The sequence below is a fragment of the Sciurus carolinensis genome, chromosome 5 (genome assembly GCF_902686445.1).
Source record: "Sciurus carolinensis chromosome 5, mSciCar1.2, whole genome shotgun sequence".
NCBI classification, from domain to species: Eukaryota; Metazoa; Chordata; class Mammalia; order Rodentia; family Sciuridae; genus Sciurus; species Sciurus carolinensis.
The window spans coordinates 38,717,409-38,789,497 of record NC_062217.1 but is presented as its reverse complement, the minus strand read 5'-3'; the positions used below and the strand labels follow the sequence as shown (position 1 = coordinate 38,789,497).

At 37.2% G+C, this 72,089-nt stretch overlaps 1 long non-coding RNA gene and 1 other non-coding gene across 3 annotated transcripts; one reads left to right on the top strand and one right to left on the bottom strand.

Moving 5' to 3' along the window:
• The first annotated feature begins 17,901 nt into the window (after positions 1 to 17,901).
• LOC124984462 (uncharacterized) lies at positions 17,902 to 43,206 on the top strand. 2 transcript variants are annotated; one of them, XR_007108676.1, is made up of 4 exons: positions 17,902 to 18,244; positions 32,029 to 32,083; positions 33,545 to 33,692; positions 40,950 to 43,206. It is a non-coding gene; the product is annotated as an uncharacterized LOC124984462 (long non-coding RNA). The 2 variants fall into 2 exon arrangements; XR_007108675.1 differs by lacking the exon at positions 32,029 to 32,083 and having other exon boundaries at positions 33,639 to 33,692.
• Positions 37,641 to 37,713, bottom strand: Trnaa-cgc (transfer RNA alanine (anticodon CGC)). The gene has a single exon. It is a non-coding gene; the product is annotated as a tRNA-Ala (tRNA).
• Positions 43,207 to 72,089: the final 28,883 nt, after the last annotated feature.

Here is a 72,089-nt window from a genome sequence, read left to right as displayed (position 1 = left end):
GCTGCTTTGGGCCTGTGGTGGCACAGTACATCATGGTGGGAACATGTGGCAGAGGAAAACTGTTCACCTTATAATGGCCAGGAAGCACACAGGGAGACAGAAAGGCATGAGGGTCCTAATATTCCCTTGAAGAGCATGCCCCCAATAACACAACTTCCTCTAGTAGGCCCACTTCTTAAAGGTTCAGCCACTTCCCAATAGTGCCTCAGGCTCGCCATCAATCCTTTATTTAAAATTTGGGCCTTTGGGGAACATTTCCATGCCATAACAACTTTAACTTTAGTAAGTTGTCATATTGAGGATTTAGAGGGAAAGCTACCAATTTAAAATTCTAAATACTGGGATACCAATTACCAGGGGCGTAAAGAATCAGCTTGAATAGCCAGACTAAGCATATGAAAAACTGAAAAAAAAAAAAAAAAAAAAAAAAATAATAAATTAAAATTCAAATATTCTTTGATATTAATGTTTTCCTAAACTTTTAAATGGAGATTATGAAATTTGATTAGTGGTAAAAATGTGACTAGTGACTGGAAAGTGATGGCATTCTTTGGAGTAAATGCTATTAAATATTTCAAAACTTCATTTTCATGAACTACAAATAATTTCACTATCATAGAAGATATTTTAAAGAAACTTGTTTAATAACCAAAATAAACAAATTTATTTACTGGAAGACTAAATAACAGGAAGAGTAAAAACTGATGGTTTAGGTCAAGTTAGGCCTCTAAAAAGAGAACATATATTTAAATTCCATATTCAACTTATTTCTCTTTTTATGTGAAGGTAAATTTAAAAACTCAAGTTTCAGAACAGTAGTAGAAGCTCAGGACAATTACATCAAATGGCCTGGAGACCTACTGTACTTGGGCAGAAAGCTTGAAATCCTTATTCACTAGAGTTTATCGTATTTGTATATGTAAGTTTCTATTTAAATCAGGTCTATGGTATTAAAAATGTCTTGTTTAGTTTTCCTATGAAAACATCCAAAATAACTTCATAAATAAGAAATTCCCTATGATTTTTCTTTAAATTCACCTAGAAACTGAATTTTTTCAGAGTGGAAAAACAATGAGTCTATAATTTTTGCACTAAAATTTAAAATTTTATGGCTATGATTTTATTTAAAGTAGAAATATAGCTATGACTTAAACATAAAAGCTCAGATTTAACTCAATCATTCTGCTAAACATCTATGGTGTCAAATGTATAGGCTTTGAGGACAAAGAACACATGGCATTTGATTAAGTACTGTCTAATTCCTAACAATAGCAATTAGTAGGGCTGGGGATATAGCTCAGTTGGTAGAGTGCTTGTCTTGCATGCACAAAGCCCTGGGTTCAATCCCCAGCACCACAAAAAAAAAAAGCACAGTTATTAGAACAATGACTGAGAAACAGGAGCATACTGTGAACTTTTCCTATGTTCATAAAATAGGAAACAATATTTAAGGGCCTATATATATTTACTAAATAAAAAGTATTTAATCTTATCAGGTTTATAAGGCATCCACTTAACTAAATGCTGACATTAGCTGGTGCCCTGTGAACACCCTTTACCACCTATCTGATTGCCAAATAAGCAATTCATTTTTTCCCTTTTGACACATACCTTTCTCCCAGAAAACATTCCCACTTAAAAAAAAATTATTCAAGATAATTAAAATTTCCTCATGAGACACAGACAGCGATTTACCTAAGACTAAATTTCCAACAGCAATGAATTACAATACCTTTATTTTTGTGTAGTGCTCAGGATTGAAACCAGTGCTCATGTGTTACAAGTGAGCACTCTACCACTAAGCCACAACCCCAGTCCCAATATATTAAATTTTTATTGAAAGCAAAACAGATTTTAGATTACTCACTATCATCAATTACTTACTGATCTACTGATAAAAACATTTTGAAAAAAAAATTTTTTTCTTGGCAGTACTTCCAGTCAGTCTTACATTTATGCTACTTATAATTCAACACTGATAGTATTTTCTAGACTGGTATAATTACATGCTATTGATGTTTTATGCTAACTTGATAACATTTGTAAAAACTTAACTATTTTCCTACATGGGAAATAGTTGTCATATTTTACTAGCATAGCTTTTGAGAGCAGGCAAATTTAATGTCTCCTGAATTAGGAAGTACTTTTTCCTTATTCCTAGCATTTTACAGGACTACCAACAATGACGACAAAGAATGGTGGATTTTCTGCTTCATCTCCTATTTCCCTTTTTATAAAAGTCAATGTCTTAAAATCTTTGTTTTTTTATTTTTAATTATGTATCCAAAAATGCAATATATAAAAATAGTTCAAAATGGAAAAAGTGGAGGAAAAAGAAAGATAAGACTATATGAGTTTTTTGTTAGTCATTGAAGTTTTAGAGCTTTAAATCCAAAAATCAAACTTGAAAATATTCCACCTCTTCACTCAATTTGGAAAAATGAACCCAAAACACTCATTATTTAATTATGACAGTATGTAATATATGAACACCACTACGCCACAATTTTTGGCACAAATTTCACAAATAAAAATCATTCACATAAAAATCACTCTCTAAAAGCAACTATGGCATTAAAATAAACATTAAATAAAAGAGAAATGGGGACAAACACATAAAATCACATAGGATCATTACAGATCTATTTTTTTTTTGGATATTATTTAATAGGAAATATTACCATTTTAGTACCTAAGATTTAGTAGAACTCCAGGCATACAACCTGTAACACCCAACATAGCATTCCAACTATGAATACAGCAAATGACCTATTAAAATTGCTGAGGAACAGCTAAGGCAGACTGTTTGCTTAAAAATTTATAAAGGAGATGAAATGGGGTTAAGAATATGACATTATCTGTGCTTATAAGACAATTAGAGGATAAATAATACCTCTTTCTTTTTCGTACTGGAAATTGAATTCAGAGGTGCTTTGCAACTGAGCTAAATCTGTAGTACTTTTATTTTTTGAGACAGGGTTTCACTAAATTGTTGAGGGTCTCCCTAAATTGCTAAGGCTGGACTTGAACTTGTGATTCTCCTGCCTCAGACACATGAGTTGCTGGAATTACAGGTGTGTGCCACTGCATCCAGCTTCCTATTTCTTTTTGAAAAGTGGATTCTTCTCCAGTATACGGTAGGAGCACAATATCAATGGAAAGATGTCTTTTTCTAAGAGTTAAGTTGAAGAAAGGCTACACTGGTTTCCAAGGGACCAATTAAAGAACCCGAGCCTATATTATATAGAATTCTTTAGGGATTTACAAATATTTCCATTCTAATTTTCCAGAGATAAAAATATGAAGGGAAAAAATTAGAAAATGACCTGTGGCATTTGGCTACCTTTGCAAAATAGCCCATTATTAACCGCTTACACATTTAACTGATCCTTCCTCCCCCAAGAACTCTCATTACTTATGAGTTGAATGGCCAGTCTTTTATGACCATAAGGTCACCCTCCAACAAACATGTGATCTGGGTTACCAATGCAATGTGTAAGATAATGTATGGGAAGCATCTGAGCACTAATTTTCATTTAAAAAGGCCATGCCTCAACACCATCAGGAAGGAACAGAAAAAGAAACAGTTGCATTTGAGTTTAAGTTTTTTTTAGAGATATAGTTAGCTCAAGAAATGGATGGAGGGCTGGGGTTGTGGCTCAGTGGCAGAGCACTTGCCTAGCATGTGTGAGGCACTGGGTTCGATTCTCAGCACCACATATAAATAAAATAAAATAAAGGTCCATCAACAACTAAAAAAAAAAAAAAAAAAAAAAAAAAAAAAGAAATAGATGGAAATTTTTTTCCATTCTAATTTAGGGTCTCAAATACTTTTAGGAAGTAAGTATCTCCCGCATTTAACATAACTTTGACATGTGAGTTTTTCCAGGGATATGATTTTAGCTAAACTGTTAGAATTATACATTAAATTTAAAAGATTCTCAAAAATTAAATAAGGAGAAAAATGTTTCTTATTCTAAGAAAGAGGTGTGCATATGCATACATGAAAAGAAGGAAAGGAATTGGAAGAAGAAGAAAAGGGATTGCATTCCTGTGTCTTCTACCTCTTTAAGTTTTAATAGAAAAATGTGAAGCTCCTTACAAAAAAGTCTCAAGTGTAATTGAATGAAATGTAAAAGCAAATTTTAAAAAATTTCAAGTGAAGAGTGCACCCTCAATTTATAAATTATAACATCAATAAACATGAATAATGATTGTGGCTCAGTGGTAGAGTGCTTTTTGCACATGTGAGGCACTAGGTTTGATCCTCAGCACCACATAAAAATAAAGCAAGAAAATAAAATTTTTAAAAAATAAACATTACTTATTTGTAAATTCCTTTGAAGGGAGAAGATTTTAAATTGTGATTCTCAGAGATAATAGAAAACTTACCCAACTAAACTAACAGGAAACTCAATGTGTAGAGGGCTGAGGGGGAGATTAGAAAGTAAGCATTCTAGGATGAGTAGAAAAAAAAAGATCAGAAATAAATCTAAACATGATACCAAACTAACTTTTATAGTAATGGTAGAGGGGCTCAAAATTAATACTCACGAAGTAAGAACTGTTGGGCTAGTAGGAGGCTGTTTTATCATGGTCTTCATTTTGTCACTATTAAACCTAGGAAAAAGATAAAAGACTTTAAAAATATGATCACAGAAATTAGAACATTTAACTGAGGTTGACAATCATTGTTTTCTGATCTTCTTATATCACCAAAAAATCATATCACAAATACCCAGCAGCAACATTTCTGTATTTCAATCCCATGCACTGTAATTAGTTTTTAAAATTTGCTTTTCTATTATTATTACCTTTTGGGAGTTTGAAAGTCAAAGTCTAACTTACAGCATACTGGGCTGCTGGAGGACACTATATAATTGTAGGTATTTTAAGTTAATGCAAGATCATATCCTGAGATTTCACACACACATTTGCAAAATCTACAATCTATATATTGCCAATTCCAAGAATAATACTGTTACATAATATGTAAATAGAAAATAAATACAAAACGTTAGTTGGAAACTCTGAAAATAATATATTATGATGCTATGGGCAAAAACAAAGAAATTACAGTCGTGAAATTGCCTAAATTAATGAAAGGGTAATGAGAGAAACTGTTTTCATGGTGTCCTTTACTTGCCAGAGTAGGAAGGATTAAAAAGCCAGTATACAATAGCAAGAAATATTATGGCTCATCTTTTTTTTTTTTGGGTGCTGGGGATCAAACTCAGGGCCTTGTGCTTACAAGGCAAGCACTCTACCGACTGAGCTATCTCCCCAGCCCTTTTAAATAAATAAATAAATAAATGTATCCTAGTAACTAGAGTTGGTTAGAATGTTTGATTTCTGTGGGCTGTGATTATAAGTTGTACTTCTTACACCAAGTGTTAAACCCTCACTCTGAGATACAGAATAGAAATACAACAAACCCATCCAGGCTCTTATCAGATCATTCCAACTGTATATTTTATTACAGAATATCTTCACCACAAAATAGAGCACTTTCATTTTGAAATTCACAGAAAAAAATGAAAAGAATACCAAAATAAATCTCTACATCCTACTCTTGTACTTCAATTCTACTATCCTGTCCTCTTTTTTTTCTAAGAAAAACAAACATATAGTTCCTGATGTGCCATACCTTGATTCCATGCCATTTTTTCCTAAGATGCAATTCCAACTTGATTTTGATATTTATTTCCTATGCATGTTTTTATACTATCACTACAAATTCTGTCACTTAAAAGTTTATATACATGGTATCATATGGATATATTACCTTTCATATAGATTTTTATATTATATAAATGTTATACTGTATAACTTCTCCATAAAGGTAGTTGTTGTTTGTGTAAATAAGAAGGTTATCCATGATGATACACAGAGCTCTCATTTTAATAGCTATATAGTTCACCATGAGACCATGTCATAATTTACCATTTTCTTATTGCTTAATATTTACACTGGTTTCAAATATTTTTCCTACAAAAAATAAACAAGAATGAAATTAATGGGTTCAAGTCTACTATTATTTTCAACTTTACTATAGGATATAGTTAAATGTTCCCATAATAGCATATGAGGAGTTGTTCTTTTTATATATTTTTCAACACCTGACAGTATATTTAAGAAAAACAGCTACTCTCTATATGAACATTTAAAAAATCCTTATGTGATCAATTTCTTCATCTAGTATATGTATAATGGAAGTATACTAAATATTCCAAACAAACAGAATAGACTAAAATTTGGCCCGAGGCACTTACACAAAAATAAAGCTCTGATAATGCATTTTTCTTCATATGATTGAGGAGGTACCAATACTGTTGTTACAAAAATAAGATTCTTAATTAGATCTGAGCTTAGTTAGATCCAAGATGATCAAAGAGGAAAAACTGCAAGAAAAGTACATGGTTTATTGGTGTGAACAGTGCTACCCCAGTTCATTTTGGGCAGTGTTTCACATGTGTTACTCCTAAAAAGAAGAAAAATCTCTCTTAAAGCTTGTAAAACCCACAAATTCCTGAGCCCTAGCTCCAAAAGTTTTGATATAGCAGGTTTGGAAAAATGTTTTATTTTAAGTCATTCTGGTACAGGTGGTCCACACACAGTAAGCAGTAATTAATGGGGAAAAAAAGTATATTTCAAAAGAAAGGATTATAGAACTCACTTTTGGTGAAGAGTAGGTAATAGTAACTAATGTTATCTGTTACATTACACTGACATTTTTAAAAAGCTACTCTAGCACTAGCTCAAAAAAAATCTCAATTTATGGTTAAATATGCTTGACTTCACAATGCCAGAATAGACTGTGGGTCCATTAGTTATTTCAATTAAATAAGCACATCCTGACAGAAGTTTTTGGTAATAATACCACAGAAATAATATTCTAAGTTTGCTATCATTGATAAAGGAAAACATTGAATGGATATGATCAGGAATGATTTTAATGAAGATGACCAGGAAGAAACTACTGTTACTTAAAAAAAAAATTCTATTGTAAATGACAGGTTTCAAATTGGGACATTAGGCTCATACACTAAGACAAAATGTCACTTTCCCACCAACAATTTTATAAGTGAAATCAGAACCTTAAGAAAAGTCCAATACTTACTTTCCTGTAAATACAATCTATTGGAATCATTTAGATATAAAAAAGGAAAAAGGTATTTGAATATTTTAGGTTATAGAAGGTTTGAATTTGTACAAATGCAAATTGTACAAATTGAGAACATCTTTTTATAGTATTTGAAATTAAAGTTCTACCTGGAAAAGATCTGAAATGTGGCCTGACATTATTATAATAAAGAGAAATACTAAGTAATAGAAATAATAATAATAGAAATAATGAGAAAAAAATAAAAGTTTTCACCTGTGGTCTGCCTTGTATCTAGTTATTTACAACATTAAGTAATACAGGATTTTAAAAAATTATAGCAAAATCAATTAGAATTCAGCCTTAGAGTATGCTATAAAATAAAGATAACATAGGGTCAGAATATGGCCCCAAAGTGAAAGATACACTCTTGTGTAGTCAACTTTCCTTTTTTTTTTATTCTAACTTGTAGTATCAGCAACTAATTATTATTTTTTCCAGTCTATCAGTTTAAAAGTGAAAAGCATGAAACATTATATATACAGTCAGTCAGTTTTCCATTCTAAACAAATGGAATTATCTAAATAAAAACTAAATGAACTAAAACCAGAGTAAATAGTAAAAAATAATAGAGTCTAAGAACTACAGCATCTTCTGTTCTCTTTATGATGCACTGGTAAGAAAATACCTTTCTGTCAAAGAATATATTCTCCAAACTGTATATGGGTAAAGAGACATTTGGGTCCTTCCCACCTGGTCTGTAAAAAATGATGGTTGCAGGCTTTTTTGATGACTATTTCTGCATATTGATGCTTTTCTGTAGAAGAGCTGACATGCAGCAGCAATCTCCCAGCCCTTGTTCCCAGCTGTAAGGGATAAGAACAAGGGCTGTGGTGGTAATACTTGTTTGTTCACTGTTGCTGCTTCCTCTCCTTAAGCAACAAGTTGAGGAAACTGCATGCAACTAATACAGAGGAAAAAATGGTTCACTCTACACCTACCTACCAAGTTTGCTTATATTGCTAGATAAAATTGTTTAAGAAAGTTGTTTTTTTTTTTTTTTTTCCTTAAAAAGGGATAGGAAGGGAAGAAAAGACAAAAATTCATGGTTTGGTTAGAAAGAGAACTTAAAATATCTAAGGAAAAAATTAATGATATAATAATCTTCAACTACTTAGATTTAACTGCTCAATTATTAAATTCTCTGAAGAGTTTTAGCCATTTGTCAGAGTGAATGCATAAAGAGGGCACCTTCTTAACTATTCCCCAGGAAATAAAGTGTTCAAACTCCAATCAAGAAATGAAATTATATTTTGCTTACAAAATGCCCCTGGCTCCCTTCCAGGTACCACGTATCTAATCACCACCATATGTTTGACTTTAGACACTATTAGCAAAGAATAAGAGTTTAGCTCATAAATATTTAACAAAAATTGCCAACTATTAAAAAAAATTTCCATATGCAATTTACCTACTTTAAATGTGTAATATAGAGCTAAAAACTTAGTAAGTACATAGTAGCAAATGAAGAATAACAGAAATAGAAATATTTATTCTGTTAAATTATCTTTCAATACAATATAATGCTACTTATAGACCTATAAACTCAAGTTTAAATGAGAGTCCTTTTTGGCACCTTAACCAATTTTTGATTCAGAAAAATAAAAAGTCAAAGAAATCTGGACAATATTATAAAACAAACAAATCTACAGACTAGAATTGGCTGGTAAATTCAAATAATAATAAGACACAAAGGCTAGTTTTGAGATAAAAAAATATGAATAGAAATGTTTTAAATTTGGATATTTTGTAAAAAAGGAAAACCAACTTCAATCTTTCATTTTTATCAAAATTGGAAAGTAATTTTTCTGCTTAGCTCAGTAAGGAATGTTATTAATAAATATAAATATTTCTGAAGATGACAGCCTAACAAGATAACAATATATTTATTTAGTATGAAAGCTATCAATAGAAAAAACAACAAATACTAAAGAATTTCTTAAAATTTATTTTAAAAATGCACATGGGTAATTTTTGGAAATCACATTTGAAAGATACTGCAAGTTTTTTCCTCTAAGTGATTCTAACCACAAAAATAAGAAAGTAAAACTAACTTAAATAACATGCTAGTGTAATTCTAAAAATGTGATTTGTAGTGATAAGAACAGAAATTCTACTTCAAAATATTGAATAAAAATTTAAAACCCTCAAATTAATTAAATATTGCCTTTTGAAAAATGCTGATCAGAAAATGTTAATTCTGAAACATTATGTCTAATTTGAAGAGAAACAATAGAAACAGATTAAGGGTTGTTGGCTACCTCAAGACAAAACACACAAAAATACACACAAAATGGGTTCAGTAAACACATAAAAAAATTTGAGCTAAAAAAGTTAATTATATCTATTATTTAGCAAATCCTCAGCAACATTCTAAAACCTCTATCAAAGAAAAATGTCATAATTGACAAACTGCTTAAAATGTAAGTTATACTTACACATCACAAATAATGAATAATTTCAAGTTCCTTCATCCACAGATACGTTAAATTACATCTATTCTAGTTTATTCAAATATTCTAAGGACAAGTTTTCAGTAAGACAGAAACAGTGATAGTATAACTGTATTTTACAGGCAATTAAGAATTTTTCTTGAAAATTGTTATTTAAACCCAATAGACATTTAACCAAAAATCAAAATAAATACTGTACAAATGAGATACAAATCTATCACTGAAAAAAAAGTTAAATTAGCACAATAAATTTCTTCGTCCAAATTCTGACAAAATGAACTACATATTAAAGCTTAATCATACAATCAGGTTTGCCAAATTAAAACAGCCCAAGTTTTTACAAATTGCCCTGTAAATGGGGTGGTTAGGAGAGACAAGCACACATAAGAGTAAAAGCCAATTTTATCAACTGCCTCCTAAAATAACACATACTACTAATTAGGTTAAAGTCCCTTAGCCTGTAAGAAGTATCTGAGTATAATAAAACTGTTAATATCTGTATTGATGCTTTTAGATATTGTTTACAAGGCTTATTAGTTTATAAGCCAGAGAATATAACCATAGAAAGGATAATGATATAATGTTAAACATTTGTGTCCCAACAAGAAGTTCGAACACTGTGAACGATCACAACTCAAACTGTCTAAATTAGGAACAATTCTGTAGATTTATATCTTTATCTACAGTACAAACTAACATACTAGTTCTTTTCCTGTAACTCTTTAAAGCCATGTTAAAGGTAATGGATTGAAAGTGACAAATTAAACTGGTATCTTTTTCAATACTCAGACATTTTTCAGTTTCATCTTTATTCTCTCTAATCTGGAAACACTGGTTAAGTGAGACAGGGAAATTGTATTTATATTCATCTGATTCAAAATGAACTTCTTCTTTATAATAGTCTAAAATCAAAGGTATGAAGACATTATTTATTTATCTCCAACAACCACCTTCTAGTATGATGCTACCAATATAAAAGTACCAGAACTTCTAAACAGATTTCTATTAAAATGTAACATTTTATTTAATCTCTACTGTTAAGATTCACATTCCTGAATTTTCTAATATCTAAGACAAAAAAATCAAATCTGATTTTAGTGTTTTGAAAAGTATTTCAACATTCAAATATTCTTAAACACATCAGAGAATATGTTTAAAATTTTTTCAAATTGTTTAAAGTTGAAGCAACTCTATGATCATAATGATAATTACCTCACTCTAACACTAAAATACTTTTTCTTATGAAAACAAACTTTTGGGATTTCCTATATCTGAAGTGTATAAAGTAAATACTTTGTAGGTGAAAAGAATTTAAAGAAAAATTGTACTACGTTGGATTTTAGCAACTATTTAGCAAACAGTTTTAAAAAATACTTAATACTTTACTATAAAAGAACTAACCAAGTAGTACTTGATAAAACTATTCAATAAGTTCATTTTCACTATACCAGGTTACCACTTAGATAACAGAAACTGCATTAGCTAAATACTATATGAATTTTTCAACTAAAACTATAAAAATCAAAGAAAATAAATATGCCGGAAAAATGGTTCTGTAATAAAGTATTTTGGAGGTTAAGACAAAGTCATTGAAGACTTAGGCATTTTACAATTTTATTATTAAACAGTTTGCAACTTTTGATATGAACAACTAATAATCAGAGCATCTATGAGTAAGATACTAGTTTCTGCTTAAGAAAGTGAGTTTTTCAGTTTCAGCCAAATTGCCACTTTGGGTTAGGACAGTACTCGGAATATTTTAAATTCTCGTAAAATATTCTCATTAATCTAAATTTGTACACCCTACCTACCTCTCTACCTGTTAAACAGCCAAGTACCAAATTCCATTTGACTTAAACCCTCCATTTTATAAGAAAGTCTACTACATATTTAATTATTTTAGACACTGCAATAATACCCTTGAGAAAAAAAAAGTCATTATGTATACTTGTCTTGGGAATAAATAAAAAAGTTAGATCTTAACACAATACCATGAGAATATAAACTATATAAAAAGATCTGGAGTTTAAATAAGCAAGACAACTCAGTTTTAGTCACCTCACACAATAATTTCTATTAGTTTTTTATTTACTGATTTTAGTTTACCCAAAAGTTTCAATGTCACCAATTGTCAAGTCCAATTACATTGCAAATATATAAAATTATATGCTTTTAAAATATGTTAATATACCTTAATCTCCTATCATGTTCCAATGTATTACGTGTGTATTCAATCAAAGAAGTAAGGTTATTTTCCAGAATTGGCTCTCTCCTAAAGGTCAAAACCTGCAATAAAAATGTCATGTATTATAGCATGAAGACATGCAACAGATTTCTGTTTCCTTCAGTTCCACAACCGATCCCTGAATACAAAGGTAAAGTCTTCAAAATGACCTCAATCTTGCCAATGTTCAAAGAAGTCCTAATGTGAAAATGATATTTTTAAAACAGAAATAGCTTGATTATAAACACCTGTGACATGCTTTATCATCTGAAGCCTCTTCAAACAAATAAGATTAATATGTTTCTGCTTTCATTTCTCTTTAGGGCATTCACTTTCAAGAGGAATGAATGAGTGTATATATGTAGATAGCTGTGAAGGACTGGTAAAGGGAACTTTTTAGAGAAAAATAAAAGAAATATAGTTTGTGTTTCTGAAACTCAAAATCCACACAATTTAAAAAATTACTCAAGGCATAGGGACAAAATTTCCCCTCAAATCATCAAATATATTAATGATTACAGAAATTGCCATTGTTTTAAATTTTAGTCTTTTTCCAAGCCTAAGTGAATAATAACATTTCCAAATATTTCAATACATTAAAGTTCTAACACATCAAAATTTAAAATTTATTTTTAAAATAAACACATATTTGCAGTAATAAATGGATCACTTCTGGACCAAACAGTTCTTAATGTTCCCAAGTAGAAGTGAGATATAACAATATGTATAAGCAGTTTTGTCATTTTGTTACACCTTTCTGGATCTTAATGATTCAGTAGCAACCATTTCTATATAGTATTTCTGAAAAGATAGTTTTCTATATTTTAGTACCCTAAAAATTAAGGTATATTAAGTTTAAAAATTATAGAAGGAAAATAGTAAAAAACTAAACATAAGTATTTAAATAGCAGAGAAACAAAAAATTCCAGATAATTAGGAAAAGAAAGATTTGGATATAAAAAAGATAAATTTTAAACCAAATGTGTGTGATAAAAGAGGTGATGTTAAAAAAAAATCTTCAAATAATAAAACTCAAATCTATTACAGCTTATTATTTATACTTTGAAACCACTATAAGTCTTTTCAGTGCAAACATTCTTTAGTGAAATGACAGATTAAGTATATTAAACTTCTCATAACTCAATATTAAATATTAAGTATAAAACTCCAATATATATGTGTATATTTAACATATTCCATTGTTTGAAACTTTTCTAAAAGGAATACCCTTTAAAACATCTCTAATACAGGAAAAATAAAACCCCAGACCCCCTACATATTTCCTACCAGAAAGCAGTATTTATAGCATCTACAGTCGTTTATACATGCAATCAGATGATACATTCACACACATTAGTAGTATGATATTCTAAAATTAATGTGACTTTTTTTAAGACAATCACTTTAAAGTTCATTTAATACTGCTACCTGTTACTTCTTAAATTAAATTCTCAATCGCATTTTCAATACTTATCTGAAATAAAGTAGTATTTTATTACTGATTTCCTTTGGTCTTATGAGATTTGGGGGTCATAAAATTTTAGAAAGTCATAGTTTGAGTTCTACTTATAGGCCAAAATTAGTTGCAAAGCACAAGCCTAGGTTTGCACAATTAAAAAAAAAAAAAAAAAAAAAAAAAAGACAAAACATCTATACTCTGACAAATTCTTTCTAAGATGTGTGTTTTAGTTATATTCAGACCAATACTCTTTCTCCTAAAAGGGGTTAAAAAGAAATCAATGTGAGAATTAAATGTCATTAAACAAAAGAAAAAAAAAAAAGGCAAGAGCCTTTTTAGGTCAGTACTATTTTAAAATAAGAGACAATTTACAATCCAATTGGTGAAAGCTTATATGTCATATGTAAGAAACAGCTAACATCTCTGGGGATTTTTTTTCTTTTTGTAAACCAAATCAACTGACCAATATTTCTGGATTGAAGTATTTTGTGACATTCTGAATAGTTACTATATACTAATAAATAAATAAAATATACACAAGACTTCATAAAACAAAATACACAGAACACGAAAGAAACAAGGGATCCAAAATACCACAACTACTTTGTAATTTTCATCATTAAGTGTCATTGTTGATAAACATTAAAATTGATATCTGATTAGAAAATATGCAGTGTTACATACAAATACCTGAGGCTACATTTTGTAAACGCAATATGAAGACAAGTTAACAAAAAGTTAAAAAAAAGTCTAAAGTTAGACTTTTACTGGGAGTTTAAAAAAATAGTATATAAATGGTAAATAAATGAAACAGGAAGACTGGTACCTTTTCTTGTTCCCTCTCCCCCACAGTATGTAAATTTAGTATTGAAAAAAAATGAACTATTGTAGCAGCACTATTTCCCATCATTTTTTCCTGTGGTAACAAATGATTTTGTAGTCCTTACCACAACGTGCACACGCACACACGCACACACACACACAAATAAATGAAAACTGTCATTTTATAGAGAAAAAGGGATAACTGCATACAAACATTTAAAAATATACATTGGTTGGAACTCATACGTACATGTTCACAAATCTAAAACTAAAATATTCCTCTTATTTAGCATCACATAAAAAAGGAAAATACTTCAAAGGCTGTGAATTTTAGTTAGGCACTAGTGTGCTCTAAAGTTTTAAGTGAAGTATTTTAAATAAAAGAATCCATCACTTATTTAAAAAATGGCTTATTAAACAAAACAATCCTTCACTCATCATCCTCAAAAAACCCCCAAATAAATCCCATAAACCGAATCACTAAAAAAAAAAAAAATGGCTAAACTTAATAAGCCTGATGGAATTTAAATCCTTCCCCCACCCCAAAACACTCTCCCAGTCACAACATTTGAATGAAAATTAAAATACAAAACCAACAGTAAAAAGTAAAACTCACCAGTATGGGGATTTTATGCATAATTACATTTAAAACAGAAATGGCATCTCCTACAAGTAGGTTAAATCAAAATTTTATAGAAGATGATTAATACTTTTAATGAAATTTTCATGAAATGATCCAAAATAAACAACTTTTAGAAAAAAGTAACAAACATTGATGGGTTCAGCTATCATAATTATTAATAGTATGATTTGTAAACTCAGTTAAACCACTTATTAATGTATATTATGTTTACAGTTGTACAGAGATGTCATATTTTCATATATTTTCTAACTGCTTATTTTGAAAATGCAAACTAAGTTTCAACTACTATTCATAAAATGATATAAACTTCTATTAAATTTTTAAAATTTCTTTTTAAAAGCATCTACAGTTGGTTTATCAGCGAGTTTATTGCTTTTCTTTGAAAACCACACTTGCCTCTTATCAAGATGCAATTAAATGGAATGACAAGTTTGGTAACAGAAATATACTGACGCCTGTCTTGAGCAACATTAAACAAAATCAACCGAAAACCAACCAAATAAAAACACAACCACACTACTGTATATATTTCTTTGTAATGAATTTATCATGGAATGCAATCACATATACGCACCTGTGCATACTTACCTGTTGTAATATCTACCTTAAGAAACATAAATGTCTTGTAATTAAAATTTTAAGTCCTCTATAATGGCTGAATTAGTTAAACCTATATATGTTAAAATAGAAGTTAAAAGTTTTAAAAAATATCCAATCCTTATGAGAAATGTGGAAAAGATCATGTAGCATTTAAAAAAATCAAATTTTTCATCAAAATAAAAGAAACGATTCTCCCATAATCTGCATCCAACAATTACAAGTAGTTTAAGATGAAAAAATTTTTATCAAAGGAAAAACCCCAAGCAACACAAAAACCTAAATCCTTCACTCAGAATTTAACCAATAAAAAACAGGGGCAAATATGTCTTGCAATTTCTGTCAGCAGAAATTTAATTTTGCGAAAATAGCCTTTTCAGTTTTACTTTTCATATACATTTCAGAGCCAATCGAAAGTCATTAACGGGAGAAAAAAATATTAAACACCAATTTTTATTTAACCTTGTTTTATTTTAGAAACGTTTTATAACTATTTCCGTGGTTCTCAGGCTAAAAGTATAATTTTTCAGTAGGTCGAGAATTATAATCCAGCGATCAATATTCAAACCCCCCAGTCCCGCTTCCTTCCAGCCAATCAGGGGATAAGAAGTCGGGTGTTTGGGGAGCTCCGTTAAACAGTTTGAAAAACATCACATTGCTCTATCCTATTCTGCATCGGGAAAGATTCTAAGTGAGGGCGGGTCCCCTACTCTTCATTCAAATATACGGAATCAATCGTTCTATTAATTACAGAGGGGAAAACTGTAGGCTGGCAGTCCTAAAGTGTCACTGCGGTTCCCTGTAAGCTTTATTCCTCTTTGCAAATAACTGAATAGCTGCTACAAAATTCATCTCCAGAATATTTGCAACCCAGTGCCGCGCGCCCCACACGCAATACATCACACCAGCAAAGGGTTAATCTAAGGGGTGCCTCATTGTGGAAAAGGAATTCAAGATCTAATAGACGTTTGATATGGAATTTTTACATGTTATTATCTATAAAGTATTACCTAAAGTTAAAGCCGTCACTGGCTTACTTTATTTAAGACCTGTCGACTAAGAGGTGACAAACAGCTAAGGGGAAACAAAAAATCACTAAAGGGAAAAACGAACAACCCCTTTTTCCTCCGCCGTAAGAGTTCCCAAGAAAAGGTGGGGATTGCAAAATTACCGTTAAGTTGCCCTGGTAAAGAGTATTCCGGAGAACACCAGTACGGTTTCACAGATTGCTTTTTTCCCCTTCGGATACGTTTCAAGGACTGGAGAAGGAAAAAGTCTTCTAAGAAGAGTGCGACTTAGAGAAGGAATCGCTAGCTCTCAGCCCATCTTTCATCTCACCCCGAACACCCCTCCCCCTCGAGGAAGGACAACGCCGTGGGAGTAAATAACAAAAATCCGAGCCAGAAGCGAAAGTCCAGCATCTTTGCGAGGAGCCCGCTACCCTGTCCGCAGCCTGCCCCGACCGCCCGGAGCCCCGCCGGCAAGCGCGGGGCGCGGCAGTCCGACCCCTCTCTAAAAAGACCGCACCAGGACGCCGCGCGCGGGCGGAGCGCGGCCCCGGCTGACTCCTTCCTAGGGCACCTCTCGTTTTAGCGTCAAAACACGACAACATGCACGGCTGGGTGCCGGGGGCCAGGCGGGGACACTGTGAGCCATCACCCACCGGAGGCACCCGTTACTCCGGGTCCCGAATTTTCCGTCGACTCAAGTTTCTTGTCAGAAGACGGCCATCAGCGGACAGGGCAAACTAGAGAAAAGGCGGCTCGGTTCGGAAACGGGGGAGGGGCGAGCGTCCCCTCCTGTCAAGGAGTCGCGGCCCTGCCGAGACCCCGCGGCGCCCAGTCCCCGGCCCCGGGCCGGGGGTTTTGCTGACAGATCGGCTGGGCGGTGGCTGCTCGGCCGCAGCCGTCCGGGTCCCGCTCAAACTACAGTTCCCCTCCCCCTCAGCCCCGTCTCACCGCGCTCCCGCCACATTCCGCCCGCCACCGCCCACTCGCAGGCGCCCAAGTCACCCCAACTCTATCTCCTGGAATTTTTAAAGATTAAAGTGAGGGTTGACCCAGCGCCCACTCCCTGGACTCCTCGACGCCTGCGGGTCCCACCACTGCCACCTTCCGAGTCCCGCTCTGCTACTTCTTTAGGCTCTTACCGACTGCGCCAACCCTTGTGAAGCTCGGCGGGTTGCCTTTTCTCTAAGTTATTTTTGGTGATTTTTTTTACTGGTTTTTCGGCGTAGTGCTAGTGGCACTCTCGGACAGGTTATCCCGTCGCTCCCGCTAGATTGATGAGATCAGGCATCACTCGAAAATGGCGCCGAAAGCGCTGAGGCTCTTCATTCAAATTCGTTAGAGCCAACCCCGCCGCCCCGGGGCATGCCGGGAACGCGGGCTGCCTCCACAGCTGTCAATACCGCCTCTTAAACCCGCCTTGCTTTCCCCCGATATTTGCGCATGCGCAAACTCCTACCCTCACCCCCCCCCACCCCCCGCCACACACACCTTGTACATGCGCAGACGCATGGTTGTTCGCCGCTCTCACTTAGCTTCCTCGGTTGCAGTTCTCTTGCTTCTTTTCTCGCGCGTGCGTGCAGCGCCTTTGTACAGCCGTGGACCTGGAGTGACCTTACAGACTGCGGGCCTGAGAGTCCACAGATACTTGTCAGGCGACAGGCAGTCAGTCTACCGTTGGAGGTAAACAAATTGGGGTCCAGCTTAAGCTAGAAAAAAAAACGTCTTGCTAAACTCCAGACAACGGAATGTGCCTCTTGAGATCATGTGTTGGATACACGTGTACTTAAAACAGCCCCGCCACTGTGTAGAGCTCTTGCAGTACGTCAACGCTTTACCAGAGCGGTTGCACTTTAGCCTCGGGACAGCCTTACGAGGTAGGAACTGTTATTATTCTTACCAAGACCAGGAAACCAGGGCTTGGGACCGTTAAATAATCTGCTTGAGGCAGCACAGGTACCAAACACGTGGACGAGTCCGCATCTGTCAGATTCTGGAACCCGGGCCACTAGCACTGAAGGATCCAATCTGAGCACACAGGAGGCGTGGTCTCCCCTCCCTCTGGTCTGTGTGCGCGCTCCTGCCTAGAGTTAATGATTACTAATGATTACTTAAGTTTGGTGGAACTCTTCTCCACCCTAGGGTGCTAGTTACTAAGCCGTTTTCATCCATTCAGTTTTTCTTACCGCCTTACTTATCCTTACACTTTCATTTCTGTTTTGGAGATAGGAAAGGGCAGTCTTTGGATGTCATTTAGGGTAATGTTTTTATAATGGCGTGGTAAATTACTGAATCCAGTGGAGACGGGTTCCTGTTGTGCGACGCAAAAAAAAAAAAAAAAAAAAAAAAAAAAAGTATAACAGTTACCACGTATTGACTGTACTTGGCACTGTGCTGAACAAACGCTTTAACCTCCTTTAATTGCTCACAACAGCCTTATGAAATAGGTATTATTTTCATTTTGCAGATTATGACATACATTCAGATTAAGAAACCTGCCCCCCAAGTCTTACAAGTAAGTAGAAGTAAAGACCTAGGCAAACCCGTGTCCACCTTCAAAACCTGGGCGCAATGATAGGACAATAAGTGATATTTAAATTGTCAGTATTTTAATAGCTTCCTTAGAAAATCTCTTCTAATCATTTTTTTGGAAGAATTATCGTATCTGCCATTAAGCTGGTTAAGATGAAAGAAAACCAACTGTTTTTGTTCCTAAATGATTATGTTTTAAGATTATTTTTGATTGCTTACTTTTTCCTTAATCACAAAGTGGATTTTCTTTTTTTCTTTTTTCTTTTCTTTGAGACAGGGTCTCACCATATTGTCCAGGTTGGCCTCAAATTTAGGATCCTCTTGCCTTAGCCTCCCAAATAGCTGGGATTACAGTCCTGGGTTATGGTGCCCAGCTCCCAAAATAGATCTTCTAAGGAATCTGGGATATTAACTACTCTTGTCCCAGTATTTGTTATAAAACAACTCATGATGAACCATAACTGTTTGAGTATAAAAACACATGCCATTATTGTCAGGATTGAATAAGAAAGATAATGCATACGAAAGTGCCTGAAGTACTAAGAAGTAAGAAAATGGAGAAAGCTAGCACGGTTTGTATTATTGAAGTACAACTGGAAAAGAAATAGCTTTTAGCATTTTCAGATTATCAAGGAATAACGTAGGAGCGGGGGTTGTGGCTCAGGGGTAGAGCACTCGCCTAGCACGTGTGAAGCTCTGGGTTCGATCCTCAGCACCACATACACATAAAGATTTTTTTTAAGACTTTTTTTTTTTTTTTTTTTTTTTAAAGAAGCAACATGGCAGAGTATTATTTGTCTTTAATCTCTTTGGCACTTTTATGAACTATTTAAGTGGGTTGAATCTGAAGCCAAACTGCCTGAGTTTGAATCCTAGTGCTGCTACTTACTAGCTGTGTAAACTAAGGTGAATTATTTTGTTTAACCTTTTGTAACAAGGGAGTAGTATAGTACCTCACTGGGCAGTTTTAAGGATGTAAATAAATTAACATGCTAAAGGCCTTTCAGCTGTGCTTGGCATATTAGTAGTACATGTTGGCTATTGTTTGAATTAATTATTAATACTGATCTTTTAAAATGTCTTCTTTAATGGGTATTTTCAGACTATAGTCAGTGCCATTAAATAGTTAGTATTCTTGTTTGAACCCCTTAAAATGATAAATCAGGCTGACAAATACTTTTTTTTTTTTTTGTGGTGCTGGGGATTGAACCCAGGGCCTTAGGCTTTCAAGGTAAGCACTCTACCAACTGAGCTATACCCCCAGCCCCTGACAAATACTTTTTGACAAATATGAGTAACAATTTTTGTCAAGTGAATAAGGATGTTAGTTCACCTTATTGTTTAAGACAGTAATACACAGAAATGGGATAGTTTCATTGCCTTTTCTGTTTTTTAAAGAAAAAACTCCAGGCTAGTCTAAAATATGTAAAGAAAGTAAGAACTATCTAAATTTGTAGCATTCAGAGAAAATCACGTATTCTTTGTATTTTGAAAATAAAATGCATCTCATGGAGAATCCGAAAGTCTGGATAAGTGGTATACTTGGGGAATTTGCAAGATTGTACTGAATTTCATGGAGAGGTAAGTAACATAACCTAGTGTCCTCACTGTAACATGTTTGATATAGCCTGCCAAAAAAAATTCTAAAATTATGATATTAACAAAAATAACATTTATCAATACCTACTGTGTCAGGACTGCTCTAAACATGTACATCTATTTTCCCACTGAATCATATAACTCATGAGGTGTGTGCAGTTAACTCCATTTTGCACATTTTGTGGAGGTGGCTTTCAGATTTGTCTCATTTTATTTAAAGTATTATTTAATAAACCAGAAATCCTTTATTGAAGCTTCCTGATTTGTTAAAATAGGAGGAAACAAAAGCAACTGTTCCTATGCTTGAACAAAAAGCCCAATTGGAAAAAAATCTTTCCAAAGCTAAGAATTTTGTTTGACCACAAGGGGGTGCAAATTCCTGAGCTAAATTTCAAAGGGGGAAAAAAAAAAAGTGCTTTTACTTCAGACTATCAAACTCATGGGTAAAAAACCTAGTAAACTACCTGCCCAGAACTTTAAAACTCCACAGAATTATATACTTTATGAGAAGAAAACTCTGTTACTTAGGTACTCAATTAGGGCTTAAGTTTTCAGCATTCTTTCTTCCATACAGTAAAGAAAATCATCTCTTTTCTACCCCTTTCTGCCCATGCAGTTTGTGTCTCTGCATCCTCTTGTTGTCGTAAGAATTGAAGTCATAGTTTAAAATCTGGGGATTTACTTTTGCAAACTGGAAGGCAATCACCAGCAAATGAATGGTAAATAGAAGTCTTTAATTTCTATTCTTTCCTCCACTCCTGCTATTTCTAATAAGTAAGCTATAACTTATGGCTTCAACATATAAACTTATTTAGATAAAATTGCGAAAGCTGTAGGCCTGTTCATTTTTTAAGGAAGAATGGAGGAACTTAAAAGAAGAAAATATTCTGAATAATAACTTAGAAAAATACACACTAGTGAACATTTTAAAAACAATTTGTTTAGCAGAATTTTTAAAGTTCCTTTTACTTTCCTGTTGGTCTTGTTTTTCTGAAGTAGACTTATTTTTTTAAAACTTTTACATTGGTAATAATGTCAAATTTACAAAAAGTTCCAGAAATAAAAATAGTTCAAAAAATCCATATCATTTGCTTGCTTTTATACATGGGTGAGTTCTTTCTTTTCATATATATGTAATTTCATATACAGTTTTTCCTGAACCATTTTCCCTTAAGCTACACAGATTCTGGCCCCCCACTCCTGAATACATGATTGTGTACTTCATGTCAACTTTATAAATTACACTGAAACAATACTTTACCATTCATATTCCAGTTTGATGTCAATCCTTTATAGCATATTCCCCTCCTTTACAGGATCCAGTCTTGTGTCAGGTTCTGCACTAGTTGTTATGTCTCTTTAGCTTCCTTTTCTTTGTGAAACTTCCATCCCTTATTCATTGTCTTTTATGACCCTGACATATTTGAAGAATACAGCTTCTCCCTCCATTCTCTTTTTTAGTAGAATGTTCCTCATTTTGTGTTTGTCTGGTGTTTCCTCATGATTGGATCAAAGTTATGCCTTCTCATCTGGACCTTTGCACAGGTAATATTGCCTCTTTCTCCAAGCATCACATCTGGAAACACATGATATCCATCTGCCTTTCAGTGATGATCTTAATTTTGATCACTTCATCAGTATGCGATCTGAATTTTTTTTTTTTTTAACTTCCGGGCGGTACATAACCAATTTGTGGGGAGATTTTTGATGTTATATTCTGATCCTCATCAAAATCTTCCACTATATTTAGCATCCATTATTGCTTATATAATTTTACCATGATGGTTACAAAGTGCTTGAGCAAATCTTAGTATTCCCTCCTCATTCTACAGCATTCTACTGCAAGTAGAGCTCTTTCTTTCTTATTTACCTATGTATTATCTACATGAACTTAGGAATTCCTATTTCTTTCCATTTCTGTGTTTGCTTATTTTTCTTTGTGCCATCTATCTCACTATTTATGTAGAAAAATTTTTTGAGCTGGGCACAGTGGCCTATGCCTGTAATCCCAGTGGTTCAGGAGGCTGAGACAGGAGGATCACGGGTTCAAAGCCAGCTAAATATAAATGGAAGAAATATAAATGGATGCTAAATATAGTGGAAGATTTTGATGAGGATCAGGATATAATATAAAAAAAATTTTTGAGCCAACTAAGGGTAAAATATCTATATCATGGCCTTTCATCTCTAATATTTAACTGTGTGTTTAGTTATTTTGATGTTCAGAATGTCTTAGATTTAGCTAGTGGAAGTTCTTTCTCCTGTGGCTTTCTGACTTGACCGCATCATTTTTTAAAGCACTTCTTTACTTTCTGATACAATAAAATGTTCCACATTTGTCTTATACTTATCCTATCTCAGTCCTAGAATTAGCCTTTTTTCTAAGGAGTTCCAATTCCTGTTAGTGGAAAATAATATTAGAGACCAAAATTGGTGTGTTCATTGCTCTACATGGGTGTCTTTGCTTCTTGGGTCTTTCAGAGACAGAGCTAAGAAATATAGACATGTACATATGCATGCACACAAATATACATACACAAATATCTATCATCTGTTCATGACATGGATTAAATTAATTAATTTGTTTGTGGTACTGGGGATTCAACCCATGGGTGCTCTACCTCTGAACTACATCCTAGCACTTCTAAACAAAAATTCATTTTGAGACAGGGTCTCTCACTAAGTTGCCCTGGCTGGCCTTGAACTTGTCTTCTGCCTCAGCCTCCCAAGTCACTGGGATTACAAGTGTTTGTTAGTGCACCAGGCTAATTTTTAATTATTTTAATTGTAATTAAGAAGATATTGCAACAATATATAAAGTTCTGAGTAAAGGAAATGACAATCCATACAATTTTCATGTTCCCTTTTAGTCAATGTCTATGCATTTAATTTTGTAGAATCATCGTATGACATAGTTTTCTTAATCTTTTTTCATTTAGCATATCATAAATATCTGAATTATGTCATTTTCACAGTCTTCATTTTCTCTTGCTGTGCTACATATCATTCAGCAGATTCTACTATTCTATTCCTGAAAATTTAGGTTTTTTCCCATTTTTTGCTACTTTTAACTAATTTTGATGTGAACATTTCTTGGGCATATCTTTTTCTAATTTAGTTTCTTATCAAATGATTGGAAGATTTCCCAGAAGAACAAATACTCTTTCTCAAAAGGTTGGTATGTGTCTATGGGTTTTAATATGCCTTGCCACACAGGGTTAGTCAAACATTTACCAAAGTCCATACCAGAATTACAGATAGAGAAGAAAATATATAATTTCTTTTAGCAAGGAACTGAATGTCTAATTAAAGAATGAAATATTTTTCTAAAAAATTGTACTGCAATAAATATAGAGGAAGACCATTTAGCCTCGTTAGGAATAGGTAGCTCAGAAAGCTTTTGGAGAAGTGTCTTGAAGGACACTTGGCAGAGCCTAAAAGGATTGGAATGAGTTATCCTAGTATAGAAGAGAAAGGAGAAATAGGCCAAAGAAAGCATTTTAAGTAGAATCACTGGAGTGTTAACAGGGCAGATACAGAGAACCTGGCATGTTTAAGAAAATCAGGTAGTTTGCTGTGATTTGTAGCCTGTAGCTGAGAAAGGTCAGCTTGCTTAGGTGGATAGAGGTTAAACCATGAAGCACCTTCAGGTCCCACCTTTATATTGATGCAAGTGGAAAATCTTAAACCAATCCATGATATGATTGGATTGTATTTTAGGAATTCATTTAATGAGGATACTAGTAAACAGATTAGAAAATGTGGGAGAGGTGGTAGGGAGTCTTTTGAAAGCTATTCTAGTTTCTAGGCAAGAAATAATGAGTACTTAAACTAGAAAAAGTAGCAATGTGAGTGAAATGAGGTATAAAAGAGATTGGATTTATTTATTCAGTACTCATGTAAGTATTCTCAGGTTAACTTTTAGCACCTAATCTGTGCCATGTACACAGTAGTCTTTGCTAAGCACTGAGATTATGAGATGAACAAAACAGTCATAGTTTCTCCTTTTATGGTCCAGTCTGATTAAAGAGATATTAAATTAATAATCATACCAATTATAAGTAACAGAAAAGTACAAGGTGCTGTGAAAATACACACCATAGACACCTAAAACTAAGTAAGGCCTTTTTAAGGTGGGATGGTTAAGCACAAACTTAAAAGGACAAAGGAGAATTGGCTGGGCCAAAAAGGAAGGAAGAACATTCCAGGCAAAGGAAGATGCCATATGTTAATGTCCTGAGCAGGAAAGGCCAGTAAGTTCAATATCCACAGGGTTAGAGCAGAGTAAAGAAGGATGGAAAAAGTTGGAAGGTAAGACTACAAAGGTTTAGGAGCCTTTCGATGTGGATATGAGAGACAAGGAGAGTACAATAGCATGATTCCTAGATTTCTGGTGTGGGCAACTAAGTGGTTGGCTGTTGGTAACATTTACTGAGAGGAGAAAATAGAACAGTAATGCCTATAATCCCAGTGACTCAGGAGGCAGAGGCAGGAGGATTGCAAGTTTGAGGTCAGTCTCAGCAATTTAGTAACACTAAGCAATTTGGTGAGCTCCTGTCAAAAAATGAGAAAAAAAAAAAAAAGGGGCTGGGGACATAGCTCAGTTGTAGAGCACCATTGAGTTTAATCCCGAATACAAAAATGAAAAGAAAAAAGAAAAGAAAAGTTGGGTTAATTTTGATATGTGACATACCGAGATGCCTATGGGCCAAGTGTATCCTTCCACTCCCCCTTAGAGAAAACTGGAGTTTGGGATTAGAAGTCTGGAATTTAGGGAAAAGGCTTAGTTTTCATATTATCTATAGATTTAGAAATTGACTGATTATAGGTGGTAGTTTACATGATGTGTTTAGATGATATCACTGAGGAAGGTATATAGAATGATTGAAAAAGCTTAGCACAGAATCCTGGTAAACATTATTTGATGGATCCCAAAGTATTTTAAAAATGTACATATAGAAAAAGTTTCACTATAAATAAAAAGATACATGACAAACTAAAAAATATTACCAATATATAGTGCAAGTAAAGGGTTAAATAACCTCATATAAAGAGATAAGTCTGTAAGAAAGAAAAGAATGGCTCTGTATTTAGTTAGCAAGAAGAAAAACATGATTACACAAATGGTGTGACCTTACATTGTGTACAGAGAAATGAAAAGTTGTATTCCATTTGTGTACAATGAATCACAAAGCATTCTGCTGTCATGTATAACTAAATAGAGAAAACAATAAAGAGATAACAAATTATAATCAAAATCAAACCCACAATTAATTAGTATTTAAAAAGATAATCTCAAAATGAATGTAAAGAAGAAATATATAAAGTTTTCACTATCTTATTTCATTGTTGAAAACATTAATAAAAGACTAGGATGCTATGTTTAACTGACTGATGGATTACACAATTCTTACCTATCTATTTTTAAAACATTTGCTTCTTTTTTTTTTTTGTCTTTGGTGCTCAGGATTGAACCCAGGGCCTTGTGCTTGCAAGGCAAGCCCTCTACCAACTGAGCTGTATCCCCAGCCCCCCATTTGCTTCTTTTGTCCCATAAGTAATCAGATCCCATTTGTTGTCATGACTTTATAGAGTTGACAGAACTAAGAACTAAGTCACAGAACTGAGAGGTGTGAAGGTTCCAACTGGTTGATCATAGAGTATCCAAAATAAGCAAAACCAACTAAGTAGTGAGGAAAGTTACGATCATAAGAAAATAAAAAATAGGTTATTTGTCATTTGAATACAAGAGATGTGGGTAAGATCACTCCATTTAGGAAGCTCTGACTGATAATTCAATGCCTAGGATGCAATTCTAACATGCTCGGGATGACAGTTTTTCCCAGGTGGTTATAGTTTTTAACCCCAGGAATATATAAAAATTACAGAACTGATTTTGTATCCTATACTCTTTTTTTTGTAACCTGTACTATTACCATTTTAATATTAGGCTTAGGAATGATCTGTGTATGTTAAATTATGATGATTAAGAAAATTGGACCTATCATAGTATATATTTATCAGATTAGTCTTAAAAGATAAGGAATCATGTTTATGAAGACTATCTGGACATTTAAAATAATTTAAGATTCTTTGTAAATATACTAGATTTAGAATTTACTCAGATCTTGTTTATTAATCAAACATTAAGTACTTAAGGAAATAGAATTTGTCAACACAGTCTAAGTCAGTTTAAAAACATAAAAAGTCCTCTTGAAGTGATTGATTATTGTTAAAATTTTAATAGATTTTCAAGTTGAATTTAAAAGTTAAGGGAAGAGCCAGGCAGTGGTGGCACATGCCTGTAGTCCCAGTTACTCGGGAGGCTGAGGCAGGAGGATCTTAAGTTCCAAGCCAGTTTCTGCAATTTAGTGATACCCTAAGCAACTCAGTGAGACCCTGTCTCAAAATAAAAATTAAAAAGGGCTGGGAATGTGGCTTAGTGGTTAGGCAACCCTGGGTTCAACCCCCAGTACCAGAAAAAAAAGAAAAGTTAATGAAAGACAAGTTTTTAGTTCATAATTTTTATCAAAACTTAAGTTACCACAAGCTGAGCATGGTGACACACATTTATAATCCCAACTACTCAGGAAGCTGAGGCAGGAGGATCAAAAGTTCAAGGCCAGCCTAGGCAATTTAGTGAGACCCTGTCTCAAAATAAAAAAGAGTTGTAAATGTAGCTAAAGCACTATCAGTTTCAATCCCCAGTACTGCCAAAAAAAAAAAAAAAAAAAAAAAAAGGGACCCCTGCATAATCTTTTGGTCTTAAAGACCAAAAAGAAAAAAAGCAAAAGACACAAAAACAATTAAAAAAAAAAGCCAAGCCACTTCACATTTATGGTGAACTGCTGTTAATATAAAATTCAAACAGCTCTTTTGAAAAATAAGAAGGGTTATAAAAGCATTCAAATCTTGGCTGCCAGAAATTCTAATTTTACAAATCTTATCTAGGTGAAATAAATCCAAAACATGGAAAAAGACCTGTATAGGAGTTATGCAGGAGTATGCCCATTCCAGCATTAAATATAATAGCCAAAAAATTGGGGGTATATAGAAGGACAAGAGCAGTGAAATGTCTAGTTGTTGGGAGAATTTATCTTAAATTGTGGAAAATCTACTACATGTACTATTAGCATCATCAAAGGGTGATGCACAGTAACATGGAAAACTGTTTATAGTGTAAGATATAAAGTGTAATTTGAATGATTTTAATTGCTTGTAAAAAATGAGGAAAATGCAAGAAAAAACTTTCAAACCATATCAAGGTGTTGTTTTAGTTAAAATGTGTATGTTAAAAAGCATGTCTATAATTTTTCATTAGCCAAACTGTTATTCTAAGGAACATTGATATTCCGTGAGCTAATTCAATGATCTTAAACTTTGAAATTTTGTTGAAAGTTATAAACTCTCTCTCTAGAATAATGTGCATATTTGAATAGTTTGCGTACAGTTTCAGAGATAGATGAGGGTCCATGTGGGCCATGAAGAAAACTAAAGGAAAAATTAATCATAAATATGGTAGGTAGGCTGGGGGTAGTGGCCCATGCCTGTAATCCCAGTGGCTGAGGAGGCTGAGACAGGAGGATCCTAAGTTCAAAGCCCGCCTCAGCAATAGCGAGGTGCTAAGCAACTCAGTGAGACACTGTCTCTAAATAAAAATATAAAATAGGGCTGGGAGGTGGCTCAGTGGTTGAGTGCCTCTGAGTTCAATCCCTGGTAACACCCCCCGTCCCCCGCCAATATGGTAGGTAGAAAAATGACCTACAGAAAATGTTCAAGACTCTGGAATCTGAATATGTCATGTTACATGGCAAGAGGGAATTCAGGTTGAGAACAGAAATTAAGACTGCTACTCTACTTACAAATTGATTATCTTGGATTATCTGAGTAGACCTACTGTAATTAGTCTTTCAAGTGTAGAAGGGGGGAAGCAGAAGTCAGTGACTGTGATGAGATGTGAAAAAAAAACTCAACCAGCCATTGATGTCTTTGAGGATGGAAAGGGGCCAGAAGCCAAGTAATAGCTTGTGATCTCTAAAGCTGAAAAAGGAAAGAAAACATTTTCCTAGAGTCTCCTCCAGAAAGATCGCAGTTCTGCATATGCTAAGACTCATTTTGGACTTCTGAACTTCAATACTGTAAGAAAATAAATATTTGTTGTTTTAAGTCATTAAGTTTATAGTAATTTGTGGTAATTTATAGCAAGAGGACACTAATATAGTATGTAAACAACCATTTTCTATGTGGATTTGATATGTGGCTGTAATAATAGTAATAAGTATATATTTTACTTTTTAAAATACCACCTAAATGTTATGAGGGCTCTCCCTCCTGAATGGACTGATGTCCATAAAAATATAAATAAAATAAAATACTACCTAAATATTTTTCTGTATATTTTTTGTTTAACAAATTCATTAAGTACTTTAAAAAATCTTTTTAAAAGTTCTATAAAGTGTGAGACATCAAGGTGGACAAGTATTTAATTAACATAGCATCTAGTTTACAACTGAAATTATATGCCTATACAACATTTAATGAAAGTTACTGGCAGGAATGTGATGAGTTTTCTCAAAGATTTACCTATCTATATTTCCTTCTTAAAATGCAAGCTTGAGATTTATTTTAGATATGGACAGTTTTTTTCAAATAACTTGTATAATTTATTTTTTTGCTGTAGCTAACTAATACATAAAGAAAACAATTAAACAATATATTCCTTAGAGGTTACTTATGGTATATATATATATATATATATATATATATATATATGCTTTAATTACTATCTTAAGATAACATAGTGTTTATTAACATTTATTTTGCAGTTGGATAGATTTGTTTAATGAAAGATCAATAGAAGTACTTTGTTATCCATAAATGTTTTATGAAGGAGAAACCTTTTCTCTAACGTGACTTTTTTTTTTTTAGGGTACCAAGGATTGAACCCAGGGGTACTTAACCACTGAGCCACAGCCTCGGCTCTAGTCCACTTTTTATATTTTTTATTGTAAGATAGGGTCTTGCTAAGTTGCTTAGGGTCTTCTGTGATTTTTAAAGGATATCAATATTAGTTATATGGTGGAAAGTAAACATGCATTTGAGAAAATACGTCTATTTTGGGAAATTTACAGCCCCAATTTTTAGAAATGCAGATTCATATACAGCATTTTAAATTCTAATTTTATTAAGATTTTGGGCTTGTTTTGAGGGTTTTTTTGTTGTTGTTGTTTTTTTGGTTTTTTTTTCCCCTGGATGAGTTGTTTTGCTTCCATGTTCCTGGCCACAAATCAAATGAATTAAGTCATTTACAGTTAATAATAATTAAGATTTACTGAGGAAGTGTGAACTTCTTACCCTTTACCAGTAATGATACCTGAAAAAGGATAAATCCATTTGTTTCAAGTTATCTGGTTTTTAAAATTGGTGTGAAAATGCTGGCCTTGGATGAAATGAATTCAATGTTTTGAAACTTTGCTTTTAAAATAATGTGAACTTCATAAAAACTTAATAAAGGGAATTTAACCTGTTCAGGTTTGGAATCTTATAATCAGGAGTTAAAACATGCTTCTTTCTTATTGCCACTGACTGTCCAAGTGTTCTGTGAAGCTACTAAGAACAAATTTATTCTTACCCATTTGTGATAATCCTTTAAATATAACTTGCTATTTTCAGTCATGATGACAACAAAATCCCTGAATCATCATCCCCCCATACTCTAATGTTTCTTTAATGTGTGTGTGATTTTTTTTCAGTTGTTTTATGATTTTAAACCCTTCACCCCCTTGTTTTCCTTTTCCTCATTATATTCCAGTTTGCAACATGGCCCCTTTCAAAAGTGACACCCAGAATGGTATGTCATATATCATATTATAGCTTGAAATATACCAAGGATTGACATTAAATTTTTGTCCTATTAAAATTATTTTATTTGGGGAGCAATTTTGGATAATAAAAAGAAATAATAAATTATGGAACTGGATCTGTTCTTGACAACTTATCAAATGAAAACTGAAGAGTTAAACTTCATGTTAAATAAAAACAACTTTTAGCCAGGCGCGGTGGCACACACCTATAAGCCTAGTGATTTGGGAGGCTGAGGCAGGAGGATTGTAAGTTCAAAGCAAGCCTCAGCAATTTAGCAAGGCCCTAAGCAACTCAGTAAGACCCTGTCTCAAAATAAAAAATAAAAGGTCTAGGAATGTGGCTCAGTAGTTAAGCACCTCTGGGTTCAATCCCTGGTACCAAAAAAAAAAAAAAAAAAAAAAATTTCTAAAATTATACCTCAAGACTTTGAGACTTCAGTGATTTGGGATTAAGCCTGCCTGGGAGTTGAGATCAGGGAATGAGGAGTCTATTAACATTCATTTCTTATTTATTTTTAATGAACAGAAGTAAAATTGAGGCTCTCTTGGTCTCTAGGTGATATAACTGAGGATATGTGACCAGTTCTATAAGATAGTTAAGACTTACGCTACATTCTTAATATATAAAATTTATTTCTTATGGAACAAATCTATGGGGAAATAAGAAAATAAACTATATTACATTCCCTGTTGGCTAAGAAATTCTTACGTGTTTAAAAACAAATTAACCTTTTAGGGCAGCTCTGAAAACGTAATTTATTTTAAATAGGTGAGCACTTTACAGCTCTTGTGGGAATACTTTTTCCTTACTTTTTTTCATCATATAGGATTAAGGCCCTGTGTTTTTAATTTAGTCCTTTAATTTTTTGCTGTTAACATTTAATTTACTCGATGACCCCATACTGTTAACTTTTTGCCCCAGTGAACTCTGGACAGTATATATAGGTTGTATAATGTATAAATTTTAAAGAAACTCTTAAAAAATAAGATAGGTTTGATGTGAAGCAGAAGATTAAGTTAAGTTCCACTGTGTAGAAAATTACCATAGATATTTAATCAAGGGACCTTTTCTTCCCTATTAGAAGATATATTTTTATAACAGTTTTTTTTAGTAATTAGATATTTACGCTATTGGCAAAACCCAAAGTGGACATGACTTACCTGTTGATACTTTTAATGAACTGCAAGACTAGTAATATAGTACAGTAGATATGAAACCTTTTTCCAAAAAGAAACTCTTATAGCATGTGGCTAAATATAACAATTCCTCTAATACCTTTTTATACTCAAATTTTGTTTCCTTTTATGTAAACTTGAAATCCTTTAGATGTTTGAAAAAAAGCTAGTACATATGGTTATTAATATTCAAGGCTTCTTCTAAAGCATTTGATGTAAAAAATACTTTTGTACACAGCTTTTATTTGCCCTTAAAACTAGACCTCTGTACTTGCCTTTGAATTCTTTCCCCACCTCAATACATATGTATTAAAGAAAACTGAAAAAAAACCCCAATCAGGAATGATTAGATGCCTTGTAACAATATACCTCTTTTCCCATCTCTTTTCTCAATCTACCGTGGAAGGCTCCTGTTTGTCTTTTTATATTAGTATTACTGAATTTCATCCATGTAGCATTATTGAATTCTGTCCTTTGTTTCTTTTCTTCAGGAAAACTGCAGTTTGATATCTTATGGGATAGAAGGCTCCATCTTTGAGGACATTGGTGAGGCAACACCCTTATGACTCATCTGAGGGTACACTATTCTTACCCTAAGGGTAGCCATGAGGGTGCACTCACTTTAAGCATTTGGGCTTCTGAATTCTGAGAGTACTGCAAACCATATATGTTTCTGTATAAATTTCATGGGTTGCTAATAAGGTAGTATTGTTTCATAATTTAAATACTAGGGGAGAATGTTGTAAAGTACTCTTACTACTACTACTACTACTAATTATTAATATTATTATTATTGCTTGTTATTGAAGCCACGGTCTGCAGCACACTAAGCACATACTCTACCACTGAGCTACACACTTCTCTTACAGTTTTTTAAAGAATAAAGTATTTTTGTATGACTTTTACACTATAATGGCAATAATGAGCCACTGATTAGCCACTGATGGTTGGGATAAAGATGATAGAGAGGTCTAGAATGAACCCCTGATCCCTGATCTGAGTGTGGTATTAAACTGAGCTAGAACAGTGGGGAAAGGAAAGAGGTGGAGAAGGGAGGGTGTGTGTGTGTGATTAAGGGTGTGGGTTGGAACACTAGGAGGGGGAGAGGGAAGTGAGAAGCTCAGTTGAAGTACCTACTGAATAGGGAAGACTAAGTGCCAGTGGGATATCCATGTAGAGATCAGAAGGTATAGCTTAGGATATGGGTTGCTCAATGAAGTTACTGTTAAAAGCTGGTGGAATCAGAGGTTCAAGGATTTTGGTCAGGTTGTACATGTGGACACTGCAATGGGAGATGATAATGGCAGAAAAGTACAGGAGAGGCAGATACGGTAAGCAAAGGACCAAAGTCCTGGATGAACAAGAGAGGGAATGACAGGGCCCTTAAGTTATGAGAATGAAAGAGAGGAATGAAAAAATTTCCAAGATTGTTTGATCATGCCTTCTTTTTGGTCTCACAAGTTAGAAGTCAGAGACTGTTTTATTTAATACAGAAAATATTAGTTGAATTAATGATAAAGCAATTAATCTCATGTTGAAAAGAATTTTCACTTTTTTATTAGCACAGTTAACAATAAATGTAAGTATACAGAATGCAGAAAAACATTAACAATCCCATCACCCATAAATAATCATTGTTAACCCCTTGTTGTTGTTATTTTTGGTACAGGGAACTGAACTGAAGGGTGTCTTACCACTGGGCTACACTGCCAGCCCTTTTTAAACTTTTAAAATTTATTTAGAGACAGGGTCTCGCTAAGTTGCTGAGGCTGGTCTAGAACTTGCTATACTCCTGCCTCAGCCTCTCAAGTTGCTGGGATTATAGGTGTGCACTACCATACCCAGCAACCCCTTGTTATTAAACTTCTGTCAGTTTGTTATTTGTGTGTATATGTGTGTGTTTGTGTATTGCCTAGCAATAAATATTCAGTTATATAATTTAATGACCAGGTTTTCTCTCCGGGTAAAGAACAGTTTCACAGGTAACTGTTTTCTTAATTTGTTTAGGATATCCTGGAAATTTTCTCGGAAGATCTTCATAGAAAGCCTGTTTATTTTTAGGTCTATTTCTAACAGGCTTTTTAATGTGTATTTTATTCAGAAACACAGGCATTGTACTATAGATGGAGGCTGACAGCCACAGAAGTGAGAACTGGTAAGTAAAGGTTCTTCTTTACAGGCACCTTTCTTTAATTTGTTTAAAATACTTGGAATCAAGCATTTTTTTCGTGAGCGCAATAAGAGATGACTCATGAGCTGAATAACAGGATACAGTGGTCAATTTAGGTATGCATATTGAAATTAAAAACTTCTCTGGATAAATCATTTGTTGATAACATTTGATTTTAGTAGAAGGTTCTTTCCCTACTTTTTAAATTGTGGTAAAACACTCATAACAAAATCTATCAACTTAACCATTTTTAAAGGTACAATTCAGTGGTATTAAATACATTCATAATGTTGTATGATCATCACCACTATCCTCCTCCATCTAGAATAGGTTTTAACATACCATCAAAGTCATTTTATCTCAAATTTTTTCACAGAAGTATAGTTAATAGCATAGAAAGTGAACAATTGCTTTAATATAGTCTGGTCCTAAGCTAGAATTTTCTTTAGTTTCATGTTTTATGTTAAATTTAAAATAAACATTGCATTTTATATCATAGTATTCCTATGTTTAATATAAATATAAATAATAAATATATGACTACACATTTTTTCAAGGTCTTGGAGTAAAGTTGGTATGTATGAAAAGGCCCATGTTTATTCACTGGCTTTTATCCCCCAGGCACACTAGAGTTGGACTTTCAGAGGCAGGGTTCTAGGCTATTTTGTGGTTCTGTAGCATGTTCCTTTTCAATTTTCTTTTACAGGTTAGCCAAGGTTATTGATAGTTATGTGTGGCAGGGAGAAGACTAATTGATGCTCATCCCCTTTGAACACGGGGCTTCCACAGAAACTGAAAATTCATGAAGTGAATATTCAAAAGCATTTTATATAATCTCACACTTCATCAGTATCAATGACATATATAAATAAAGTGAATGATTTAATGTTCATAGGGCTATCACCCACCTTTCCAAAGAGTACCAGTTTTTCAACTATCTATGTGTTATAACTACTGAGACTTGGAAACCCTCTCAGGTGTAATAATTCTATTCTTCATTAGTGGCCCCCCTTTAAGAAGATTGGAGACCACATTGATGAATAGTAGCAAAGCTGGAATGAAAATTTGAGTTTCTTAACACCAAGTTGAGGGTCTTACACCAAAAGGAAATGAGTTACATATAGTAAGAGACATATTGTACTTCTTCCTGGTTCCACAAAATCACTTCACACCATCCTAAGATCGGTTTATTTTTCTTTGCCTCCCTCTCTCCTTCCTTTCAGAATCCTAGTTCTAACCATTAGTAGGTTAAGAATATTTTAATATACTTAGAAATCAGGTAAGAGGGTAGATCTCATGTTACATATTCTTACCACAGTAAAAAAATGAAAAATAAACAAATAGAGCATTTGGAACTCCCCAAGAAACAAAGTAGACCATTAGAATTTTGTTTCTTATGCTTGGCACACAGGTACAAAGCTCAGAACAGTATAATTTTAGAAAGAGATAGGAGACATGATAGAGGCTGCTGGAAAATGAGAAGACCAGAATAAAAAATAAGCAAATAAGTACTTCTTAACCTAAATGAAGCATTCATTGGTAGAAAAAAGAATAAGGTCACAGAAATTTCTGATTTCTGATTCTTGAGGATTTCTATCTAGTAATATTCTGAAATATTATCACATTAAAGAGTTATTTTTAAAACAGCTAAAAAATCAATCATCATAGGGCTAGGCATAGAGTTACCCTTTTTTATTCTGTGAAGTAAAATTTCAGTTCTAATTATTAGGCACAACAAAGATTGTTACTCTGTAATAATGTTAAAACTAATGTTTGATAGAATAAAATATGAGATTCACATGACTATTGCATCATTTTCTTGAAAAGGATAGGGCCATTAAAAGTTAATATTTTATAAGGAATGAAAAACATTTGATCTGATGTTGTCCAGTGAAATTTTCTCAAAATTAATGGACACATGTTGTCAGCTATGGGTTCAAGCATTAATTCATGTTGAATTGCTCCTATTCAACAGTTAGTGTCTGTACATAAATAATTTACATGGAATTAATTTAGCATTGAAATCTGCCTGGGATAGAATTGTCCTTGATATTCAGTTGAAAAATTACAGAGCTCTAGAATTAAAGTGATAATAAGCAGATATAGGCTAAGTTATAGCTATATTACTAGGAACTAAGCAAATATCATAAACAAGCCTGTAGGGTTTTTTGAATTAAATAGTCTCATTAGGAATGTATTTTTAAAATTGTGAATGTTTCAATTGATTTATTTTAAACCACTTAAAATTGTGCAGGAGATAACAAAGTAGAGGATATCCAATTTAGAAGTATAATTCAGTCAGTTACCAAGGAATATTAAACTTTTTTCTGTACATTTAATTTGGTAGAATAACAGTTTTCTCTCTTCTAGATTACTTTGTAAAAGAACATGCCATTTACAGATGAGAAAACTGAATCTTAGACAAGTTGGGTTAAAATGGGTCGAGGAATCCAATATGTATTCAAGTATGTTTATCCCTAATGTCCATGTTTTTAACCACTGTCTGTAGAAATAAATACATTGATATGTTATAGACTAATTCTTAACCAAGATTCACCTTCGCAAAAAAGGAATTTCTAGAATGCTCACTGTCCTCAATTCCTCTCCCTCCCACTCTTTCTTTCAGGGTGCTTTGCAATTTTTAATGAAAATGAATATTTCTTTTGAAATTATTATCATGTTTTTGTCATTAGAAAAAAAGATTAATATGGTGCAATGGTTATTGAGGAAGTCTTTTGCAGGTATAAATCCTAAACTTAAAAGATTACCTTGCAATGTATTATCCAGCTATAGTATTTCTTTGAACAATGAGCTATAAACTAAGCACTCCATAACAAATCCTGAGTAAGACCAAAAAATAAACTTCTCTGAGTAATTTCACTGCATCCCAGAACAAAACCCAGAAATATTTGTAGGAACAGAAGAATATACAACAACCAACATAATAAAATTCACAATGCCTCACATCCACTTAAAGCTTACCAGGCATGCAAGCCAGAAAATGACTCATAATGACATGAAAAATCAACAAACTGAAAGTGAACTTAAATGGACACAGATATTAGAACTAGTGGACAAGGGCATTAAACATTATTGTAATGGTATTCTATACGTTTGAAAAGGAGAGACAAGACATTTTTTAAAATCCAAGTTTCAATTCTAGGAATGAAAGCTATAATATCTGATGAAAAATCCACTAAATGGGATTCTTGGATAATTAAAGCAGAAAAATAAAAGATTAGTAATCTTGAAGACATAGCCCAAGAAGCTATTCAAAATAAAGAGAGAAAAAGAATTTTTTAAAATGGTAAGAAAATCATTTGGGATAGAATTCCAGAGGCTTACTATCTATATAGAGTCACCAAAGGAGAGGAGAGACAGAAGTAGAAGAGATATTTGAAAAATAATCCCAAAATTTCAAATTTGTTGAAAACTACTGCCCATAGATCCAAACTCAACAAAAAGAACAAAACTAAATGGAGACTCATATAATCAAATTGTTTAAAACCATAAAGAGAAAATCTTGAAAGTAGCAAGAGAAAATCTTGAAAGTAATCAGATAAATATTTATGTTATAGAGGACAAAAAGAAGGATGAGAGTAGATTTCTCTTCACAAGCATCGCAAGTGAAAAGACAGTGGAAAAAACTATTATTCCAGGATTCTATACTCAGTGAAATATCATTCAGAAAAAAAGACAAAGATGCTTTCAGGCATACAAAAACTCAGATATCTTCACTATCAGGCCATACCATGAGAAATGCTAAAGAAAGTCCATGAGAGAGAAGGAAAAATTATACCAGATGAAACTATATGGATCCACACAAAAGAATAAAAAGCACTGGAAATCAAACTACATGGACAAATATGTAAAATTTTTATTAAAATTAATTCTTTAAGGTAATCAGTAATTTATTTTTTATTTATTTATTTTTGGGGGTGCTGGGGATTGAACCCAGGGCCTTGTGCTTGCGAGGCACGTACTCTACCAACTGAGCTATACCCCCAGCCCCTGTAATCAATAATTTAAATAAAAATGATAATGTATTCTGGAGTTTATAACACACACAAAATATACAACAATAGTTTAAAGGCAAGGAGGGGAGAAATGGAAGAATGATGTTGTAAGGTTCTTTTGCCATATGTGATGTGGTGTATTATCATTTGAAGGTAACTTTGGTAAGTTAAAGCTGTACTCTATAAACCATATTGCAACTGGTAGTATAACAATACAGTTATAGGTAATAAGTCAACAAAGGAGGTAAAATAGAACCATAAAAAATTACTCCAACAGAAGGCAGAAAGAGAGGGAAAGGGACAAAGAACAGATGAAACAAACAGAAAATAACAAGAAGACAGACTTAAATCTAATCATACCAATAATGACATTAAATGTAAACAATTTAAACATCCTTTTAAAAGACAAAGACTAGGCTGAGGGTACTGCTAAGTGATAAAGCATTTGTCTAGCACATTTGAGGTTCTGAGTTCAATCCTTAACACTACAAACAAAACAAAACAAAATAAAATTTAAAAGGCAAAGACTGTCAGATTATATTAAAAACAAGACCCAACTAGCTACTATCATTAAGAAACACATTTTGTGTACAAAGACACAAAAACATTAAGGGTGAAAGGATAGAAAAAGACATACCTTACTGGTGCTGGCATTAGTAAAAAGAGAAAAAGGGTATGACTAGGACTGGGGAGATAGCTCAGTTGGTAGAGTACTTGCCTTGCAAGCACAAGGCCCTGGGTTTGGTCCCTGGTACCACAAAGAAAAAAAAAGAAAAGGGGTATGACTATATCAACATGAAACAAAGTAGATTTCAAAGCAAAAAGTATTACCAGGGATGAAGATAATTTCTTAATAATAAAGTGGCAAGGTAATGGGGAAGATATAATAATAGTAAATGTTCCTATCCAAATAATAGAGCTTTGAAATATGTGAAGCAAAAATTGATAGAACTATAAGGAGAAACAGACAAACCTCAACTACAGTGAGAGATTTGGATATCCCTCTTTCACTAGTTACCAGAACAAGTAGAAACTTAGCAAGTTAAACTCAACACTCTCAACCAGTATTACTTATTTGACTTTTCTAGAACCCTACATTAACAATAATAGAATATACATACTCTTCAAAGTGTATATGTGAAACATGCCCAGATAGACCATACTCTAGGCCAAAAGTCAGCCAGCTGGCCCTGAAGCCAGTCTAGCCTGTTTTTGTATGGTCTATGAACTAAGAATGTTTTTCACATTTTAAAAAATTCCTTAAAAAAGAAAATATGTGAAAAATACTGCATGTGACCCGCAAAGCTTAAATTTACCTTTATGGAAAGTTGAACCTTTGTAGAACGCTTGTCAACCTTTTTTCTAAGCCATAAAATATGTGTTAAAAAATTTTAAACAATTCAAGTCATGCAAAGGATGTTCTTGGACCACAGTGGAATTAAATTAGAAATCAATAACACATTTATCAGGAAAATCCACAAATGTTTGAAGAGAAAATAACATGCTTCTAAATAACCTGTTGATTAAAAAAGCAACCTATGGTGAAATTAGAAAGCATTTTGAATTGAATGAAAATAAAAACAAAGTACATCAAATTTTGTGGCATTCTAAGGCAATATCACCTATGGGGAAATTTAGAAATAAAATCCCTATATTATAAAATGACCTCAGCTTCTCCCATAAGAAACTAGAAAAGCAAATTAAACCCAAAGAGGCAAAAGAACAGAAACAAGAAAGATAAAAATAAAATCAATAAATGGAAAATATAAAATCAATTGAGAGTATCATTGAAACCAAAACCTGGTTCTTTGAAATCTGTAAAACTGATAAAACTTTTAGAGGTTCTGACCAGTGCAATCAGGCAAGAAAATGAGATAAAATAACTCAGATTGGAAAGGATGAAATAAAACTGATGAAATCTCTAAGAGTTTCCTCAGCTTCTTTAAAATTCCCCCTCTGCTCATTTCTCTCCCCAGGGTACTACTGGTCTGCTTTCTGCCACTGTAAATAGTTTGCCTGTCTTCTGGCAATAAGGAAGTTGGTCAACCTGTACATAAAAGAAGTTTCTCCATCATTTCCTTTTCTTCCACCATTGAAGTATACTAATATTTAAGTTATTTCATAGATTTTCCCCATGCCCTAAAGTGTTAGGTTGCTAAAGATAACAGATCAGTTTGCAATTTCTAGAATTTTATTTATATAGAATCAAGTGGTATGTATGCAGTTTATTTGTTCAGAAATTGCTATATTATAATCAAAGTACATGCATAACCATTTGATTTCCAATTTATTCCATTCCCTTCATTTGACCCTAGAGTTTCAATTTATATCTGTATTATAACTTTCACATATATATCAACAGGCCTGAGAGCTTATCATGAAAGCTTGAATTCTCTACCTTCTAGTGATGTCCCATTTAGATCTGACATTAAGATACTTTTTTTTTTTCTTTAAGATACTTCTTCCTTCTATTTATTTTCTTTCTGGTCAACTGGAATATTTTCTTGGCATTGCCATAGAAATATCTGTAGAAATAATCTATGGAAATGGTATTATATAAAAAATATGAATAATTAATTGTAAGAAAATCTCTAATTTCTTCTTCATATAGAAGAAGCAGAAACTATCCTGGATTTTTGTAGTACTTAAGCTATTCCTTAGTTGTCTCATGAAGAAATCAATGTAGTAGAACACATTCAAGGAATCACTGAAGTATCAGAATAAAACTTTAATGTGTAACCATCTTTTCTACAATAGATTTTCATATATTTTAATTAATAGTCATTCACTCTCTGACCTCTTTCTCCATCCATAGTGTCTTTTGGCAAACTATACATAAAAGCAGTTTCTATTGATGCCAAATTAACAACAGTTTCTCAGTCATTTCCTCTTCCTCCACCATTTAAGTATACTAATATTTAGGTTATTTCACAGATTTTCCCTATGCCCTATAGTGTTAGGTTGTTAAAGAGAATCGATCAGGTAATATTGCTGTTTATCCTCATGCAGTCATTCCAAGTATACAAAATCAGACATTAACATGAAAATATGGGGGAATTGGGGACAATCTGAGGATATATTTTTTTATTAACTACTTCAGAATTTGTGTGTGATAGTGGTGATGAGAAACACCCAATCAAGTAATGACTGCTAGATAAAACATCAAAGTCCATGTTATCACTTCTTGGCTATGCAGATAAACTTCATTTCCTACCTTCTCTTTCAGTTAGGTGTGGGAATGTGACAAAATTACAGTCAATGGAATGAGAATGGAAGTGATACCCACTACTGTGAACCTCCTTCATAAGAAAATATCTCCTTCCAACAGACTGAAACAGAGAAGACCTGCAAGGAAAACTTGGAAGCTGGGTACTAAAGGACTAATTACAGAAAGACAATGGAAAATAGGTATTGAACTATATTTGTTTACTTTAGCAAGAAACAAATATGAGCCATTATTTTTTGTTGATCTATTTGGCAATTAGCTTACCCTAATTAATTCAATATATAAAACATATGCAATGGCCCCATGACAACTTCAGCGGGCACCATTTCCATTGTAATGTATGTAAGGAGCAAGGATGTAGCTCAGAGGTACAGCGCTTACCTAGCATGCTAGAAGCCCTGGGTTCAATTCCCAGTTACTCAAAAACAAAACAAACAAAAACTAATACATTGTAATGTTATGTAAAGGATTTCTTGAAGCACAGTTGAAAGACTCCATGTAAATATATTTGAATATTCTTTGCAGACGTAGTCAATACTCTGGCTTGGCCAAACTGACTCTGACTTGTTTGTCGGTTGTATTGTGGATAAGCACCAATTTGTGTAAAGGCATACTTCTATGGTAAAAAGAAAGATGGAATGGATCATCCATTAAGACTTGTAGGGGGAAAATGTATACCTAGGATCCAAATCAGATCTCCTAGGATTTTTACAACAGTGATGGTTACAAATTCTTCTGATATCCTGTAGAGTGTTATGAGTTTCCTCCCTCAAAAAGAAAACGCTTGCTGCTCTGAGTAGTACAGATGTTTTTCTAAACTTATCTGGGCATCATTTTCCTCATTTATAAAATGAGAGATTATGTAGACCTCAGTGTTCCCTTTGTTCACTAAAATTCTGCCATCTATGTAATATCCAGAGCTATTGGGAGAAACAGTTTTTAGCATATGAGTGTTCCTTCAAAATTCAAATTGGTATAACAGTAACTTGAAGTTTTAACATCTTTAACTCTCAGCGATGCACATTAGGAAATAGGCACAACAGAGTTCCTACTTGTCTTCCAAATAAAACCTATTAAATTGCCAAGGTTTTTAACCCAGGATTTTTAAGAGTAATTTCAAAAGTAGTGTGCCACTTTCTGATTTCTATACTTTACTCAGTGGGTAGGGAAGGATGCAGAATGTGGTAGCTATCGAAATACTGAATATAGCATATTACAAAAAAGTCAAACCTCAAAAGTTAGAGGGCAGATCATATAGTTTTTCACTGAGTTTACCAATTAAAACCTTAAAATTTTCTCTCTCCATTTCCCTCATCCCTTTTTTCATCCATCCCTTCCCCACTTCCATGTTTGGCAAAGTCACATTTTTGGTATAGCCAGTAGAAATTATTCTTTGCCTATTTGTTTGCTGGTGAAGTTTTAGTCTCAGGAATTTCATCTTTTTTCAAAGCTAAAATCTACATTATCCAGATTTTATGCAGGCATAGGATTGGCTTTAACTCACATTCTTTTGCTGCAGGAGATCTACAAAAATATGAACCTTACTCAGGGATGACACTGTTTTAGAAAGGAAAAAGGATAGTTTCTATAACATCTATCACAGTGAAGTTTTTCACAGTGAAGTGTATGGGCTGGAATAGACGAGAAGAAGGAATTACACAAAACCCTTTTGGTTCCACAAGAGGAACATGACAGAAAAGAGAACCAATAACACTGTTTTGACTACTAGTAGTCAAGTATACATTCTACAATATAATTGCAGAAATTGAGGGTCAATCTAAATATTTAAAATGAGAGAATGGATAAATTTTGGTAAATACATATGTTGGAATGCTATACAGATGTTGAAAACATGTTTTCAAAAATATTCAGTCACAAGAGAAAATGGTCATTATAAACTATATAAGAAAAACAGCATATAAACATTTTGGTCAGTGGTGGACCCTGTATATGATGGTGGTCCCATAAGATTGTATTGCCTAATCATTTCATATCCCTGTCTTTAAAGTGATGCATGATTATATGGTATTAGTGTATAATATTTAGTTTAAATGCAATAAGGAAACATGAGTTAACATTGGTTTTTCTCTGACTGTGGAATATTATAAAGTGATAGTACTTTTCTGTGGTTTCCAACATTTCTCTCTCTCTCACTCTCTCTCTCTCTATATATATATACATATTCATATATATACTTATTTTAGTTGTAGTGGACACAAAACATTTATTTTATTTTTATGTGGTGCTGAGGATTGAACCCAGGACCTCACATGTGCTAGGCAAGTGCTCCACCACTGAGCCACAACCCCAGCTCTCAACTGTACATATTCATATATGTACCTAGGGAAGTTATGTCAGATTCATTCCACTGTATTTCCTTTTCCCATTTCCCCCTCCCTTCCCTTCTTTCCCCTTTGTCTAATCCACTGAACTTCTATTCTCCAACCCCCCCTCCCCCATTATTGTAGGTTAGCTTCCACACATCAGAGAAAACATTTGACCTTTGGTTTTGGGGGATTGGCTTATTTCACTTAGCATGATAGTCTCCAGATCCATCCATTTACCAGAAATGTCATAAAGTCATTTTTCTTATGGCTGAGTAATACTCCATTGTGTATAGATACCACTTTTGTTTTTTATCCATTCTTCTGTTGACGGGCACCTAGCTTGGCTCCATAGTTTAGCTATTGTGAATTGTGCACATTGATGTAGCTGCATCACTGCAATAAATTGATCTAAAATTTTTTGAATATATACCAAGAAGTAGGATAACTGGGTTAATGGTGGTTCCATTCCTAGTTTTTTGAGCAGTCTCCATACTGCTTTGCAGAGTGGTTGCACCAATTTGCAGTCCCTCAAACAATGTATGAGTGTACCTTTTTCCCTACATCATTCTCAACATTGTTACTTGTATTCTTGAAAATTGCCATTCTATGATATGTAGATGCTGACACACAATAAGGAGAGGGGTAGGGAAGAATAGAAGTTCATTGGATTAGACAAAGGGGAAGGGAATGGAGGGATGGGAATAGGAAAGGCAGTAGAATGAACTGGACATAACTTTCCTATGTTCGTATATTAATACACGACCAGTGAAACTCCTTATCATGTACAACCACAAGAATGGGATTCTAATTAGAATAAGTTATACTCCATGTATATACGACAAAATATACTGTAGTGTCCTAGATAGCTAAAAAGAATGAATACATTTTTAAAAAATTAAAAAATGAAAATTGCCATTCTGACTGGAGTGACATGAAATCTTATTGTGGTTTTAATTTGCATTTCTCTAATTGCTACAGATGTTGAACATTTTTTCACATATTTGTTGATCATTTGTATTTCTTATGAGATGTATCTGTTTAATTCCTTTGCCAATTTATTGAGTTTTTTGTATTTTAGGTGTTAACTTTTTTGAGTTCATTATATATCCTGAATATTAACACCCTATCTGAAGGTGCAGGTACCCAGCACTTTTTTTATTTTTTATGGTGAAACTGGTCTTGTACTTGGGATCCTCCTGCCTCAGCCTCATGAGTTGCTGGGATTACAGGCGTGTGCCCACTGTGCCTGGCTAGCAATACTTCTTATAAAAATAAATTACAATTTGAACTCATAGAAAGATTTAAAAAAATAACAAGGGATCTGAATTATTTTACTTATAAAACTAAGATGGGCTGGGATTGTGGTTCAGTGGTAGAGTGCTCACCTAGCATGTGTGAGGCACTGGGTTTGATCCTCAGCACCACATTAAAAATAAATAAATAAAATAAAGGTATTGTGTCCATCTACAACTAAAAAATATTTTTAAAAAAATGGTTTAAAGGGGGGAGGGAGTAAGGGAAGAATGGGGGAAGATGGATTGTGTAGAGGGAAATGAGGAGTCAGGAGGGGGTGGAGGGAAGGGAAGATAATGGAATGAAACAGACATCATTACCCTATGTACGTGTATGATTACACAAATGGTATGACTCTACCATGAAAGTTGTACCCATTTGTGTGCAGTGAATCAAAAAATAAAAATTGGTTTAGAAAATAAAAATACTAAGACTTTATTTAGTTTTTAATGTGTTAGCAGTCAGAACATTACTACTGTTAGCAAGACCATATTTTATTTTTCAATGTGCCAGTTTCACTCTAGCACTTTCCAAAATACTACTAAATGCTTGGTTTATAAGATTAAAAAAATCACTAGATAATTACTTTGAAATAATTTCCTCACCTTCATTTGACATTTTTAGAGACAGACTGGCTCACTTTCAATTTTCTTTATGTTATCATTAGTGTGAAGTCATTCTATAGAGTAATGAGCATTTTAGCATATGGAAAAATAGTGTCTGTTAAACTATACGGCACAGTTCAGTGAGGGTTGGTCCTCCTTCAGGATTGCATTACGTAATTTAAAAGTGTTTACTTAGGCTCCTTTGGGCTGCCTCCATGGTAGCTATGAAGTCACAGTAAAGAACAGTTTGGAGCCTGATAACAAAGTCTTAGTTTAATGTGAATGCTGTGGCAATTTTTTAAAAAAATCATTGCTATATAAGAAATTTTAGGAATAAAGTATACTTTATTCATTTTATTTTTTTAAAAAAAGCTACTTAAAAATAATACTAAAAAAATTAAGAGGTTTATGTGTATTTGCTCATTATTTGGATGTTCTTACTTAAAAACCTGTATAGTGTGAATTTATACTGTGATTCTGACTCATTATAAATATTTATGCAAAATTACCAAAATCAGCCTTTAAGAGAGTATGAATTACTGAAATGGGATAAACACTGTTTTTTTCTCTAACTATAAAGGAAGCACATTTTTCTAAGAGAACATCAAAGATATATAAATTAATGTTGGTTTAGGGAGAATTTTAAAGCATGTTAGCTTATGGTGGCATTGGATTGAAGTTGGAAATAAAGGCATGAATTCATGGTTTTGAAGATTTAGCTACAGAAATAAATATAGATGTGAAAAAAAGAATACTAGGTTATAAGAAAAGATTACTTAACCTTAATTACTCAGAGAAAAGTACTATTTTCAGTTCTTTAGAGAGAGAAAGCTCATGAGCCAGTTTACTAATCAAATAACTATGCTGGTTTTAAAGAAAAATAATGCAATATGCCCTGTAAAAGTGGGAGAAGTGTCATGTAAACTTTTTACTGTAATAATCGTGTTAAATCACTTTCAAGGGAATCATGCAAATTCTCATAGAATACCTAAAATCTCAACTGTACTTTTAGAATTACTGTTTGATGAAAAGCAAGCCCAACTAGTCAGTATCCTGATGACTGAAAGCATATAATCCTTGTTTTAGAAGTGTTACTTGTTTTAATCATGAATTATTATAAATTACTTTTTGAAATAATCTCTACAGCAATTTTCTTTTTAGCTTTTAGAATTAAGGACATACCTTGGTGGCCTTCCTGATGATCCAGTGACATCCAATATGGGGCAATTCAAGGAGGGAAAACAAAATTTTAGGGCTTGATTACTACCCTTGAAGTTTAGCTACTGTGAAGGTCCTACCCTAGCTTGAGGGAGCCAGGCATAATGTCTATAGGAAGCCCACCTGAAGGGAATGAATGGTCATCAAAGAGAGGAAAGTGGGAAGAGATCATGAAACAAACTGCCCACTCAAATCGCTCTTTGATGAAATGTTTAAATGTTTGGGTTTTTAAAAAATTTCATTCTAACATCAGAAAGAGGATATTTGGTTTCTTATATTTAAACATTTTAAACATAATAAAAATGTTTATAAATCTATCAGAAGTTATTGTGTGATTTTAAACATGTTGCAAATTGACTCCTCCTATTAAAAGGTAGATTCTGGATTCCCTTCCTTACATATAGCCTTAGTTATTTGTTTCTAACATATAGAATATGCTAGATATTCTGCATGACTTCTAAAACGAGGTTATAAAAAGTGATACAGCTTCCACTTGGCTAAGTCCTGGGACTCCTGGACCATAGCCACTCTGTTGTGAGGAAGCCCAGACCACATAAAGAGGACATGTGTAGGTGTTCAGTTAAGGTCCCAGCCATCAGTTAGTATTAATCACTATAGACAAGCAAGTTGAACTGAACAGTCTTCAGATGATGCCAGCCCTCAACCTTGGTGCTGCCCCAGCTGACACCAAGTAGATTAGAAACAAATTGTTCCTGCTGAGCCCTGTCCACATTGCATTTTCACAAGAAAAGTAATGTTGTTTTAAGCCACTAAATTTGGGGGATGGTGGTGTTGATTATGTACTTGAGTTCTTACTTCCAATACATCTCTAGGTCATGTTAACTGGTACGGGTAGGAAGGAGATGGAGGAAGCAAAAGAAATCCCTTTTCCCTTGTTTTCCTTGTTTCCTTAGCCAGACTGCCATCTTAGCAGCTCTAGTTCTAATTGGAGATTGTGTGATAGGGAGAACAAAAAACTGTCAGTGACCCAGTCTATCCTAAATCTTTTCCTTGAAGGTTTAGTGCTGAGTGGGGGAAAGAGGAAGTTTGATTTCCTCCATTTCTCCTTTTCTTATTCTCTAGATATCCCTAGATTCAAAAAGGAGACAGAAAAGCAAGATTCAGTCCTCTCCTCCCCTCATCACACATCTGAATTCAAATCTGTGGAAAATTATGCTTTCCTTTTCCATGAAAGAGTCTTTTCAATAGTACAAAGGAAGCAAAGCAGCAGTGTTTCCATTCGTTATGAAGGAAGCTGGATTTACCTATCAGTTATATGTTAAGAACACCACTGTCCTTCAAAGGTACTTCTAGCTCTTCTCTTCCCCAGCATTTGTTATATATTCCCCAGGGTTCCCTTCTTAGGCCTTTTCTCACTTAGTGCCTTTTAAGTCCACCTTAAATTCTCCTATGTTTTTTAGCTACCATCTTTATTTTAAAGACTTCAGGGAGTCAGGCTTTAAGGTTAGCCTTCCTGGGACAGTTCTCTGGTATTTCAAATGCTAAAAGGAGAAAATAATTCCTTCTCCAGACCCTGAGGCCCATTCCTTCTACTCCAGGTATCCTTTGCCCCATAGGGCCATTTTTCCATTCCACTTACTCTAATTACCTTTCTTGAATTTCTCTTTCTATCCTCACTGTCCTTGGGTACACAGCAGTGGTCCTAGTTGATTCGTTTTTTAAAAAAATCTAGTTATACATGATAATGCATTTTTGACACATTATGCATAAATGGAGTGTAATTTCTCATTCCTCTGGTTGTACATGATGTAGAGTTACACTGGTCATATATGCACATGGGTAATTAGGTCTGATTCATTCTACTATCATTCCTAGTTGATTCTTACTCAGATCACAGAGAGTTTTACATTTCATCTTCAAGTCTCCAGGACTCTTACTAGTGAACTTTTCAAAATGCACACCTGATCAAGTCATTTCCATTAAAAAAAAAAAAAAAAAACTTTCCACGACTTTCCCTTTCTGATAGGTTTTAAAACTCAGTACAACAGGAATTTATTTACTCTCAGAAAAACCTCTCTGAAATAATAAGCAAAATTTTAGTGCAAGTCTGTAGGGCAGCCCATTGCTTTTTGGATGGAGCATGTGTCCCCCCAAAAGTCAAAATTTGTAAGTTTTCAGGCTAAGGCCCAACTTCCTTAGTATGGTATAAAAAGTCCTGCATGACCACAGGTCCAGCTCCCTTCTTACCCTCCCTCTTCAGTCCTCCGACATTCACTTACCTAGCTGTTATTGTTGACTATAGGCTCCTGTCCATGTTTTGCTCTGTTTTGTATTCCTCTTAGCTGACCTAACTTCAGGTCATCCAGGAAACCAACTCTCAAGAAACAGTTCCTGTCACACTACCTACAAAAAGTTGTGCAGGCAGGCTAAGCAAGCTGGGTGTCAACTCTTGTCTCTCTGCAGCCAACTTTGCAATTGCTCTTAGCCTCTACCTCTATTTCCTAACAGGGAGCTGGGGGTGGGGAATTAAAAACCATAAACTCAAGAGAAACAATGATTTAAAAGTTAATAGCAGCATTTATACACTCTTGAAGAACCTCAGGTTGTAATGTTTTGTAGTGCTTTCTTGGGAAGGAAAAAACTGGGTGCTTAAACATGTAATTTATAATCTACCCGATTTTTTATGCTGGATAAATGCCACACAAACCTCAATGTTAAAGAATATGGTGTAGGGACTTTCACTATCATTCAGTTTTATACCCTGACACATGATTGTATATAAAGCCTGTAATTAAAAAACGCAGGTCTTGATTATTCTGGAATCTACTAGGACTGCTGAGTCTTTTGCACTAATTAATGCTCCTAGTTCAAGAACCATCAGCCAGACAGTCCAGAAGTGTCCTCCAACTCTCCATCTACTTCTGGAAAACGTTCCGACTTTTAAAAATACACTTCTAACGAGCCTGCTCGTGAAACTGGTTGTCTCACGGTACACGCTGAAACAGCCAAATCTTTATTCTTTCAAAAGTTGTCTTTTGTTTCCTCCTAATGGAGTTCTTTGCTGTACTCCCGCGGACGGATCCCGTCTCAATGTATTTCTCTGCTCTTAGCGCATTTACCTATAAATAGCGCTCACCGCGCTGAGTCACCCAACCCCGAGTTTCCCCAAATAGCTCATAACGACTGCTGGAATCACTCCCCTCGGAGCGGTGACAGACTCTGACCACACACCCGCCGAGCTGGCCGTGGACCCGCGCCCGCGCCACTGAGCGGGTTACTAACCACCCGGCGCCCCAGGGACGCGGACGAGGCCACCGCGTCCCGGCCTGGAGTCCAGAGCGTCGGACCTCGCTGGCTCGGACGCCGCTGTCTGGACGCAGGACCCGGCTGACGACGGGACTTGGCCTTGACTGCTTAAGGGTCCACCCCCGCCCCCTTTCGAGCGGGTAGCCGCGGGGGGCAGGCACCAGCCTCCACCCAGAGCTGGCCGCTCACACAATGGGTCGCGTCAGGAGGGGGCGGCCGCCGCTCCCGCTCTAGTCCCAGGCCCTGGACTCACGGCTGCTGGGGAAGCAGCCAAATCTAAGACCGCCTGGAAAACCCTTTCCTAACCGCTGCCCACTCCCCACAAGGACAAACGGTTGCCCATACGAGGGGCTCTGGGAGCCGCAATGGGGGAGGGAACGGAAGTGCCACCCCCTGCAGTCAGGGGTAGTGACGTCACCCCTACAGTCAGCCTGTAGCGGGGGCGTCTGCTTGTCATGTGATACAGACCCCCACGCCCCGCTAAATCCCGCGCGCGCGCTCCCTCCCCCAACCCGACTCCCACCTCTCCCCCGCCCCCTCCCTCCAACTTTCGCCCTCCCTGCTCCGGCACCGCTGTCAACAGCGCCAGCTCCGCCCCCTCCCCCGCGCCCCGAGTAACCGCCACGGCTGCGCAGCGGGCGCTCGCGCTCAGGTCCCGGACTCCGGGAGCCCAGCGTGTCCTGGGTCCCACCCTGCCCCCCCAACCCCAGCGCACTTGGTGCGTGGGCACTGGAACCAGGGGGCGCGGCGGCGTGCGGCGATAGCGCTTCTGTACTCAATCCTCCCACCGAAGCCAGAGAAGGAGGCGGACGCGCCGGGTCGGAGCTTGGGGGTGGGGGAGCAGCGAGGCGCGCGCAGCGGTCTCCCAGCCCTGATATGTCGCCACCGGGGGTCGGCTCCCGTGCGGGAGAGGCAGTGGGGAGCCCGTCCTGACCCTCACGCTGAGGCCCGCGCCTTCTTCTCCCCGCCACCCAGGCGTCACACGCCTGTTCTGCCGGGCACAAGCCAATCGACGAGCGGTCAGGCGCTGATAGCCTCCAGGAGCCCCCTCTGCCACCCCCGCCGTGGACTGTTGGGGTTGCACATTTGGTTGCTGTTGCGCCTCATTCGTTTTTTTCCCTCAATTCCCTTCTAAAAGTGGAGGTTTGGGGAAGGGAAAAGAAAATTCAGTGTTGAAAGGGGCGGTACGCACTGACCTGTCAACGGTGGAGGAAGACCCCCGGTCGGGGCGAGCTCTCGAGCCCGCACAGAGACGGGAGCGCTCGCGCGGAGCGGCGCGGCGGCAGCTGTGTCTCAGCCAGGTGTCCCCCCTCGGCGGGGCCCGCGCCGCCGCGCCCGCCCCCTCCTTCGGCGCTGCGCTTCCCGCCCCATCGCCAGGGACCAGGGAACCCCCCAGCTCGATTTTTTGTGCAGTTTCAGCAAAGCTCCGAGGAAGTTGGTCCTTTTGTTCCACTATTTATAGATTGCGTCAACATTGCGAAAAGGAGAAGGCGGAGCGGTGGCCCCTCCCCCTCCCGGCTCCTGGGAGAGAAAAGCCCCAGCACACGACCTAAGTACACAACGCGCCAGCCGCCCGCCCCCGGCCTCCTGCTCGCTGCTCCCCCCTCCTCCCAGGCTGGGCCAGAGCGCTGCCAACCCCGTCACGTGCCCGCCCGGGAAAACCAGCTCCCTAGGGCTCCGCGCGGCCCGCTGGGTTCCGTGCAGCGGCCTCGCCCAGCTGCAAGCCCAGCTCGTGGTGTCGGGCCACGGCCCAAGTGTCGCGCACATCGTGGGTACCCAAGCCCTCGCCACTCGGCGGGGATCCCCGGCTCCACGGCTTGTGGAAGTGCTCCCGAGCGTCCCGCGCGCGCTTCCGCCCCTCCTTTCCCTTCCCGCTCCCGGAGCGCCACCGCCCTGCTCGCGGTGTGCGCGCGCGCTCTAGCCTCGCTTCGCAACCAGGGGCCTGACACGTCCTTGTGCCCCTGGCGCGGCTCCTGCAGCCAGGATTGGGGTGCTAGCCCCCACTACTCCGCACAACTTGGGGAGGGCGTAGGCAGGAGGGATGCGGGGGTGGTTCGCAGCGGCTCGCGGGCAGAGCGCGGGAAGCCCGGTGCGGGCGTTCGCAGACGCTCTCCCTCCGCAGGTGCAGCGAGCAGTTGCTCGAGCTCACGTCTCCCTTCCCGGCTGTTTAGAGTCCAAGGTTTTTGCAAACCTGAACCGCGGTGGGGAGAATGTAGTGTTTGAGCAGTTACTGTTTTGTCACAGGAGTTACTGTGGCAAAAACATTCTAACTTTTCTTCAAAATCTGATGACAAAATGATAGGCCCTGCCATACCCCGAAGTGAAACCGAGCTCCCTGCCAGCCCAAAGCCTCTGTTCTTGGGCTCCTTGTAAACAAGGAAGGCGATAAACACAAGAAGGCCTTACGACAAAACCAAGTGGAAGTGGCTAGTTTGGGTGTAATTTACCCTCACAGCTTCCTGTTCTCTCCTTAAATGATTTATTTAGATCGCAGTTTAACTTTCCAGGATCGGAAAAGAATAATTTAACCCACCGGATCACTGGTGGAGGAAAACGAGGCTAAGCTAAGACGAGGGCTGAATATGCGTTGGATCTTTCCCTGGAGCTGGACTGTGGTAAACAGTCTGGAAGGATGATGTTATTTTTTTAAGGGCCTTAGGGAAATTGTTCCCGCGCGTTCACCCTCGGTCAGGCTAAGTGCATGCTGCTGCTTCTGCTGCTGCTGGTGTGGCCTGTGCACCCCATCTGGGCTTCCTTGGCCGGGTATACTGGGTTCGTCCAAGCCTGGGAGCTCTTTTGCGCGGGCCTGACGGTCAGTTTTCCTCTATATTGGAAATCTTTCCAGGCTTGAGCCATCTTTTTTGGTGGGGAGAGCGGGGAAGAGACCCTGGAAGACGGGTTCAAGCTAACAATGTGTGCGCCTGCTATAAAGAAGGAAGCAAGATGAAGTAAAGCGAACTTGTGCAGTGGTTGCTGTTTCCCAAGTGTGGAATTGAGTCGACCGCTTTGGTCTCCCACACCTGACGGTGCCGGAGCTGACTTTTTATTCCCCGGTTTCCTTCCTATTTAGGGAAAGGCCCCAGCCGCCCCTCTTCCCATCTTTGTACCTTACCCTGCCGCCAGCATTTGAAAAACACAACCCTCCTAGGAAAGCAAATTCGTTTCCGCGCCAATTTTGTTGCATCGGTATCTACAAAGCACGTTACTTTTCATGAAGAAAACAAGCCAGAGCCTCCTGGCCCCTCCTGGCCCTATGAGGGCTAGAGATAGCTCAGGCCTCTACCTCAGCGTTGGCTTCCAAACCCTAGCTTTAGACCAAGTTGCGGTGTCCCAGCCACTTTGTCAGGACTCGCGCTTTTCGCCCCCACTTTGTTCTTCCGCGGTCTTCCCAGCTGCGGAAAGGAGGGAGCGAAAGCAAAACGAAAGCACTCGGGGCGCATCAGTAGCAGCAGCTTCCCTGAGTACGGCCGTGGGAGGCCAAGGTCTGGGGTCCCGAGCTGCGCGGAAGCTGGGTAGGGACAGTACCCGGAGGGCGCCCAGGAGTTGCCAGGATCTGCTTAGTGCCCAGTCGCTCTATTTCTCCCCTGGGAAAAGCGAACGCGGGTAATAAATATGCCAAACCCCCCTCAGGGAAAGTTTGGCCCGGGTCTAGAGTTGAAGTTCAAGACTGATTAGGACCAAGCAGAAGGTACGCAGAGGCAAAGAAGTGTGGCGCGGGGTCCAGCACTGGAGCCCAGCGGCGGATTCCCAAGAGGGTCAGGGCGAGCGGGAGCACTGCGAGGGCGCCTAGAGGCCGCCTGGGACTCGAGGCCCGTGGCTTTTTGCTCCCCTTCAGTCGGATAAGCACCTCTCCTCCCCGCAAAAATCAGAGCTCTATGCTGTGTAAAGACTTCAGGAAACTCTGGTGACATCCTACGCGCCCGTCATCCCCCTTGTGGGAGTCACTGCAGGGACTAGGGCGCCCTGAACAGTCTTGGAAGAGGTACGGCCCGCGTGGGCGGCCTTACAGGCTGCAGGCTTTTTCAATTAAAGGAAGGCATCATAACCAGGTGAGGGTAACTGCCCACAACTACCGGTAAGGGATAGCAGCCGGTGACAGTTAGGTCAGCTAAAATGTGTCCTTGCTTCATTCCTCTCCATCCGCTTCCTAGTGGACCAACACCTGCAGACAGATTGGCCTGCGGAGCACTCGCTGTTACTCCAGCAGCCAAACATCCGAAAAACCGCATGTTACCTTAGTAAACACTTAACTTTACTCTATTTAATAACACCTTTGTTGTAGTAATATTTATGGGTTTGAGTGTTTTAAAAATCTGTTGTTCCTAAATGAGTCGAATGGGGAAACAGTTTTTTCTGCGAAGAGTCGGGTCTCACAGGCACCTGATGTAGGAACGCCTACTCACTTTTGTGAAAGCGGGAGGCTTGGAGTTGTGTACTTGTTTACATGGTTCAGCCTCGGCATCGCCAAATATCCATTTCACCACAGGACTCAAAAACCGGCTGTAATTTTCAAAGCTACAGAAGGGAGTTCTCTTGGGTGAACCTCAGGAAGGCAGCCTTGGTTTCCTGCTAAGGTTTTGCCGGTAACAGGCAGTAGTCATTCCCAAACTAACCCTGTTGGTTTTCATTCCTCCCCTCTTTACCACAACGGCAAATAACAGAAAGTCCTAACTGTAAAAAGGACGGCCCATTCCACCCAGATTTCTTTATATGTTGGAGAGGCAAGCTACAGGTGAAATAGACCCTTATACTCTTTGTTTTAGAAAAACCCTTCCATTAAAAACAACAACAAAACTTTGCAAAAGCTGTTTTTGACTCGTCAGACTGAAAATGCCTGCGCTCACTGTGCTCGCGCTTTATTTTCATGTGTGGCTACTTTTCTCACTTTTCTTGCTAAGTCTTCCCCCTTGTAGCATATTTTTGTGAAACAGGTTCCATCGGGTTATCTTTCTAAACCGAGCATCTGTAATTATGAAGTTAGTTCTTAAACAAAAAGTACACTCAAGTCTTTGAAAACCCTGTGGTTTTTATCCCACACCCGCCTCCCTTAAAAGCCTATGCGTTCACAAATGATGCTTTGCCTGAGCTAGGTTCAGACTTTATTCCCCCAAACGTTATCCACTCCGGACATCCCCAGAGCCATCGAAAGCCTCAGCCTTGCTCACGCCACTGGATCCCGCAACATAAACCTCGATTTGGAGTTCAGTTTGGAAACAAATCTGTCGCTTTCGCGGTGAAATGGGAACATGCCCAAGCGATGCATCTGGCTTTAGATTTTATGAGGAACATGATCTGGAAAAGGGAACGCCTGTTTCAGCTGCGGCTATGCGTCCCGCGCGGGTCCCCTGGGGCTCCCTCTTGCAAATAGCACGCCTGGCCTCGACCCGCAGGGCCTCAGCCGACCTCTGGGCGCCAGGCTTTGGGTTAACCCCACACCAGTGCGCTCCCTTCCGGGCCTCGCCTGGGGTCGCTCGCAGCGGCCAGAGGAAGCTTTTCGACCGGAGGAGAAAGTTTGAGGCTGCAGATCAGATGTCCTTAAAGGCGCTGGGGAAAGGGAGAGGCTCTTTGCAGTCAGTGCCAAGAAACTCGGACACCCCACTCTCGCCGTGATGCGAAGGGAACTATCCTGGGGGAGCACAAGTGTTCCCGAGACTTTGCCAAAGTTTCCCCAGTCCGGAGGTAGCGTGTCCCCCCAACCCCCGCCCACTACTGGGTTGTTTCACAATCCCCTCCAGGCTGCTTCAGGAGAGACCCAGGCGGGAGCTAGAGGGTGGGGAGAGTTGAGGAAGATGGATCTTCTCTGTTTCCCGCCCCATCGCCCGGGAAAACCTCCAACGGGTTAAAATGGCGCGGTGGGGTGGGCGGAGGGAGTGGTGCCAGCGTTCAACCCTAACCCGCGGGAGAAGCAGGATAGGGGTACGGGAGCCAGGAAAGGGGCCAGCAAAACTGGAAGCGAGGTGAGATGTGAGGCGAGAGCTTCTGTTATAGGGGGCTGGTTCCAAGGAAGACGCTGGACGGAATGGGGATGGGACTGGCAGCAGAGGAGCCTAACTGGTTATTGAGCGTGTCGGCTCCCCTGGACAGGGTTATGTCAGGAGAGCGCCTTGGCACCGAGTTCTGGCCAGAGGAGAAGATACTCCCCCTCGGGCTTCTCCCGGAGCGGGGCTGGGCGGGAGCGAGGGGCGGGCAGTACGCCATGCGGAGCCCGGGCCGCTGAGGTCTGCAAGTCGCCTTCGGAACCCGCGGCATAGTTTCTCTAGTCAACGTGGAAAAAAAAATCATCTTAAGTAGCACCCGTTGGCCAGTAGTCATTGAGCACTGGTAAAGTAGGTAGCAAGGAACTCCGGGAAGGAGGGAAGCGCAGTTTAGAACGTCCCAGAGTTTCCAAGTTTGTCAAGCGATCTTGATAGTTTCGCAGAGAGCTGCACCCATTTCCCCTTCCAAAACAAGCCCCAAAGGGTGTTCCTCCCAAGGAAGGCTTAAAGTCAGTCTCCACGTGGAACCCCAGCAGTCCCGGCCGCGGATCTCGGGGGCTCGCCTCAACCAGGGCCGCGGGGACAGTCCTTTTGAGCAGCCCCATGCGGGCAGCGCGCGACTCGCGGCGCGCTCAGCCCTGGGGCCCGCCACTCACCGGGCGTTACAGCAGGAAACGTTTCGTCGCGTTTTCGATCTCCCAGTCAAAACATTTGGCTGAATCTCGAAATAACTTTTTTGATAGTCTGGAAAAAAAAAAAAAAAAAAAAACCGGACAAATAGAATCACCATCAGGCTTGCGTCAGAGAACCATTTCCCCTCTGGACTATAGTGAGATTGTTTTTTTCATTAGTTTCAGGAACTGAGTTTTTGATGATTTACCTGCCTGCTGCAGCTCCTGGCCGTATTCTCTTTCCCCTCCTTTCCCTCCTTCTAATCTAGCTGTCAACCTACCCCCAACCCCTCAACTTCGGCCATCCATGACATTGTATCCATTACAACATATATAGCCCTGTAGTCTTAGGTAGCTTCTATCAACGGTCAATATAAGCGGCAAGAGTTTGCATAGCCCTCGCAAAACTGGTCACATTTTCAGTTCCTTTGATGATGCAGAGACCAAAAAAAAGTTTTGCTTTGCACCTTTTTTTTTTTTTTTTTTTTTGGCTTATCGCGTTCAGTGATGGTGCTCTTCCAGTTACAAGTTTCCTCTTCTCCCAAACAATTCTAGGAATTTGTTTTTACAGGGACTTAAAGGGTTAGGAGAAATTGAACATGTGCTATGTCACACCTTCACTTTTTCCCCCCAGACGAGGATTAACATTAAACGATGTAATCAGTTAAACAAAACAGACTTTGTTATCATTAGACATGGCTCTCCCCATTAACCTTGACTGTCCTGTCACTTCAAAGAAGGAAGTAATAAAAACGAAATTCTTGCAAATAAAATGAAATTATGAAAGCTATGCATATGAGGTCTAAATGCAGAAGATGGAGGTTTTAGGTTTTTTTGTTAAAGAGCTCTTATTGATAGGCAATTATTAATGTGAAACGTGTATATAAAGTTAGACCTATCAGGGTGCCCACACATTGTAGGTGCTCAAGGATTGTTTAGTCTCCCTCTCTCTTTTTTTACCCCTCTCTATTCTTGGAAAATTTGGCAGGAGATACAGACTTCCCAATGGCTAAAGAAATTATGCTCAAACTTCGCTTCTGGTTCATGTAATCTCCACTCACTTAGAAACTCACAAAATTTATCCAGGGAACTTTAATAGCGTATTAAAACTTAATGGAAATAGCTAGAAAAAATAAAAAGTATGGTGATTACATACATATAAATCCGAAACACATTAAGTTAATTCGAATTTTTCAGTGGCTGTAATAGGCAACAATTACTATTTGATTCCGTTTCCCAATTTCTACAGTAAAAACGAAATTTGTGGGCTGTTGCTCACTTCTAGCGTTTCTGCTACAGCAGCCTTCGCCCACATACTGATGTATCTCGACCTCATATCTTCATAGCGCAAATTTATCTTGAAGCTACTCAACTATTTTGAGAGAAACTTGTGCTCATTTTTTCTTTTAAAAAATAAGAAAATGGAGAAAGTATGTAGCACCCATGGGTGGAGAAAACCCACCTACCAGCTCCTCCTGCCTTGGGTGCAGAGTCGCTGGAGAGTAAAGTTGCTTGGAGCGACTTCGCAGATCGCGCCTGGTCACCAGCTTGTTTTCTTTGGGGCCCATTTGCGGGGAGTAAACAGACACGTAGCAAGTTTCCTGGCAACTTCGCATTGCTCTTTAAATAGAGCATACACGCAGTTTACCTCCACGTACAGGCTTTCCTGCCTCAAACTGTTAAAAAAAAAAACAAAACAAAAAAAACTCCCTCTCTTCTTCCAAATGACGAGGCCGGTCACGTAGGGTGACCTCGTGTGTGCGGCAGGTCTCAGCTCCCTGGAGCCAGGTGCCCTTCAGGGAAAACAGAAGAATCGCACCTAATCAGTACCTGGCTCCTGAGGAGGTGCAATGCGTGTGTTCACCTCTCTTGCACCCCCAAGTGTAGCACGTACGCGTCGTACGTGATAAGAACTTGGAGCTTCGATATGTTCTTCACATCAGCGCCCTTAGGAAATCTGTGGACAGACCGAGGAGCGCGGTGGTGGTTTCAGGATCAGGGCTTTCCTGTCTTGAGGTCTGTTTAGCTTGTTATAGAAAAATACATCATACATGAACGACTACAAATATCTCCCCGCCCTCCACTCCAGGGGTTTTCAGGACCCGGGTGCGAGTGTGAATCCTCCTGAGTCCCGCGCCTGGTTCCTACTCGCGCAGAGCAGAGCGCGCAGCGCGGAGGTCACAGTAAGTTCAGCGCCGCACATCCATATCAGAATTGAAAAAGCAAAAAACTTTCAAGTCGGGGCCGGAGCAGCTGTCTGGGGCTCAGGCCGGCGCCCCTCAGAGTTCTCTTAGAGCGCGAAAGTTGTGAATTACTGTGTTTTACTCAAACTGGACGCCACTCCTGAAGGGACCAAGGACGTAATCGCTTGCCTTCCGTGGGGTCCTGGCATCAACGCCACCAGGGCATGTTATTTTTTGCAAACTGAGAATTGAGGTGAGCCCCCAACCTGCACCCCACCCCTGCGGCCCGGGAATAACTCCAAGGGCTCTCCCATCTGGATGTGTAGGGGTCGGAGCAGGTCGCGGCTCCTCGGACCTCTTGTATCCTGGCCAGGCCTCCCACCGTGAAGCCCCTAGGACGTCAGCGCGACCCAGCCAGGGGCCCAGAGGGACGGCGGCGGAGGGAAACCCACGGGGCACCAGTGCAGCAGCAAAGCCGGAGGCGTTTGGGCGGCTCGGCCAGAAACGAGGGGCGCGCAAGGAAAACTGTTTCTCCAAGCTGAGTAACGCAGGCAAGTCTGGCGGGGAAGGAATGAGGGGCGGGAGGGAACTCTGTCTTCGTCGTGGATCTTGCCAGTCTTGGCTAGTCGACCGGAAGCACTGGGAGCGGAGTGAGGGTCCCAGAAGCTACGTAGCTTGCTGCTTGGGCGAAGAGAAGCTTTGCTGGACCCAGTGCTCCCAGCTAAGGCGGTGCAGCGGCCTCCGCTTTCTGGATGTCAGATATAGTCTGGCCAAGGTCGTCCAGTCCGTCCGGTGGGCCTACCCCTCAGAGAGAGACTCAGCCTGTATGGCCTGGAAGCCTTAGGCACCGGCCTAGACGTTGAGAATTCGTAAGGGTATTTCCAGGCCCCAGTGGCCTGTGGGCAGGGGTTAGCTCAGGTTTCTTCTTTGACCAGAAAAGAATTACCCAAGTTTCCCAAATCTGCAATCAGTGAATTCAAGGCCAACTGCATTCTTAGAATCATGTCCCTATTTTTGGCTGTAGAAATGATTTTAGACTTCTTTTCTCCCGTAAGTGAGGGCTCACACAGAGAAAGGGTGGATTATAGGTCTAGTAAGGATCCATCCCAGGTATGTGCCTCCTTTTGGGATACTGTGTGCTCCCATACTCCTGGTCCTGCGAAGAGAGGTTCTGGGCTGTGCTGGGTGGGGGAGGTGGACTTTCCTGCAGAAAGAGTGTAACATTGCAGTGAGAGGCCTACCTGGCTTATTTGGGAGGGAGAGCCCCACATGGCCTGCAAAGCACATGAAAATGTCCAGGGGACAGGACAGGGACCTTCGGTAGAAGGATGGGAATGAGGGAATTAGAACAGCTTTCTCCCAGTGAAAAAGAGGCCTGAAGCTAAGAAGGCAGGGAGGAAAAGTGGGATAAAGGTGGTGTAGGACAAGACCAGAGCCCCTGGAGACCACGTTAGATTCAGAAGTCTATTCTCTGGCTGAATTTGTATTTAAGCTTCTTTCTCATTTGCTTCCCATTTACTCTTTAGTCAAGTGTTTTGTTTTTAAATTATGCCCAAAGGAAATAATTCAGTTAACAGATACATTATCTATTGAGAGACTGTTGTACGTAAGATATAAGAATCCATTAGTAAACTAAACATTTCTTGTGCTCACAGAATTTGTGATCCAATATTTTTTCCCCATAGAGAAAGAAGCAAAAGATGCCAGGAAAATGGATAGATGCTCACATCCAGGGCCAAACCAGTATGGCTGTTTACGAAGTTCAATATCCCTGGAACATAGAAAGCAGAGGACCTGTCCTAGGAGTAGAAAGACTGCTGAGGAGATTAGCCTGGACCTGAGGGAGGGTATCAAGGGTGAGCAGTTCATCCTGAGGCCTTCATTGTGGTAACACAGGAAATGAAGCCCAGCAGGCTGTGGTACTGCATAGGACCTGAGTCCCTAGACTTTCCTAGTGTAAAAATGGAAAGAAGTCACTGTTACTAAGGGAGTTAATGTTTCCTTGCCAGGACTTGTGTTGATCCTTATTCTACCCATATAATCAATAGTTCAGACGTAACACACACACCCCTAAAAACCAGTTTGAAGAAAACCCATCTAACAGAAAATGCTACAGTTAGAGAATTGGCATTTGAGATTACACCTTAGTGAATAAGACACTGTCCCGTCCTCACAGAATTTATCATCCAGTGGAGGACACAGAGAAATAAATACTAGGTGATTAGCATTTCTGGAACATAGAGGGCAGCAGACAGGACACACTTTAAAGCCAGGTCATAGGCTGGGGTCATTTAACTCAAAGTAAATTGGGGAAATATGGGAGAACACTGATAGGAAAGAGAAGACTTTCATGAAGGGCCTTTCTTTTCTTTTCCCAGTGGTGCTCTACCACTGAGCTTTATCCCCAGCCCTTTTAATATTTTATTTTGAGATGGGGTCTTGCTAAGTTGCCAAGTTGGCCTTGCCATTGTGATCCTGCTGCCTTAACCTCTGAAGTAGCTGGGATGACAGGCATGTGCCAGTAAGCCCAGCCATGAAGGGCCTTGCATAAGGCCCTTAGCTGGTTAGTATTCAAAATCCTCTCTGGAAACAACGAAGCTTTCACATTTCTGAGGGCTCAGATATGCCATAAGTTAGTAACTCTGTGCTCAAGAGAAAAAAGAAAGGTCTTGCAATGAGCTAGACTAATAAAAGTGTTAGTTTGATGTCATGATAATTATGAAACTATTTAGACATACTATTTTTGACTAGAACTACTGAGTTGCTTTATAGCAGTTTAGTGGGGACAGGAGTGCTTATTGTTTCCTAGTGTCTCCTGGGCACTTCATGGATATCATCTCCTTTAACCCTCATGATAAGTATAAGAAATAGGTATTTTATACCATTTTATAGATCAGGAAACTGAGGCTCAGTGAGGTTATGAGAGTTGAGTAAGTGGCAGAAATTCTGACCTTGGGCAAGTGTTTTCTTCACTCTTCTCCAGGAGTCCCTTCAACCCATTGGATGATGGTCCTAAAAAAAGAAAGTCATATTAAGAGATTCACAATTGAGAAATTTAAATCCATATGGAAAAATATTTTAAAAATTAAGGAAAATAAAATAATCAGGACACCAGGAATGTTTTATGTAAGTTGAATTCACACAACACTATTAATTTCTCTTTCCCATTGTTTGCTAGAAAATTTTCAAAACGAAGAGATGCGTAGCCATTAGTTTTATACAAAACACATGGGAGTCTAGACTCAACACTTAAGTGGTAGTTCTTTTGATTTTCTAACTTGCAGTTCTAGGTCACTTTCCCTAGGTTGTGATTGAAGGTGGCTCTCTTTACATGTAGGACATCTGAATTTTGTGTTTGGGGGAGGGATTATGGTAATATTCTAACTTGATAAGTTGACAAAATTTCATAGATAAAAGGGAAACTTTTTTTAAATCCTAGAATTATACCATTAAATCAATCAATCATTTCAGTAATCTGCTTGGGATTGTTCTGTGTGCTGAGGATATGATATTAATTAAGACAAACTGAGTCCTTGCTACTGAAGAGAGCATATCAGGAAGGAATGAAACAAAGGCTTACTCCGCTCCCACCATGTGCCGAATATTTTATTAGACTCATTTAATCTTTCAGACTAGTCTTCTGTCTGTCTCTGAATGTACAGAACATACACAAAAGATTGAGGCTTAGAAAAATTAAATAGCTGTTCAAGATCACACAGCCTTTAAATGGCAGAACTCCAGTTCAAACCCAGCATAAAGACTTAAGTTCTTCTCATCATACCACACCACCTCCTTGACTATGAAAATATTAAAAATTGTGAGTACTTCTTAGTCATGTTATCCCTACTTGGCCTGTTTCCTCAACTAAAACAGCTGGCTAACTATCTGTTTCCCATTCATCTCATGAAGCACTCTTAAAATCCAAAAACACTGTAAAAAGATTTTAAAACTGTTTTTAGTTATTTAGTTTAAGTTAGTCTTATGGGAGAAAAATATGAAACCTTATTAACAGGTTTATTATAATGATCTATTTATTGGGAAAGAAAACCCCTCCTAATCTAATAGGATTAGATTTTGATGAAGTATCATTGCCTTTTTATTAATGAATTTAACATCAAACATTGGACCCAGTAGAATTGAACAGATCCTTTCTGTGTGTACAGGGATTATGATAATCTCCTTGTCCAAAGAGAAACTCGAAGTCTAGTGGGTGAAAGAGACATATAAATAGGTAAATTATAAAAATGTACTGTAACAGATGCTCAAGGTCTCTTTAGATTTAACAATATTCTGAGCCTCCTCTGTGAATCTAGAAACTTTGTTACCTAACAGTGTTGAACTTGAAAGACATTCGGTCAACTTGTTAAAAACATAGAATCCTCTTTTGTAGAGTCAGATTTTCTGGAGGTAGGGACTGATTCTTCATTTTAAAGAAGCTGCTTAGTCTTCAGAAACCAGCAGGTGGGAAAAGAGCTAGACCACTTTGATACAGTCATGTGGTCTAAAAAACCCCAACCCCGTAACACTTGATAATATTGACAAGATTGTGATTCTATTGTACCAGCAAAGATTAAGGATCCAAACATACTTAAGAAATTCGGTGTGACATGGGTGGGAAAGGTTGATGGGAAATCTTCAAAGCAAATGTAGATGATGTAAGTTATAACACAATATATGTAGAAGGGCACATTTTGGCTAACATTTTTCCATTTGAGTTTGATTAAAACCTTTCGTGAATACTGTTCAACTCTGGGACATCTACTTGATTCAATAAGTAGAGCACAGAGTTCTAAACTATTTTTTTTAAGTAAAAAATGTTTTATTTAAATGAAACCTTAACAAAAGGTCAATATATAAAGAAGGGTTGCTATACGTGAAGAAGAGCATGGGAGAGGAAGAGGGGACACTCAGAACCACCAGCACAGCTGTGCATTCAGCAGACTGTGAGGGACTTACAACCAAGGACTAGACTTATCTTCCTTGTATCTCAGGCCTGATATGTAGCCACGTAAGAGCTGTGTAGTAGTAAAGATTAAAGGAATAAATGAATCAAAATTTAATTGAGGAACAGAAAACTTACTAACATTTTCATCAGTAAAAACCAAGGTAAATAATCTACTTAGTGGCTCATTTTCATTACCATTTTTTTTTTCACCACTCATGGTTCTACTTGCCTTCTTTGAACGTGAACTTATGAGGCAATTGGCTCTTATAGGCCAATTTCCTCTAGGACTGTTTTCATTTTACTTAATCAAAAAAAGAACCCAGGTGAAGTCAGGAAACCTGGAAAAATTCAGGCTGCATTTTAGGGGTGAGTGGTAGCACAGGACAAAAAGAAAAAAAGAAGGAAAAAGTACCATTTCTTTGGGAGAATCATCACACATGACTAAATCACACATGGATAATTTAAAAAATAAGTTTATTGTTTTTCTGGTTATGAAAATGCAGGAACAATATAAAAGTTACTTTCCCTGTCATTACCCAAAGGTAATGCTGTTATTGGTGGTCATCATTTTTTATTTTTAATCTTATAAAGTAGTAGAAACAAATATAGCATCTTAATATGTTGTTAGCTTTTATCACTAAATAATATAAATGAATATTTCCTATGTTGTTAAATATTGTTCTATAATATGATTTTTGTATTTCTGCATTGTAATCTATGTAAGAATGTATCGCATTTTGTCTGACAAACTTCTTAATAAATGTGTTATTTGCCATTTTTTCTGTTATGAATAATACTACATTGAATATACTTTAGTCTTTGAATGTATGTCTGTGTCCTAGTACTTATGGCATTCTTACTTTTTAAGACCTTTGATTCATATGGCCAAATTGCCCTCTGGAATGGCTGTACTAGGGTGGACACCTTTGGACAATGTATTTGAGTTATTATTTCTCAAGCCAGAGCTTCACTTTTCATCTGCAATGACGCTGTGGCTGTTTATGATCAGCATTGTTATTCACCAACTGTACTGTTCACCTAGCTTTGGGATGAAAGAGAGGTATTAAAGATCTGGGTGTAGTTGTTTTTTCAGAAGTTACAATTAAAAATTTAAGTATTTTTGCTTCTCTTAAAAAGTTGCAAAGTCTGAGAAAGCCTGGTGGCTGGTGACTACTGTTCCTAATGACTATAGGATATCCTCAATGTTTTCTTCTTAAGCTCAGAATCCCATCCCTGAGTCTAAATGGGTCCCTTGACCTCTACCACCATGACCTTTATCACTTCTGTCTTTGACTGACAATTTGCTTTGGGGACCTTTTCTAGAAGTTAAATTTATTTTTATGGAGCCTGAAACTAGTCACCTCACTGCATTTGTGATATGAGTCACATTAGAATAAAGATCTAGAAGGATGGGCTGGGGTTGTAACTCAGTGGTAGAACACTTGCCTCACATGGGTGAGGCACTGGCTTCAATCTTCAGCATCACATTAAATAAATAAACATATTGTGTCCATCTACAACAAAAAATAAAAATAAAATAAAAAAAAAAAGATCTAGAAGGATGGTAAATACTCCTACCTAAATTGTACTACAGTGAGAAGTACGATGTGAATGAATGTGGATATCAGCATTTATAACTACCAACTATTTCTCCCGTTCCTCTTAGTTTAATCTGGGCTTGACATTTTCTGTTATGATCAGACACAAAGGGTGTGTGTGTGTGTTTGTGTGATTTTGTGAATTTTGAACAAGAGTCTCATGTTGTTGAGTTAATCAAGTGCACACACACACACACACACACACACACATGCATACACACACACACTTTACCCATTTAGGGAAAATATGCTGACTTTGCTCACAAAACTGAAAAATTGGCAGAATCTTTAACTTGTAACTTGGCAGTATTGCAATTTACAGGCAAGAAAGGCAAGCCAAATTGGGTGAAAATTGAGGTGTTGTTTTTTTTTTTTTTAACTTTTAGACAGTGAAAATCATATTGCTGAGTGCACATTTAGCTATTTTTCACTTGATTTTTAACCACAGTCATTGGCACTGTAAAGAATTGGTTAAAGCTTCCTGTGGAAGGTGTGCAATGGCCACGGTAAGGAATGGATATTTAACCATTCCTTCCATGCTGCTACATTAAAATGGGTGTTGTTTTAATTGTTTTGGAATATTGACTTGTGAATTATGGAATGTGTTATTATCTGAGCTTCCTGTGTCCATCATAATCATGGCTTGAGAGGTCAATATCAGACATTGTTTTAGCCAACTTTTTCACTGCTGTGGCCAAAAGATCTGACCAGAGCAATTTTAGAGAAGAAAAAGTTTATTTGGCATTCATAGTTTCAGAGGTCTCAGTTCATCTATGGACTGAATAGTAATGGTTAGCTCCATTACTCTGGGCTGGAGGTCAGGAAGGACATCATGGTGGAAGAGTGAGGCAGAGGAAAACAGCTCAGGACATGGCACCAGGAAGCAAAGAGAGCTCCACTCATCATGTAAACTCCAAAAGCATATACCCAAAGACCCATTTCCTCCAGTCGCACCTTACCTGCCTCCAGTTACCACCCAGTTAATCCATTCAAGTGAATTAACGCACTGATAGGTTAAGACTCTCATAACCCAATCATTTCACTTCTAAACTTTCTTGCATTATCTCACACGTGAGCTTTTGGAGGACCTCTTATATCTAAACCATAAAAGACATGTTTACAGGTCTGAACTTTTTCTGTAAGTTGATAGAACATTCATGAAGCTGGAGATAGTGGGAACTTGACAACTCTGGGAATGGGGCTTTCTCTTGAAGGCTGGAGGCTTTGCCACCATCTTCACAATTGGCAGGGGATTCATGAAGTAATGAAAGGCTGTTTCCTTTTTAAAACGTTCAGGCATCAGCACAAACATCTGTGAATTTATTTAAGTACTCTGGTTCCCTGAATTACCCATTTCCTTAATATATGTTTTACTTATTTTACCAAGGGGGATAAATTTCCACTTCGTCTTTTTTTCTAGTTAGCTGTGTTAAGGCTCCTCCTTTCCGCATTCAGGTGGTTTGGTATCTAAGGACATGGATTAAGGCTTTATCACAAAAGCTGATTTGGTATTGGGGTGTGTGTGAGGGATGTTGTCAAATGTGAGGGGCAAAGTAATTTTTGTGTGTGGAACAAATTTCATTACATTATGGTCTTATCTTTATAAGGTAAATAAGAAGTTGACTAAAAAATAGCCACTAGTGTCTCTTTTTTAAAAATTATGAAGCAACAATATTTACTCAATACTTGAATTAAGCAAAACTGTCATCCTCTTTTTCCTTTTCAGAACTTAATTCCTCTTTCCAACTTCAGAAGTCATGAGACTTCCTTCTTTCTTCTTTCTCTCTCACCCTGCAATGTCTCCAACAGTGAAAATTGTGTGTGGTGAAGGAAGGTGGTGGTAGGGCAAAAGTCAGAACATTCTGGAAGTCCCGATAAGAAAAACTAGTTTAATTTCTACACTTAAAACACAGTTTATGTTTATTGAGGGATGTAAGATCTGGATAGATGTAAAATTTTGTACATATTTAAATATTTTAGTGTATAATATCAAGTGATGAGATAGGCAGCATTTGTAGCTTCCTGGATATTCATGTGGTCCTGTCTCTTCTATGTTTTACTTGTTATGCTTGTAGTAAGCAAAACAGGTGTGGTTTTAAGTGTTCAGGATTAGACTTTTTTTTGACTCATTAGACTGTTATTATTTGTGACTTGCTGATTTATAATTAATTAAAATAGAAAAAATATGAGCTATAGTGATTGGTATGATACAATGTAATTTAATGTAGTTGACTTATTTGGTAGGTGTTTTAGGAAATCACATTTAGTGTTGGAAACTTCAGTGGGTTTATTAATAATAATTATTATTATGCAGAATTGGACATGTGGAAAGTGTAGGGATTGGGCTTGATGCAAATTTAGTAGCCTAACCTGGAAGTCATCTATTTAAGTATAACCCTGCTGTCATTATAAATGCTGTTGATTTGCCCTTATCTCATAAAAGTGGGTTGCAGAACACATTTTTAAAAATCTGGGTATTTGAACTGACTAATTTTAATTTCTTAAAGTTAAACAATAGCTGGTTATGATTTGCAAGTCACTTTCCCCCCATTAATTTAATCTTTGTTTGCTAAATAAATGAAGGTCTATTCTGGATTTTGCCTCCTCCACTTCAAATTTAGATGTATTGTGAAATAAGACTGTGATGCTGTCTAAAGTGTGTATTTGTACTACTTTACTTGATACTCTCCTCAATGTCTATCTCTGGTTCAGATGCAATTAACAACTTATTTCTAGATGTGATGAAATAAAAACTGAGGTGGATAGGCCTCCAAAGTCCCCATTTTCTGAGATGCTGTGTTGCCTGACATGAATGCATACTTTGGTACCCTGAATCTGTTAGTGATTGTAGCATCTAACTAGGACATGATGCCCTGTTTAAAACAAACAAACAAAAGATAGGCATTAATCCCCTTTAAACAGGAGTGTGTATTGCAAAAAGTCCAAGAGGTGTGCATTGTTGAGATCCATCCAGAATTACATTTGGTTTTGTGATACACAGAACCATAGCAAGGTTTTTATTAATGAGGTGAAAGTGCCTAATACTCTGTTATATTAAACTTACTTTTTTGAGAGGGATGAGGGTTATGGATGTTTTTGCTTGTTTTGGGGTGTATGTGTATGTGTGTGCAGAGGATGTTTGGTGACAGCCAGGCAGAGTGAGAATAGTTTTGGGAGTCTAATCCCATTGAGAACAACTTCAAGATTCTCATCTGACTGTGGTAATCTTTGACTATTATTTAGCACAATAACAGGCTCTTAATAAAAGGGTCTACTTCATGGCTTCGATAGAAATGAATCCTCTGCCACTATGCCATGTGCCCTCTCATCCTTGGGTTTGGTTCACAACATTTGGGGAGGAATGGGAAAAAAGCAGAATTGGCAATTGTCCCAGTGATCTGGATTTTAATTAACTAAGTCCTTCCTTTTTTTTTTTTTTTTTTAACTTTTTGGGGGAATTGTGCCCATAGGCATTTTGTGGGAAGGATGCATTTCTTAATGAATAACTATACCTCAAGCTTTCTTTAGACCCATGAGGTAATATGAAGAATAATTAGCTATAAGGAACATAGTCAAAAGTATAAGATTTACATTCAAGCCAGGAACTTTATATCCATAGCAAATAAAGGGTGAGTTATGCTTGATGTCTCAGAATCTCTAGCCATTCTAATCAATAAATAAATGAAACCAGATGTTTTCATTTAAGTTTTGAATTGTGTTACTATTAAAATAAAAATCAAGTTTCTTTAGGTATTCTTCTAAATCCAATCTAATCATTTCTCTAGATAGAATTCTTAGAAAGGTCAGTGGCATTTTGCAAGTGGAATCTGGTATTTTACTGGATTTGCCATTTCTCTGTGAGTCATGTACAAGTTTTATCTATTTGCCATTTTGCTGTACATTTCTTAAGGTGCTGTTTTTGTTGTAGTCTCAGTGATTCTCATCCAAAACACAGCAGCATCATGTCATGGAAAAAACACTGGACCAGGTGGTTAAAAGAATCAGTTCTTATTTCATCTCTTCCACTAACTGAAAAAGTTTGTGCTTTTAGAAAATCACACTGACACTTTGGGCCTCAGCTATGTCAGTGGTGTCAGTCTGCTACGTAAGTCCCCTTCCTTCATGGAATATTTTAAGCCTTTAGTAGAACATGCACATCATAGTGAGCTGAATGCATCCTCATCATAGAAATTGGGTATTTCATGTTTCAGGGTACTACTGCCCTTCATTTAAAAATGACTGTTGGACTGGGGATCCAGCTCAGTGGTAGAATAATTGCCTAGCATGAATGAGGTCCTGTGTTCAATCACCAGCACCATCGAAAGTTAAAAAAAAAAAAAAAAAAAAAGAAAGGAATGTCCAAGGCAGAAACTATAAGTTTTAATAGTATTAGAAGAGCAAATTTCATTAACTCTTTGAATATAAAATTTAAAACTTATCTAAGTATTTTAGAATAACATGCTTGGGCTGGGGATATGGTTCAGTTGGTAGAGTACTTGCCTTGCAAGCACAAGGCCCTGGGTTCAGATCACCAGCACCACAAAAAAAAAAAAAAAAAAATGCTTTGTGTGTTATAATAGTAATTCATACTCATTCCAGAAAACTTATAAAATTAAGAAAAAGAAAAATATGACCTTATTTCTTCCTTTTTTTCTTTCTTTTTATTTATGGTACCAGCAATTGAACCCAGGAAAGCTTGATCACTGAGCCACATTCTCCCTTTTTTATTTTTCATATTGAGATAGGGCCTTGCTAAGTTGATTCAAAACCAGAGGCTGGTTTTGAACTTGCAATCCTCCTGCCTCAGCCTCCAGTGCCATTGGGATTATAGGTGTGTGCCACTGCACCCGGCTTAAATTCACCATGCAGAACTACCCAATAATATTTTGATATATTTTCATTCCTTTTGGTTCTTTATATTTCTCTTTTATCTTACATAATACAATTTATTTTCTACAAAGTTGAATCACATCGTTGGCATACAGTTATTGCTATGCTTTCTCTTAGGAAAGACAGCTTGCAAATGGGTGATGTTTTGATATAGCCAACTCATTTTTCTGCAGATCTCCACTGTGGGGATTCAGTTTATGACAATGGAATGCAGCAATAACTAGTCGTAAAAGATCTGAGATTGTGGTATAATGAGGCACAACCCTAAGCCAGGAAGCTTGCCTTTGATTCCTGGCCTTGTATTAATTAATATCCTGAATTACTCTGGGCAGGTAACATAGGTCCTGACAGTATATGCATCTAGTAAATAGCAGCGTAACTGAGCAGTTTGGTGTAGTGTCCTAACACTCCATGGAATCTTCATTAATCAACGGATCAGAACACAACTGGGTATAAAAAATGCCTGAACACTGTGTTAAGTTATGCTGTGCAGACAGATCTTTTATGCTTCTCAATTGCAATTCCCCAGCTGTAGAAAAATGTTGGTATCTGTATGATCTGATTCAGAATCTATATCATTTTGTCTTCACTTACTCGTTCAGCAAATATTCATTGAACATGATTGTGCCCCTGAAGTTTACAGTGGTAGGAGTCAGAAGAGTCAGGCTGGGAAACACATACAAGGAGCTGCCCTACATCTGGCATCCTGGGATTTTGCATTGCAATGCAAATGCCCCTGTCAGGACCTTTACACTTAGATCCACAGCAGGAGGTAAGGACCCATCTGTGCAGTCATTGCTTCCTGAACTGTCTTTTAGTACATGGAGGTTGGATGGGGTAGGAAAAGCAATATTTTGATATTAAAATATACCTCTCTTCCTCAATATTGATTCTTGAAATTCATTATGATACTAATATCTTTAATCATTTGTTTTACAAATAGCAGCAATTTATTTTTTATTTATTTATTTATTTATTTTTTGTGGTGCTGAGGATGGAACTCAGGGCCTTGTGCTTGCAAGGCAAACACTCTACCAACTGAGCTATCTCCCCAGCCCAGCAATTTATTTTTGATAAGTGATTCAAAATAACTTTCAGTCAGTGGCTAAGACCAACTTCTCTCAATAACAGGATGGCAAATTAAAGACACATTCCAAATATACACACGATTTACAAATGTATATAGGGACACACATGCAACTGTTAGGACATCCTGTTTTGATCCTTAAGAATAGAATTTAACCTACAGCTGAGAAAGTCAAACTGAGTCATATATATTTGGGAAAAAATATGCCTTAAGGAAAAATTGTCTGGGGCAAACTAGCAATATTTGAGAAAGTAGAATTTGTAAAATGCCCACTTTGTCAAAAGACATAATAGAAGTGGTGTCTTGTCAAGGTGTTTCTAATCAGTATTTAACTGTATTGAGCACATAAAGCGGGGAAGATTTCTTCTTTAATATCTTCCCTCCTTTCCTCCCTCCCTTCCTTCCTTCCCTCCGTCTCCTCTCATAATCAAGAGTAAAAAGTTTAACTGTATACATGTGAATACATTATTCTTGGATTCTGTTTTAACAAAAATTGAAAAGAAAACACTTTTAAAGAAAACTCTTGGTGTGGTATGTATTGTACGTTTCTTTGAGACTGGAACCCAGGGTGCTCTTAAACACCCTGACGTCTTCAGAACTTCCTGACACCCAGGACTTGGATCTAAACTACAGCATGTGCTAGTCCCTCTTCAGGAAGAGGAATGTCCATCTCAGAAATAATTAAAATCTATTGCTTGATGAAAGATCGGGATAGAGTCAAACTATGTGTTTTGGTGTGTCACTTTTATATTCATATTCAGCATTTCTCAGCTGATGAGTTACTAGAGACTTTTTCATTCTTCTAAGTCAGCCTGTATTACCTGTTTTATTGCAATCTAAAGTTGTACTGAAGGGTGCTTTAGACAGCATGTTTTCCAAATGTCAGTTGAAACTGACTTTCACAAAATTTGCAACTGAATGTAATGTTATTTAGTGATAGCCCTGAAATTACAATGAAGGAAATTTTTGCAGGAAATGGGGGAAATTTCAGAATGACTATTAAGACTGCCATTCCCAGGACTATCTTGACAGTGTGAATTAAGTTCTGGTGTGTCTTTCTTCAGTTTTCTTTCTCTCTCAC